At 34.2% G+C, this 72,089-nt stretch overlaps 1 protein-coding gene and 1 pseudogene across 1 annotated transcript; one reads left to right on the top strand and one right to left on the bottom strand.

Annotated features, from left to right (window-relative positions):
• Positions 1–15,920: 15,920 nt before the first annotated feature.
• LOC120196609 (protein HLB1-like) lies at positions 15,921–61,620 on the top strand. Its single transcript, XM_039198377.1, has 16 exons — positions 15,921–16,265; positions 16,807–16,929; positions 17,033–17,102; positions 17,324–17,437; positions 17,700–17,783; positions 18,125–18,175; positions 18,288–18,317; positions 18,461–18,523; positions 18,665–18,730; positions 18,899–19,024; positions 19,546–19,581; positions 42,242–42,361; positions 42,772–42,960; positions 43,960–44,072; positions 45,598–45,611; positions 61,605–61,620. Exons 1-14 carry the CDS (start codon positions 15,946–15,948, stop codon positions 44,068–44,070), a joined length of 1,503 nt encoding a protein of 500 aa, XP_039054308.1. The 5' UTR covers positions 15,921–15,945; the 3' UTR covers positions 44,071–44,072; positions 45,598–45,611; positions 61,605–61,620.
• On the bottom strand, positions 60,934–62,303 carry LOC120196610 (annotated as a pseudogene).
• Positions 62,304–72,089: the final 9,786 nt, after the last annotated feature.

The raw sequence follows: 72,089 nt of genomic DNA, 5'->3' as shown, positions 1-72,089 counted from the left end.
TTGTTCGCCGTTGACGACGGCGCGTTAGGAGGTGGAGCAGTCTAAGATTCGGCCGAGTGGGAATACGAGCTCTCCGCCGTTCAAAAATTTGAACCGATCGTTGTAAGTATCTCGAAATCGCTCAAAATAATTTTTAGAAATTTTTCCGGGAATTTTCCGACACCGTGGCACTGTTCACGCGCCGCACGCGCCGCCGCAGGGAGAGTGAGCTGCTGGAAAACCGGTTTGACCGGTCTGAACCGGTTTGACCGGTCTGAACCCGGGTTGACCCGACCCGACTGACCCGACCCGACCCGACTGTTGACCCGACCCGACCGTTGACCGTTGACCGTTGACCGTTGACTTCCTTTGACCAAAACTTAAAATGGCTTTGACTGAGCATTAAACGACCGTTAATCTTTTCCGAGTATACCTATCCTGATAGTTTTCGACGTGCCGAATCCGTTTCCGCTGTCTGTTTCATCAAATTCGAATCCGAAGGCCTCCAAATCGACGGTCAAAGTGGTTGACTTTGACTTTGACCAAGAATCTGAATTTTCGGAAAGTCATAATTTATGTTTTTCGACGTCCTGATTCCGATTCCGCAATCCGTTTGGCCAAATTCAGACTCGAAATACCCCAAATTGATAGTCAAACTCGGAAAATGCTTAGATACTTAAGAATTTTAGCTTTGAACAATTAAGTAAGATTTGGGGCTGATAAATTATTGTTATTTGAAGGTGCACGAGACTCACCGGATCGTTCGATAGCTCGACCCAGTTCTTCTAGATCAGTTAAACCACGTATACCAGTATTCACTCGTAAGACTCGTAAATTTTATGATTTTAGAGATTTATTTATGTTACCCATTAGTAATATAGTGATATTATAAATTAGGTTCGAAAACTGTAGCAGAGCGTGGTGAAACCAGCAATCAGTAGATCCACGATTTGAACTATTATCGAGGTGTGTTTCCTATTTATTATTGAACTGTTTTATTTGTTTTAATATGTGGTACATTGAATTCTTTGGTTACCGTATTGTTGATGCACCGATTTAATGTGATGATTTATGGATTATGACTGTTATCTAATATTTGTTTTGAAATGGTATAGAATTACCATGTTTATGGTTTTATGGAATTTATAACACGGTGCAATTGAATTTTTGGAATATGAATTTATAAAGTACAGCTCTGATCAAGCTGGAAAATTTTACGGACCTAATGTGACTCTTAGGTAGGCTCTGCGGCCCTGAAATCATTCTCGGGTAGGCCCTGCGGCCCTAAGATGTGTTCTTAGGTAGGCCTCACGGCCCCAAAATCTATCTTGGGTAGGCTCTCAGGCCCTAAGATGTTCCCTTAGGGTAACGTTTTTTTTAAAGAGATTTACTGCAGTATAATTTTATGAGACTTTTTGGACTATGATATGTTTAGTGTACCTATAGTAATTTTATGGTAATATTGGGACACACTGAGCCTAGCTCACTTTTCGAAAATGTTTTTCCCCTTTCAGATACTGTTGGTTAGATACCCTGGATTGAGCACTTGGAGGATCAACATATCTCTTGAAGTATATCTGATTGTAATGTTTTTACCTTGCAAGTTGACTTTATTTTGTTGACATGGACCTTTTTAAAGTATGGGATTTTAATATGATGACATTTTTACTATTACTATTCGGTTTATCGTGATTTGATTTTTAAGATATGTTTTAAATTAATTTATTACTTATTGGTATTATATTTACAAGTTAGGTTTTGATAGTATGATTTATTATAATTTCATGTCATTTATAATGTGATTTTACATTGTTTGAATAACGGTTTCGGAAAAATGTCTTAAAGAATCATAATGTGATCCACTAGACTTAGTCGAAACGCATAGGCCAGGTCTAGGGGGTTACAAAAAATAATGGAAGAAAAAAGAAAAACTAAACGAGTTTTATCTAAAAAGAAGAAAAATGTGTGGCATGTATCAAAGATTTGACGCATGTTAGCACAAGTCAAGTGGTGACAATGACACGCATGTTATAAATTTTATCTTCGAGAAAATAATTTCAGTGACCAAAAATGTCTTATAATATACGAATTCAATCAATTTTTTTTAGATTTGCCAAAATGACTAACAAATTTGCAACGCGAATTCCAATTTTGCAACCCAGTTTCCAATTTCGCAACGCGATTATGTAAATCGCATTGCGATTTTCCAAATTCGCGTTGGTATTTTTCAAATTCGCAACTGAATTTCAAATTTGCAACTGAATTTCAAATTCGCAACACAAATGTTTTGGGTATATAACAACGCAGCAGCAACAACTCATAACCTAAATCCCTAAATCGTAACTCATTCCATCTCCATCTATCACTCTCTCCGGCGACATCCGTTTCTATATCCAACGACATCCTTCCCCATCTCTATTTTTTTTACATAATTTTATTTCTATATAATTTTTCAATGATTTCTCTCCCAAATTATTAACTATCAACTTAATAAAGGTATATTTTTCTCTAAGTTAGTGATGATATCTAGTTTATAGCTCGTTTTTGTGGGTACATTATTTGAACATTGTTATGTATAAATTTGTTGTGTATGTATGTTTTGGTTTGATTATATTGTATGTATATTTTCATTCCGATGAGATGGGTTGTGTATAACAAAACAATCTATATCTTCCATGTGAGTACTTTATTCCAATCATGTGACAAGTGTGACAACTCCATCAACTCACAACTCAGCTTTGAACTCAATCAATATTGTCTTTTAGCTTGATGGTTCATAAAGCATGTTACTTGAACAGTATGAATCAATTATGCAATTTCCATGTTCAATTTAACACTGCATTTCAAATTCATTTCATATGTAATTGGAGTTTGAATTTAAATTTCAATTTGAGTTTGAATTTCAATATAAATTTCGGCTCCACTATAAATATTAGCCCAAGCCAATATGCATGTTATCATTGATTATTCCTAATTTCCATTGTTTTTTTTTCAACTTTAAACGCGAGGGATATCCCGACCATCGTATTTTTTGGTCAACTTTAAAGCGTCAGAAACGTTTCGGGCGTAGGATCTGGGTGGTATACGAGAAATGCAACAAATGGCAACTAAAAATCCCGATAATTGAGGGCTACAACTTGTAATAATAACAAAAATAATAAGTCCGAAATGCTTCTGAGTACCACCCAAATCATAAGTCCGAAATGCTTCCGATGCTCATCAAAATCCAAAGCTCATATGGTACCAAGCAAAAGGAAATCAAAATCCAAATCTCATATGGTGCCAAGCAAAAGGAAATCAAAATCTACAACTTGAGTTTGAACATTGATATGATCTATTCAGTTGTTATCATGTTGGGATTTTCTCTTGTGTTTGATTTTTTGGATAGTTGTTCTCTTGCTTCTTCAAGTGTCCTTAGCTTGTATTTATCGCTTGGAATGTGTTTGATGTTGTATATACCTTGATGTTGTATGTTGCGATGAACGCGAAAGTCAAATTCGCAACGCGAAATAAGCGTTGCGAATTTGACTTTCGCGTTGCGAATTTGTACCTTCAACAAGTCTTTTTTGCCTTCAAACATAATGTAGATTGAATTTTTTAGAAACAACAAATCGACTTTTACAAATCAATTAAACAAACAAAAAAATAATTCTTATTTACAAATCAAATTAAACAAATCAACTTTTACAAATCAATTAATCAAAAAATAAATATTATTTCCTCATCAATTAAACAAATCAACTTTCAATGTAAAATTCAATTAAACAAAGAAAAAAAAGTGTACCCCAGACTGTTGTTTATGCACAAATACATTTCACGCAGCTCACTTCAGGATTAACCTGCAGAAACCAAACATTTGCTCAAACAACACTTTATGCACATCTAAAACCAACAAACATCAAATTAGTCTAGGTACTTAACCAAATATTTTCAAACCAATTAAAGAGTATATATGTTAACAACACTTGCTCAAACTTAATTAGCAACACTATGAAGTTAGTATTTGTCTTTGTTTTTTGGTTGAAGTAATGCAATTCATTCAAGTTTCAATTTGCAGAATAAAAGAAGTTTCTGAAACTTAAATTCGCAACGCGAAAATGAAAATCGCAACGCGATTTTAGTTTCACATTGCGATTTTCGCGTTGCGAATTTGGTGTTGCGATTTAGGGTTTATTCAACAAAAAGACAACACAAAGACAAATTACTAACTTCACAGGGTTAAAGACTAAACAATTTAGCAGTATTGGCAGCAACCGAATGAATTTAGCAATCTCAGTGAAATGGTTAATCTAATAATAATACAAAAATTTCAAAATAAAAATAATTAAAAAACTAACCCTCAGTGGTTGATTTTCCATTTCTGATCGTGAATGGTTGTGAGGGTTGCTCTGAGAGATGGAGATAGATGGATTTCGTCGGAAATGGGGACGAATTTCGTCAGAGATGCGGACGGATGTCGCCGTAGAGAGTGAGAGATGGAGATGAGACTGAGTTGTGCTTTAGGTTTTTAGGTTAGAGATGATTTGCGATAATATTGTTTACATTTGTGTTGCGAAATTAATATTGTGTTTCGCGTAAAAACATTTGACTTTCGCGTTGCGAATTTGACTATCGCGTTGCGATTTTTGCGTATTTGGAAAATCGCAACGCGATTTACATATTCGCGTTGTGAAATTGGAAATTGGGTTGCGAAAATGGAAACTGGGTTGCGTAATTGGAATTCGCGTTGCGAATTTGTTGGCCATTTTAGCAAATCCAAAAAAAAGTTGGTTAAATTCGTATATTATAAGGTATTTTTTGTCACTGAGGTTATTTTCTCTTTATCTTCAATGCTTAAAAATAAATATTTAACTAATGTGAGATTTGTATATATTAATTTTTTTAAGTACTTAAATATAACATTTTAACATATACTTATTGAGTGACTGAAGATAAGACACATACATATGTGTAATCATCATCTAGTCCAACTCGTGTATGTGCTTGTCTTAACACGTATGAGTTTCTTCTTTTTAAACAAAATTCCTTTAATTTTTTAATAAAAATTCTTCTTTTTTTAATTTTCTGAATCAAAGTGAGTTTGCATGGAATTATTTTTTTTCATCCAAATTAGCTTGGATGTGGAGTTTATCAAAACTTGAATGTGAGAAGGTAAACTGATACTAAGTGGTACTATATAAACATGAAGTTTAGTGAGGTGGTTAAAAAATATGCACATAAGAATATCATAACATTAACATGGAACATACATGAACTTGTTACTAAAAGTGACAAATAGTTGTCACACGTACTTAGCTTACTTGTAAAAACTTAAAATACCAAGTAATCATAACCAAAACGTATATGAACTTTATTTGCATTATAACTTTAACTTAATTATTCATTTATTTAGCTCATTAGAGTAATTAGATATGGATTCACGAACCCCTATTCTTTACCAAATAATCAAGAATTATATTTCACCTCTTCGCCAGTGACCAATAACTTCCTTCCTCTTCCTCGTAAGGATCGTAATTCAAACCGACATGTCAATTGTACACATATTAAGCTTAACATTCAAGGAAATATTTATCTTCAAGACTTTAAATAATCACATAAGAAACTTAGTTTGGCTTACCAAGTAGTATAGGTGAGCTTATAGCTCTTTACTATATCACAACATATCTTGTTCCATACTTGCATGTCACAACTTAACTTGTTTGGTACTTATATAAGGCTTACAAGGATGATTACTTGGATTTACATGACATATAACACAATTGAATCACAACACAAGAAAACTTACCAAGTTTATGTTAGATGTTGAATTTTATTTTTTAATTCTTTAGTTGAGCTTAATTACATGTATGAACTTATGATGATGTTATCAAAAAATGTATAAAAATGTCTATAGTTCATCAAATATATAATTAGATTCACCGAATACCTTCAAAGTTATGAAATATTCTAAACTATCGTATCAACCTCGAAAGCTTGATTCTTCTCTCTAAATAGGATTTACTTCAACTGGTTTCATGGCAAACATACAATTTTAACATTGAATTCGTTAATCAAACATTGGAAACTCATAACTTCAAATTATACCAATTAATATGAAGTCTTTAGTTTTCAAATGATTAGGTTTTGATGTTCCAAAGCTCTAAAAATCTTAGAAAAATCACCATGAATTTTATTAGAGATGGACTTCAGATGGGAAGGAGGTAGTCATACAAGGAGGTCGAAAGATTCCGTTGACAAGGACAGCGCCAAAATTTAACTATGAGGGGGAAAGTTGTTTAACTTTAAAACAATAGGATCTAAAAAGTAATTAAACCATAATAATTAAGAGATTAAGAGTTTAATTTCAAAAAAAAATTAATTTAAAAGGTCTTAAAAAGTAATTAAACCAGACAAATTTAGAGTCAAGGATTAATTTCATTAATTTTAAAACTAATAGTGTCCTAAAAATAATTATACCATAAAATTATGGGAGGGGCAAGGAGTTAATTGTAATAGTTTCAAAAGTACCAATGAATTAAAAGGTAATTATACCATCAAAATTTGGGGGCATCGTCTCGCTCACCTGTAACATGGTTCCATCCCTGACCATTGATAAGAGTGATTTTTTGGGAAAACTATAAAATATGATATAAAAAGTCAGCGAGCTAGTGGAAATTTTATTTGTTAAGTGTTGATGCAATGGACTGTTATGTTTCTAGTGAACTCAAACCTTTGTTAGATGAGTTTAGGGATGTTTTTGAGGAATCTAAAAGATTGCCTCTAGTAAGAAATAGGATCATGTAATTTTCCTTAAACTAGAGACTTAACCAATGAATTTGAGTCGTTATAGATTTGTACATCATCACAAAATTAAAGTGGAGAAACAAATTGTTGACATGTTATCCTCCTTTATCATACAAGTTATTCAAAACCTTTTTATTTCTCTTTATCTGTTGATCAAGAAAAAAGATGGTACATGTTGATGGTATGTAACTAAAATCCTTGAAAACAAAGAATGCATTTCTTATACCCATAGTGGAATATTTATCGGATGAAATATACGAAATTCTTTATTTTTTTCTAAAATTAACCTAAGATTAAGGTACTAGTAGATCAGAATTAAAGAGGAATATGTCCCTAAAACTACCTTCAAAATTCATTATATACATTTTAAATTTAAAATAATACATTTTGACCTTATGAATGCCTTTGACACCTTTTAATCTTTGATGAATAATTTATTTAGTTTATTTTTAAAGAAGTTATGCATATTATTTTATGATATCTTGGTTTGTAGTTTTAACCTTGCAGTTGATGCATGACATTTTACAGTAGTATTGAAAATTCTGTGGAAGAATAAATTATTTGCAAAGAGAAACAAGTGTTTCTTTGGATATCACCAGGAAAGATATTTGAGGCATTTGATCTCACACAAAGAGATAACTATTGATCTTTCCGATATAAAGTTTATGGGGAAATAGACCTTACAAAAGAACCTGAAGGCTTTATGGGTTTATAGGGTTAACATGTTAATACAGGAAATTTATCAATAATTATGTGAGAACTAGTAAAACTTTGACTAACATGCCTAATAAAGGATAAACCCTTGAAGCAGAATTTGCTTTTGAGAAACTGAATAAAATCATGGCTCATGCCTTAAAATTGGTCTTATCAGAGTTCAATAAAGCTTTTGTTTATGTACAAAAGTTAACTATAAGAGAATTGGGATGGTACTTTTTCAAGGAGGTAGAGCCATAACATACTTGAGTAAGGCTTTGGGTCTAAAGACATGTTGATATGTTAATTTATGAAGAAGAAAAAAACTTAGTCATACTAATATCGATATTCTAATAGAAGCATTAATTAAGAGTAGATCCTTTTGTGATAAAAATAGGCCTTGAACCTATGAAAAATTTGTTAGAATAAAAGCTGACAATCATCATACAAAAAAGATGACTGATAAATTTTTGAAAATGGATTATACTATTCAATACAAGAGAGGTAAATCCAATAAAGTGTTAGATGTCTTATCCAAACAACAAGAAGACCCATGGAAGTTGTTACAATTTGGAGTAATAGTGATTACTCCAACTTGAGTCCAAGATATTGAGCAAAGTTATGAGGCAAATTCCTTAGTTAAGGATATGATGAAAACCACTATCATTAAGAAGGATCAAGGTTTTATTTACAATTTTTTAAAAGGAATTCTTTAATATAAGAATAAAGTTTACATGAGAAAAAATGGAGACCTCAAGAAAAAGTTTCTATAAATCTTACATGACTCTTATCAGAGATATCATTCAGGAATTCAAGCCACTTATTAATGGGTGTAACTGTATTTTTTTTGTCAGGGCAGAAGACAATAGTACAAACCTATGTGCATTAGTGTGAGGTTTACCAAAAAATCAAGGTGGAACATGTGCTAAAACTTGGTCTAATGCAACTCATCCTCATTCCATAATAGGTTTGAAAAGTGATCATCACGAACTTCATCAACATGTGCTAAAACTTGGTCTAATGCAACTCATCCTCATTCCATAATAGGTTTGAAAAGTGATCATCATGAACTTCATCAAATGCCTTATTCCTTTAATGAAGTTCAACTGCATATTAGCGATGATGGATAAGTTCACTAAGGATGACTATTTTTCAATCGTATCATACCCTTATACAATATTAGAAGTTGACAAATTCTACTTGGATCAAATTTACAAGTTACATGGCCAAACTAGGATTGCTATCTTTGATATAGACAAGTCCTTCACTAACCAATTGTGATAGAAAACAATGAAGCAATTGAGCACCATAACACTCTTCAACATTGCTTACCACCCTGAGATAAATGGTCAAACATAGATTTAAAACAATGTTTAGGATAATAATTGAAGAGTATGTGCTTCCTCAAGCCACACCTTTAGTTAAATTGTTACCTTATATAGGGTGGTGGTCCAATACTAATTTCCATAGGGGTTTGGGACTCACTCCTTTGAAACATTTTATAGCTACATGCCGCATATTATATCTTAGATTGGAGAAACTATAGTCAACAATTTACATGAGCTAACACACAATAGAAAACAACTAAATCAACTACTAAAGGAATAATTATAGAAAACACATAATTAAATGAAATAATTTGTAGATAAAAAAAAAACTGATAGAGTATTTCAAGTGGGAGAAGAAGTTTAGTTGAAGTTAGAACCTTATAAACATACCTTCATTGAACTTAGAAAGAATATGAAGATAATTGCTAGCTACTATGGACCTTACAAAATTCAAAAACGAATTGATAGCGTCCCTTACAAGTTAGAACTGTATTAGTACTCCAAAATTTACCTGATGTTTCAAGTTAGTCTACTTAAATAATTATTGAAAAAAAATAAGGGTTTACCTCAATTGATAAATTTAATGTCTCTGTTGAAGACCAATTGAAGGTATACCATATAATAATTTTAGAGAAACAAATCATGAAACGCTAAAATCACGCCATCACTCAAATTCTAATCTAGTGGATGAATATGAGAGTAGAGAATGCGACATGAGAGGATTACATCATGCTTGCTTAATTTCTTAATTATGTTCCTTAAAGACAACACTACTGGTAAAAAGGGTATTATCACGATGAAAGGAGAACTGAGGCTGAAAAATTAAGGAATTATGGATTGAAAGGAGATTTGGGATCGAAGCATCAAAGGGGAATGCGAAAAAAAAAATAAGGCCATTGGATCACCAAAGTTGGGAGCAAATAGGCTTGGGCGGAATGGGCCAATTATGCATAAATACTAGAAGCTCGTGAGTGAAAGGAGGGTAAAGGATCGCAAAAACATGATCTAAGGAATCTCACAAGTCTCATAGTAGTTTGGAGAAAGAATGGGTTAGAGGAATAACCAGCTCAATAACTATACTTTTATGTGCTCAACCAATAACAATTTGAATTTATTACAACTAAAAACATATTGGATAAGTCTTCTTAGATGAAAATGAGTATTACCTATAAATAAATAAAAATGTACCAAAATTATATTGAAATATATCATTGACGATCTATATCATTCTCTAAAAATCCATACTTTCTTCTCCCACTCGTATCTATATGTAAATTCTTTCCTTAAACTATTATAATTCATCCTTAAATCGTGACACTACATCCTTAACGCCTATATCTAATTCGTGTTAAAAGGGAGCGTTATTCGAATTCAAGCATATGTTTTTTATCTATAAAATAGTAAATATGATGAAATTTTTTAATTATATATATATATATATATATATATATATATATATATATGATTAGAATAATATTATTTAAATTTAAAATCCATTGAATGGTCTTCGTGTTAAAAGGGAGCGTTATTCGAATTCAAGCAACTACGTTTGCATGATGTATGTTGTCATGGACTGAGAAATATTTTGAACATATTATGTTATTACTACTCTAAACTAAGTAAAAAGTTTAAATTAAATATCATTAATTTTAATATATTTAAATTTAAATTTAAAATTTTAGATAATATATTAAATATTCAAATATATTAATATATCTGAATTCTAAATTATTAAAATTTACATATACTAAAAAAGAAATATATATTTATTTTATAATTCAGAATAAATGAAATATCTAAATTATTATCCGTAGGAGAGAGTAATGCCGAATTCTCACTGTATCGCCTAAGGAAAAACATATAATTCCAATACAGTACAGCGCCAAAACAGAAGGCATTTGTTAAAAGTCAACACCGAATGTGCAAGTGGAGATTGTTGATTTAAGCAACATGGGCAGCTGGCTGACTTAAGCAACATGGGCGGCTATTTTTGGTCCAAAATGGATGCAAGTTGTTGAAAATTAGCAAGGGTAAAATACCCAATTTAGTCACTTTAATTTTAGGGTATTTACAAGATTAGTCATTAAGTTTCAACTATAAATACCCTAGCTCATTTAGCTTCAAAATCATCCCAAAGCATTCTAGCTTTCTTCCAATACTAGAGAGATTTTAGAGAGTTTCTTGAGAGTTGTTTTCTCCTTTTTATCTAGAGAGAATTATCATTGTTTTCTCCTTGGTAGATCGAGAGAGGTTGTAATTCCTATTTTCTCATAGTGAAATTCTTTTATCGTTGCTCGTGGTTTTTACCCTAAATTTTAGGGGTTTTCCACGTAAATTTTGTCTCTTTTATCTTCATTTTTATTTTCTCAAATTATCAGTTGTGAATTTGCTCTATCCGATAGCCGTCTTCCGCAACAATTGGTATCAGAGCCAGATTTGAGTGTGCAATATCTGCTTATTGTCTTTGTGGTTGCCACCAAAAGGTGGATCCTCCAACATAAGAAAATAAGAAGGTATTACCTATTCTTTGAGGTTCTAAAGAACTATTCACGATAGTGAAATAGTGGGAGCTATCAATAATAGAAGCTATGACAACGAAATTTGATATTGAAAAATTCAATGGGAGAAATTTCTCATTGTAGAAATTGAAGATGAAGGACATCCTGAGGAAAGACGGTTGTCTAGTAACTATCAGTGAAAGGCCAGTGGATTTCACAGATGACAACAAATGGATCGAAATGGACGGGAATGCTATGGCAAACTTTCATCTAGCATTAGCAGATGAAGTATTGTCAAGCATCGAGGAGAAGAATACAGCTAAGGAGATATGAGACCATCTCACCAAATTGTACGAGGCCACATCGTTGCACAATAAAATTTTCCTTAAGAGAAAATTGTACACTCTCCGTATGCCAGAATCTACTTCAGTGACGGAGCACTTAAAAACACTGAATACTTTATTTTCTCAGCTTACATCCTTAAGTTGTAAAATAGGAGAACAAGAACGTGCTGAACTTCTACTTTAAAGTCTACCGGATTCGTATGATCAACTCATCATCATCTTGACAAACAGTAATGTCACTAGTCTAGTCTTTGATGATGTTGCAGCTGCTGTTCTACAAGAAGAAAATCGGCGCAAGAACAAGGAAGACAGACAAGTAAATCTGCAACAAGCAGAAGCATTGACAACGATGACAACTATGAGAGGGAGATCAACAGAACGTGGCCAAAGCAGCAGTCACAAACATGGTAGATCGAAGTCGAGGAGCAAGAAGAATTTAAAGTGTTACAACTGTGGAAAGAAGGGTCATTTGAAGAAGGATTGTTGGAGTCTAAATAAAAACTCCAATCCACAAGGCAATACCGCAAACACTTCAGATGATAGAGATGCTCTATGTTGTGAAGCGTCAACCATCGTGGAAGGAAGAAAACGATTTGCAGATATATGGCTCATTGATTCGGGAGCAACATATCATATGACCTCAAGAAGAGAATGGTTCAATCATTATGAACCTATCTCAGGAGGATCTGTTTATAGTTGCAATGATCATGCCTTAGAGATTGTTGGCGTGGGAACCATCAAATTGAAGATGTATGACGGAACAATTAAAGTTGTTCGAGATGTGCGGCATGTGAAAGGCCTGAAGAAAAATTTATTATCCTACGGATTGTTGGATAATAATGCAAGCAAGATTGAAACACGGAAAGGAATCATGAAAGTGTTCCGTGGAGCGCTTGTGGTACTGAAAGGCGAAAAAATAGCTGGAAACTTGTACATGCTGAAGGGAGAGACTTTGGTAGAAGCAGAAGCCTCATGTAGTTCAGATTCGACAATGCTATGGCATCAGAAACTTGGACACATGTCAGAACAAGGAATGAAAGTCCTTGTGGAGCAAAAGCTACTTCCAGGCTTAACAAAGGTATCACTTCCTTTGTGTGAGCATTGCATAACAAGTAAGCAGCACCGGTTGAAATTCAACACATCAAATTCTAGAGGCAAAAGTGTTCTAGAATTGGTTCACTCTGACGTATGGCAAGCACCAGTAACGTCCCTAGGTGGAGCAAAATACTTTGTCTCATTTATTGATGACTACTCCAGGAGATGTTGGGTTCACCCTATTAAGAAGAAGTCAGACGTGTTTTCAACTTTCAAAAACTTCAAAGCGCGGGTGAAACTTGATTCTGGAAATAAGATCAAGTGTTTCAGAACAGATAATGGAGGAGAATACACAAGCGAAGAATTTGATGACTTTTGCAGGAAAGAAGGCATCAAAAGACAGTTCACAGTGGCAAACACTCCTCAACAAAATGGAGTGGCAGAGCGGATGAACAAAACCTTGTTAGAAAGAACAAGAGCAATGTTGAGGGATGCAGGCCTAGAAAAATCATTATGGGCAGAAGCAGTCAATACCGCCTGTTATTTGGTGAATCGAGCTCCATCAACTGCAATAGAGCTGAAGACACCAATGGAGATGTGGACTGGAAAACCAACTGATTATTCAAACATCCATATATTTGGAAGTATAGTGTACGTGATCCAAAATCCAGGAAATGCAAATTCTTGGGGTATGTTGATGGAGTAAAGGAGTATCGCTTGTGGGATCCCACTGCCCGCAAAGTGATCATTAGTAGAGATGTTATCTTTGTAGAAGATAAACTAGAAAGAAAATAAGACGATGATAGCGCTGAAAAGTCAGAGACTACTCAGATATATGTGGAAAAAGAGTTTGAAGAAGGAGATTCTTCTGAAGCAGAACCAGCACATGATGAACAAGAACCAGAGAGTTCTGAAGCTCCAACAACTCGTCAATCAGATCGTGTGAGAAGACGTCCCAATTGGCACTCAGATTATGTTATAGAATGTAATATTGCATACTGCCTTTTAACAGAGGACGGTGAGCCATCAACATACCAGGAGGTAATAAACATCTCAGATGCTTCACTGTGGATGATGGCGATGCAAGAAGAAAGCGAAGCCCTTCATAAAAATAATACATGGGACCTTGTTCCACTACCACGAGGAAGGAAGCCAATTGGTAACAAATGGGTCTTCAAAATCAAGCGAAATGGTGACGATCAAGTTGAGAGGTATCGTGCAAGACTGGTGGTCAAAGGATATGCTCAAAAAGAAGGTATTGATTTCAATGAAATATTTTCTCCTGTGGTTCGACTAACAACAGTTCGAGTAGTTTTGGCAATGTGTGCTACATTGAACTTACATCTAGAGCAACTAGATGTTAAAACAGCTTTTCTTCATGGAAATCTTGAAGAAGAGATTTATATGCTCCAACCTGAAGGTTTTGAAGAAGACGAAAAGAAGAACTTGGTTTGTAGGTTGAACAAATCTCTGTACGGTCTAAAGTAGGTGCCGAGGTGTTGGTATAAGAGATTTGATTTCTTCATTATGTGCCTTGGATACAACAGACTTAATGCAGACCCTTGTGCTTATTTCAAGAGGTCTGGTGATAACGATTTTGTTATATTGCTGTTGTATGTGGATGACATGTTGGTTGCAGGACCCAACAAAGATCATATTGAAGAATTGAAGGCACAACTGGATAGGGAATTTGAAATGAAGGACTTGGGATCAGCAAACAAGATTCTAGGGATGCAAATTCACCGAGACAGAAGTAATAGGAAGATTTGGCTTTCACAAAAGAATTACTTGAAGAAAATCTTGTCACGATTTAGCATGCAAGATTGTAAGCCAATTTCTACCCCTCTTCCTATTAACTTCAAATTATCCTCCAGTGTGAGTCATAGCAGTGAAGAAGAGAGGATGAAGATGTCTCGAGTACCGTATGCATCAGCAGTGGGAAGTTTAATGTTCGCTATGATATGCACAAGACCAGACATTGCACAAGCAGTGGGAGTGGTTAGTCGATACATGGAGAATCCAGGCAAAGAGCATTGAAATACATTAAAGAGGATCCTGAGATACATCAAATGGACCTCAAATGTTGCATTATGTTACGGAGGATCAAACTTACTAATCAATGGGTATGTAGATTCTGACTATGTAGGGGATTTAGATAAAAGCAAATCTACTACAGGATATGTGTTCAAAGTTGCTGGTGGAGCTGTAAGCTGGGTTTCAAAATTGCAGTCAGTTGTGGCTACATCCACAACAGAGGCAGAATATGTAGCAGCTACACAAGCCAGTAAAGAAGCAATTTGGTTGAGGAGCTTGGGCACAATCAAGAGTATGTCTCTCTGTTTTGTGACATTCAAAGTGCCTTGCATCTAGCAAGGAATCCAGCATTTCATTCAAGGACAAAGCACATACGGGTTCAGTACCATTTCATTCGTGAAAAGGTGGAAGAAGGAACGGTAGATATGCAAAAGATCCATACCAAAGACAACATAGCAGATTTCATGACAAAGACAATCAATGTTGATAAATTTACCTGGTGTCGATCCTCCTGTGGCCTGACGGAAACATAAGCAACATGATGGTACAAGGTAGAAAGAATGGTGTGAAGATATGATTGTTCCAACCAAATCTTTAAGTGGGAGATTGTTAAAAGTTAACACCGAATGTGCAAGTGGAGATTGTTGATTTAAGCAACATGGGCAGCTGGCTGATTTAAGCAACATGGGCGGTTATTTTTGGTCCAAAATGGCTGCAAGTTGATGAAAATTAGCAAGGGTAAAATATCCAATTTAGTCACTTTAATTTTAGGGTATTTACAAGATTAGTCATTAAGTTTCAACTATAAATACCCTAACTCATTTAGCTTCAAAATCATCTCAAAACATTTTAGCTTTCTTCCAATACTAGAGAGATTTTAGAGAGTTTCTTGAGAGTTGTTTTCTCCTTTTTATCTAGAGAGAATTATCATTGTTTTCTCCTTGGTAGATCGAGAGAGGTTATAATTCCTATTTTCTCATAGTGAAATTCTTCTACCGCTGCCCGTGATTTTTACCCTAAATTTTAAGAATTTTCCACGTAAATTTTGTGTCTTCATCTTTATTTTCTCAAATTATCAATTATGAATTTACTCTATCCGACCTTTTGCAGTCTTTCGCAACATCATTCACTTTCATTTTTTACCGGACCTTTTTCATCAGTTTTTTTCCACCTCCGCTTACCCGCGCTGTACATTTTGATCTTCACTCAGGCACACACATTCTGTTGTACGGGAATACTTTGTTGAACGCAATGCCCGAAACTACGGAGGAACCCGAACTTCACAATGGACACCAAAGACAAGCCGAACCGGAATCGGAGGTGCAGCCAGGATCCGAGAACAATCCGGAGGAGGAATTGAAACAGGAAACTGTTGTTACCGATACGGATCCGGATCCGGAAGAGGACCGAAAAGAGAGCTCGATCCAATCGGATGGGACGGTCAAGCCATCAAACACTGACCAAAGTGCTCGTCCGCTGCTGCGAAAAGATGAAGGGAATCGGACTTTCACGATGAGAGAATTACTAACTGAGTTTAAAAGCGATGAAGATGATGCAGACTCTCCTTACAGGTACCCTTTTTTTTAACATTTTCTTTCTTTTAGTTCTGGGTTTTCAATTGATCAATAAACGACGCTCTTTCATTTTGTAATTGGATTTACTGAGATTTCAATGTGCATATATCTGGATCTGTGGAATCAATTCATTTCGTCAATTACATATGTGAAATTATCAAGTTTAAACTGATTTCCTATTAAACTACAAGTTCATTTCCGTTATTTGCACACTTGAGAAAGTGTTCCCCAATGGCGGTATTCCATTGTCCTGAACTCATTATCTTCAAACTTCAGATGAAATGAATTTCTTTTCCTTTACGAGTCCTTGAATTGGTTGTGTATTTTGAGTTTGGCGTTAATTAAAAGTCTAACTTGATGAAGAAATCCTTAGTACCGGGATCATGATTTTTTAGAATTATAAGTTTACATTTTCTTTTTCACGTGCCGCATTCATTTAAAGCTTATATACAATATCATCTTGTTCCTGCTTGTATTTCTGGTTCTTCTTCCGCTTGTAAAAGATATTGTCTTCATTTCTGTGAAATGCATGTTCCAGTCCAGAAAGCACACAACGACAATCCAACCAAAATATTGCTGCAATGGAGTTGGTCAATAGCGTCATAGGTAATGATGAGGAAGGCCAGTCTCGCCAGCAGGTTCTTGTATATGCTGCCAAGAGGTACTGTCATCTTATTTTCATTCACTTTTCATAGTTTACTTTTTTATTGACCATGCTATGTTCCTGTCATTTCATAGCAGTGACTTTCATTCTAATTTTGTAGGTATGCCACTGCTCTAGAGAAAAACCCAGAAGATTATGATGCTCTTTACAACTGGGCATTGGTTCTTCAGGTTTGACATATTGGTTCATTTAGATAAAATATTTAACATCATTCAGAATTATATATCATGTATTTCAATTCTTATTTGGCTAGGCCAGCCTTCACAACAGTGTAAACTGATTCTTATTTGGCTAGGACAGCCTTCACAACAGTGTCAATCATGTCGTAATGGATGTAAAATGTTGTAAATTTCTCATATACGAGTCCACACCGTGCTTGAATGCCATGCAGGAAAGTGCTGATAATGTTAGTCCAGATTCTACTTCACCTTCTAAAGATGCCTTGCTAGAGGAGGCTTGTAAAAAGTATGACGAGGCAACTCGTCTTTGCCCAACACTTCATGATGTATGTATGCTTGTCCATGTCTTTGATGATCCTGTTGCACGACTATGGATTTGTGATTTTTTAAGTTCAGTTTCAATTGCCGAAGTCATGATGGCTGCTAATGCATATGTTGTATAAGAAACTGAATGTGAAAAAGAAATGAATGTAGAGCTGTAAGTGCACATATATACACACACGCAAAAAGAGAAACAAGTCTGTATACTTTATATATTTTGTGAATTTCATTCACAGGAGACTTTGATGCAATGTCATTGCTTGACAGGCTTTCTACAACTGGGCAATAGCTATATCTGATCGAGCAAAAGTCCGTGGTCGGACCAAGGAGGCTGAAGAACTATGGGAGCAGGTTCTGATCAGAATTTTGATATTTCAGTCATTCTAGACATGTGTATGAATAACACTTGTCCTCTGTTGGGAACTCTTGGCGTCTTGTCATGGAAAACTTTTTCCTTGTATTGATAAGATGTCATTTACTGTTTCTGCTTCATGTTAACTGTGTACTTTTAGATAGTCTGTTTCAGCCATTACCATGGAGTTACTTTTGACTCTGGAACTTTGATACATTGATACTCTAGAATTAGTACAGAAACACATTGTCTTTGCCGGAGTTCTGTTTAGTGATCCTCAATAAATAAATAGCTCGACCTTGAGTTGGAAAGAGCCTAACCTTATTTTTATGGCTTGCAGGCAACAAAAAACTATGAAAAAGCTGTCCAACTCAACTGGAATAGCCCCCAGGTATATTTGAAGTTATTAATTGTTTGTCTTGTAATTTTGCTATCTAAAATGATTCCATTATTATTTTTATTCCACCTATTATTGATTATAATGATGCTTAAATCTTATTCAGGCGCTAAACAATTGGGGACTTGCTCTTCAGGTAAACTCTGCTTTATTGATGTGTGATGTTGATTATATAATCAGCTTAATTTATCTTCTTATCTTTCAAATTAATTTTGCATGTATTTGTATGGACTCCGAGAATGCTCTACTTACATTCATGTCTTATCATATATTCTTTAGGAACTCAGTGCAATTGTGCCTGCACGAGAAAAGCAAAATATTGTGAGGACTGCAATTAGTAAGGTACAAAAGTCATTTGGAGAAATCAGAGTGCTTCAATGAATATAGGAACAAGCAGCAAAGTAATTTGACATCTGATATGTCTTAAAAGAATAACTTCTAGTTGCATTTTCTATTCTCATAATATCCTTTATTTCAATGCAGTTTCGTGCTGCGATACGGTTGCAATTTGATTTCCATCGAGCAATATACAACCTTGGAACTGTTTTGGTAAGTTTGGATGTTACTAGTTCTTAAGACTGGATGCCTCGATCCTCAATCCCACCTATGATTATATATTTGTGGTATAAACGAGATTTGATAATGGCTTCATTATGTAAACATTTCATTTAAGTGAAGCACAAATCAAAACTTGAGATATCTGTATTTTAATTGCAGTATGGACTAGCTGAGGATTCCATAAAAACTGGTAGTACTAATCCAGAAGAAGTGTCACCAAATGAGCTGTATAGCCAGTCTGCTATATATATTGCAGCCGCACATGCATTGAAACCAAATTACTCGGTAAAAAAATAGTCTGTTTCCTGACTAAAGAGTTTTATTGTATATATATATATTTTCTCAGTTCTGTTTATATAGCTGGTATAAATTGGCTGATGAATTGCACCAAAACTTTGGCTTTGTGTAAGAATAAAATTTACAATAAAGCTAATGTTATACTTCATTTTCTCCATATTTTATAGAGTACCGGAATTGTGTGATTTGACTTTAAAATTCCATGATAGTTTTGTGAATATATTCCTCTTTCATATTTTAAAATGTCTAAGTTTAGAAAAGTGAGTTTTTGGGACATGAGAGTATTACCGACTAGAGAGAGTCTCACTTTCTGGTTATATAGGTGCATGAATATTGGCTGATGAGAATTTTGAAGCATAAATTTGGCTTTCTGGAAACAAAAAATTTACATGAAAGCTAACGTTATACTTCTCTTCTAAATTTTAAGATTCAGAATTGTGCAATTTTACTTTCAAATTCCCATCTTAGTTTTCTGGATATGTTCTTATTTGGCATTTTAAAATGTCCAGGTTTACAGCAGTGCATTGAAGCTTGTTCGTTCAATGGTCAGTCTTTTAACAATACTTTTTAGTTTTTCCCCCCTTCCAAGCCCAAAGTGATTGATTCTTCCGTAAGCAATGTTGAGTCGTTATCAGTGAGAATGATTTTTGCTCCCTTTTCCTAGTTAATTAGCATTTCCATGGATATTTTAATTCTTAGGAGGAATATCTGGGGGGTGAGTCATGAATTCCACATTTCTTGTTAGTGAATCAGTGCTGCTTTTAACTGTCTATTCAATTATCACTGCACTAATGCAATGGTTGGCCATCCACAGTACCCCCATCAATTCATTTCATTTTTTCACAACATAAGTGATGACACAGAACTGTGAAAACCTTTAGTTAATAAGAAGAATAAACAATACCTCCTCAACGTAGTGATCTTGTTTTCCAATCATAAGAAACATGGTTTATTTATGGTCAAATTCTATAGAAGTTCCCCATAGTATGGATTTTTATGCGAATTTAGTCTCTCTACTATAATTTGATCATTTCTTTTTTTTTGATAGGAATTGAAGGCCTCATTAAAAACCCCCTTCTTGATTGAAGGAGCTTGTAAAGAAGCTCCTCAATAAGCGAAAGAGGGAAAAGAGTGCCTTTATATTATATTAACCATAAAAAATTACATAAGATACATCCAAGGGGCTATCCCAAAATAACCAAAAACGAAATAAACTACCGACACAGCCCTGTACAACTCTAAAATGACCTCTACTCTGGCTGGCCAAACCCGGTCTAGCATCGCTACTGAAGACTTACACCCTACACGCAGCCAGGAAAACATCACAAAACAAATCCACAATATTCCTAAAGCAATCAACCAATCCCCTCCTTAGCTAACTTATCAGCTTCCATATTGCAACTCCTAGGAATCAATCTCAGAACAATATCCTTAGCCAAAATAGATGTCCCAATTTCCTCCACCATCGAACTGAAAAAAGCAGGTGCAGCAGAGATCTATTTAGAAATCCAATCCACTGTTGTTTTACAGTCACTTTCAATTATTAGTCTCCCCTTGTTAGACCAGTCCGATGAGAAGAAAAACATAATCCCTTCCTTAATAGCTTTTAGCTATGCCAAAATAGGAGTTACAGGCCCTACCGATGTTGAGAATATGGCTAATGTATTAGGGGTAGAATCTTTCAAAATACCACCTATACCTCCTTGCAACCTATCCCCTCTTACTTCCCCATCAACGTTAAGTTTGAACATATCTGGGGGCGGTGGAGTCCAACAATTAGCCTTGTCAGGGAAATGAGAATACTGAACCTTATCCGCAAGCTTCGGGTCTCCAACTAGATTGTCCGAGTTGATACGAACCAAAGAATATTTAGCTAAAAACCATTTAGCCAATCTAAATCTGGTGAAAAAGAACAGAGCAGAATTGTCGACCTTCCCATTTTCGAATACAACCAAATTCCGAACCTTCCATATTGACTAAAGAACGACCCCCGGGATGAACTTCCATAATTTGATCATTTCTTGTGTCTCTACTTTTCAAAATGTGTATTTTCTGTCCTAAAATCAACTCTTTTCCATTAGGGAAAAGTACACAAACCCCCTTGAGGTTTGATGGAAGTTATACTTTCCCCATATAGTTTAGAAAATGCCCACTTACTCTTTAAGGTTTAATGAAAAATGCACTAACCCCCTCTATTTAAATACAAAGATAATTACACCCCTATTATTGTTTATCTATATATTTTCTATTATAGTTTATCTACAAATTTACCTTTCATTTTTTCATATTTCTACTTTTAACTATAGAATAATGAAAATTTAATCATGCTGAAATTACATTAAAAACTCCGAAGTTAAACTATATTTGATTTTCAGTAAAAATAAGATTTTAAAATTATATTTAATTCAATTATATATTAACTTTGAGATGAATTCATAAATTTTTTATTTAAAATTTAAATTCCTTAATCCCTATTAAAATATCACAATTTTTTTTTTTGCAAAACTTTTTAAACTTTGTTATTTTAAATATCTTAATTAATTATTTTTTATAAAGATATATTTGAAACTACTTCGTTTCTATTCTTCATTTGAATCTAAGAAATAGTCTCAAACTAAAAAATAGTAAAAGGATTATTTTGTTCTTGATAGTTATTAATTTGATCGGTGGATAGGAACATACTTTAGACGAAATTGTGGAGAGTACTGCATAGTCATTTTTATGAATTTAAAGCTCAAATTAGTATTTTATTTATGTTATCATAAAGTCTCTTTTTATATAGTTTCCACAATTACAATTTGACAGAAATTGTTAGAGGAATAACTTTCCATCTTATTATTTTTATTAGGTTATAACAATTTTGTTTAAATACACTAGTAGTAAACTCCCCAACAAACTCTCTAGAGATAAAGATTAAAAATCTCTAAAGATTAAGATAATAATGATTCCCCTTATCGTAGGAGGCTCCTAAAAACACAAAACTTCTCAAGATAATATGCATAATTTGATACTCCTTCAAGTTGGGGAATGGATATCTTCCATCCCAGTCTTGCTAATAATATCTTGAAATACAGTGCTTGTCAGTCCCTTCGTGAGTATGTAAACTTCTCCTTGATGAAATGTCTATAAACTTTTCCTTGATGAAATGTCTATAAACTTTTCCTTGATGAAATGTCTATAAACTTCTCCTTGATGAAATGTCTATAAACTTCAATATGCTTTGTTCGATCATGTTGATCAAGGTTATAAACAATATTGATGACTGATTGATCACAATAAAGTCTCATAGGTCATTCCCTTTTTATACTTAAGTTATCTAGGATTATCTTCACCCAGAGTAACATATTCCTCAAGCCATTAATATGAACTCAGATTCTGCACTTGATTTTGCTACGACGTTCTACTTCATACTTCTCCATGATACAACATTCCCACCTAAGATAGTACATTAACCAGATGTTGATCTCCTATCAACCAAAGATCTTGCATAATCTGCATTCATATAAGTTTATAACATGATGCTTATGCTTGTTTGACGTTTAAACAAAATCTCCTTTCAAGGGTTGTGATAACTCTGTAAAAAGGTCACATTTTGGGACCTTTTCATTTAAGTTATTGAATGTTTAAGAGCTCATTTAGGACCATGTAGATGCGTTTAGAAGCATTTAGTTGCATGTGGTGGAAAACGGTTTGTCGCGGCATTTTAATTTGTCATCAGTGCTACCTTATGTGGAAAGTGTTTGTCTAATGATGTGCAGGAATTGAAAGCAAGGAGAAGAGAAAATAAAATGCTGTGACATAAGAAGATTGCTGAGCAAAATGAAATTGCCAAGTTCGACTGACATTTCGATAGCGCTTAAAGTGCGAGAAGGTATTTTTGAAGCCAACTGTCTCATACTTTTCGTGATCTCTGCCCGAGAAATCTGCCTCGAAGATCCGCCTGGAGGGGTCGGCGCTGCTACAGCCGATCCTGCTAACCACGCCGCCTGCTCTGCAGATCCTATCTGTCCTTGGGCGTCTGCAGCGGGATTATGCTGGGTACTCAGCCAGCTACCCAGGCTATATCATAGCCTGTCCTTCCCGACTCCCAAGCAACTTAACCATGATTTTGGGGTTTCTTAGAAAAGTTAATACCAAGTCCTAGGATTAGTTTTCCCCTATAAATAGAGGATAAAGCCACATTGTTGAAGACTTTGGTTTTACCCAGATTTGAGCTTAAAAAGTTAGAGAGAGAAGATCTCATCTTTCTCTGTCAATCTTACTTGCCGTGGCATTTCTCCGTGACAAGCCTGCGGAAGTGGCGTTCTAGGCATCCGAGAGGAGCTAGTTCGCTGGGGGCAGTTTGTGGTGGCCGAGGGAAGCTCCGACAGTGCGCGTTGAAGGCTTTTTCTCCTTCCCTTAGTTCTTTGCTTTCATATTTTGTTATTTGGGTTGCAAGGAACGGATAATCTTGCTTTGTGCTTGCTTATTTCGAACCCCACCATGAACTAATCCTATTTGGTGGGAGTTCATTTTGGATGTTTAAGTTTTATTTCAATGAATGGTTGATTTTTCTATGCTATAATCTGTTTTGTTTATGGAGTTTAATGCCTTAAGGTTGTAGGAGCTACGAGAGTAGTCATTCCTTAGGAGATTCTTAGGGTTCGAGAGAATACCTATGTAACATATCCTTAGTGTTCGAGAGAAACTAGGGAGGAACTACATAAACAAGGGGTTCTAGGTAGTAACTAGGCCTAATCCACCTTAGAGATAAGGCTAGGATTTCATTCGACTAAAAGGAGTTGTGCATAAACGATAGGTTAGATGTTAATGGTGCCGCAAAAAGGTATTGCCGAGACATATCCTGTTATCTGGACCAATAAGATCACTGTAGGGGTTTACGCCAATCGGTTTTGCTAGGGCATTTTAATCTGTCGAGTCCCTTACTAGAGATAGAATAGGGCACCTTAGTAGACTCTGTCGGGCAGACTAGGTATAGAAGAAAGACCATTCGGAGAAGTAGACTTAGATTTTCCTTAGTGACTCCTATCACTCACTTCCATAGTTGCTTGTCGTGTGAGAAAGCTAAAGTCCTATTAATCAAATCATATATTTACATTTTATTTTGCCTTGACATTTTTATTTGTTTGCATTAAACACAATCTATTTTACCACGACATATCCATTTGCTACCACATTACCATCGTTCCACTTCCACATCAGTCATTCCATTTTGCCCCTACATTATCATTTTTATATACCATTACTAACTTTACTTAGGTGACAAAGTAAAGTGTATTGACAAACTTATTTAATTTCCTCCAATCCCTGTGGAGACGATACTCACTTATCACTGTATTACTTGTTCGATTGTGTATACTTGCACATATATCCACACTCATTTTATAGTACCCACTAGAGTGGACAGGTTTTCTTTCAAGTATTGTAGTATCCTGTTTATTTTTATGAGGTGTGATTATTTGGGATTGTGCATAAACTGGCTGACTACACTTACTACAAATGCTATACATGGTCTTGTGTGTTCAAGATATATCAACCTTTCAACAAGTCTTTAGTAGGATCCTCTATCGACCATGGATTCTCTTCTAGAGCATCACATAGTTCATGATTGAATCTGATTGACATCTCAACTGGTTTACAACCCATATTGGTTCTTTATTTTAATAAGTCGAGTACGTGAATAACACTAAGCTTGCTAATAGATATGAAAATAAACACTAAGTACTTGCATGATTCATAACCAAGTGCTACATGCTTAAGATTCATTAGTTTCATTCACTATAGTAGAAGTCTTATGTTTTCCCTAGTCCGTAACTAAGGGCTTAGCCATGAATATATATAGGAATTCTAAGCTCAATATCATACAAGTCATCCATCATCATGCAACTACACAGTCATCACATAAACAAAATGATAGCACTCGGTGTCACTATAGTCGTTAGGTACTAATCATGAATGAGGAAACCCAATGTCACACGTCTCAATATAATTCGCTTCAATCAATACAAATGATATTCCATTCAAAAAATAGCCATCAAGTCAAGATCATGAAAGAAACCAGGTGTCACATGTCTCAATATAATTCTTGCTCACAATACATAACATTGACTCAGTGTCACTATACAGTCAAATCAAACATCATGGATATCCAACAATCTAATCAATGCAATCATGACATGCATAAGTGTCCATAGGCCACACATAACAACCATTGTCTCACAAGGCCAATCAAAGTAGCTCAACTACATATTATCATAGTTCAACACAATTAGATGAGGTCGTTTTCTCGCTCATCACAATATAATTCGTTCTCTTATGTAAAATGTTACTCAAGGGTAAAATAGTCTTTTAGCGTTCTATGACTTGTAAGGCATTAAACATTATCGCTACCCACATAGTACTCTATTCACTTAGAACATTATTTAATTCGATGTTTATTCAATAATGAATTGCTACTCGCATTCATTCTCACTTTTCTCAAAACTTACTAAAAGGCTTGGGTTGGTCTCAAACATCATCGCTTATTCGATGTTTGCATGGTACATGATTCCTCTATTACGTTGCTTGTGTGATACGTCATTCCACACATGAGAATTCGTTCCACAACGATCCATCATTCACATTCCTTTACCAATGATCACACACCTTAATGATTTGGTTTGAGGAGTGATAAACCCACTATTGACTTGATATATGTCTTACGCATCATCAATTTATCATTCTCTTTCGATATAGACATATTTAAGGGTACTTTTATAGTTTTTTACCCATCAAGAGTATTTTGGTCATTTCATAAATTAAGACCCATTTCCAAGCTTGATTTTATATTTCATAGCAATCTATAGACATTAGGGTGCAATGAGCGATGTTTCTATTCCTTAAATAATGGAGAGTATGTGTACTCAATGATGTATAGATACTCAATCAGGTAGTATAGATACTAGACCAGGAGCACAAGTATTGGGGGTATCGATACTCTCTCAATGATATCGATACCAGAAAATGCTTCAAATTGATCAATATCGATACTACTGAAGGGAGAATCAATATTCTATGAACAATACCGATACTACTAAAGGGAGTATCAATATTCTATGAACAATACCGATACTACATGAACCAATATCTATATTACCCCTATAAAACCCAACATAAGGCTCGAAAAATCACCTTAAAATCTTCCAAGGGTCTAGTTTAAGTAAAAATCTTTTTCTAAAGCTTAAGAGAGTTACATAAGGTCATCTAGAATCATAAAAACACAAGTTTAACAATCAAAACTTCATCTAGGGCATAAATCATGCAAAATACTCAACATTATTCAAAATTCAAATCCACACAAAAGCATCATATTTATGAAAGTCATAACCTCTTAAAGGATTAGAAATACACTACCTTGATGCTAGACACCCGAAATGAAGCTTATTTCTCAGTTACACTCACTTTCTCTTTTCCCTCTTGAACTTGGACACTCTTTACTCACTTTCTCTAGCCAACAAGAAAAAAGTAGTTCTTAATCACTAAAGTTTTGCAGGGAGGCTATAGGATGAATTTTAAAGCTCAAGGGAGCATGAATGAAGTTCCTAGCATTTACCTTTGAGCTATGGCACTTGGGGAGGAAGAAGGGAGAGTAAAAGGAGAAGGAAAAAGATTGAGAGATGAAAAATAAAAGCTCATTAGCTTTTTGCCCAAACCCCCACTTACGAGGTCAGCCATAATCCCACAAAATCAATCTTGTTTTTCAGTAAGAGTCTAATTACACTATAGGTCTTTCTTCTTTTACATTATATTAAAAAATCCTCCTTTTATGGTCATTCGAGCCCAATTCACATCAAATTAGCCCCACATTCAGCCCAACGACTTCATATACCAACTCCACACGATCCACGTATCTCTTGGGTCAACCCTCATATGCTGATTTGAAAAATCGGAGTGTTACATTGAATTCGTTACTTTAATGCCTAGAAAGTATTTTAATTTTTCTAGCTCTTTGATGCCAACTCCTTCAAGAAATATTACTTCAAATTATTCATCTCTTCTATATTACTCCTCCTTATGATATCATATGTATACACTAACAATGTTGTAATTTTCTCAGAATTTTAGTGTCTTATGAACAAACTCATTTTTTTATAAGAGTTGAAGACCTCGTTAAAAACCCTCTTCATGATTAATGGAGCTCGTAAAGAAGCTCCTTAATCAACGGAAGAAGGAAAAGAGTGCCTTAAAATTTCATTAATAACAAAAAAGATACATAACGATTACAACACCTTGAATGATCCCTTACAGAATAACTTGAAACCCAAAAATAACAACCCCTAACATCAACACAGAACTCAGCCTTAGCTAAGGCATCAACCTCTGAGTTAGCTGTCCTAGCAACCCATCTAATAACACCCTCAAAATCTTTAAGCCTATCAACGATGTCTTTTACAACAAAAGCATACACATTTGGACATAATTCAACATTCTTAATCCAATCCACTACCACCTTACTATCACTTTCAATTATCAATTTGAAAAAAGAAAGAAAAATAAACCCTTTTGAATATCTTTAATCTCCATCAAGGTAGGAGGACCCGACCAGAAGGCTCCTGGAAAGATCCTAAGATCGAACCAGTATCATCTCTTAAAATGCCACCTAAACCATTTCTCTTCCAATCACTGCTAGAAGCAGCATCTACATTCATTTTAATGAAGCCCTTAGGAGGAGAGACCAAGGAATCTTAGGGATAATTGTTGGAAATCCTTAAATTAAGGAGATTTTTTTATCTTAGTTCTAGGAATTTCCTTATAAATATTAGCCATAATCTAATTACTAATTTTTAGGGATAGGCTAATTATTAGAGATTATTTGCTTTTTATTATTTTTCTACTATGTTAAAAGGGTTGTACTCCTATTAGAAGAAATAAGACTTTTTCTTCTTCCTAAATCTGTTCATGGTATCCAGAGCCATAGGATTCATTCGATTTGTCTCTCATCTCTCGTCCTAAATAATTCTTTTTCCTTCTCTCATGGGTGATATTAATGAAAACCCTCTCTTAGATTGAGATCTCACAAATTACTCAAAATCACAGCCAAGGAGTCCCTCAAACTGACCTTAACTCCTCTCTTACAATCACAAATCATCGATTAGTTGGAAAAAATTTCCTGCAATCGTCATAATCTGTCCTTATGGTTCTTCATGGCCGAGGAAAAATTGGGTACATCAATGGAGACATTCCCCGACCAGCATCGACAGAATCTGGTTATACAACTTGGGAGCTTAACAACTCAATGGTCATGGCTTGGCTTATAAATTCGATGGAAGGTAATATAAGTCGAACTTACTTATTTTTCAAAACTGCCAAAAAATGTGGGATGCAATTAAGGAGAATTACTCGGATCTTGGAAATGCTTCCCAAGTATTCGAGATCAAATTAAAGTTGAAAGATATTCGGCAATGAGCACTTGAAGTCACTCAATATTACAACAACCTAAAGATCTTATGGCAGGAGTTGGACATGTATTATGAAGCTGATTGGGGCGGGGGCTCGGAACACACCAAGTTCATGGATCATATTAACAAAGAGCGTCTCTTTGAGTTCTTATCAGGACTAAATCGTGATCTTGACGAGGTCCGAGGACGAATACTAGGTAGAACCACACTACCAATCATTGGGAGACACAAGAGAACTATAACCTTTGACCACAACTGGTCATCGTTCTTCCGAGAACACTACCCTTATTTTGAAAGGCCCACAGTCTCAAAGGTACAAGGCTAGAATTGATTCCGGTTCAAATAGGCCATGGTGTAGCCATTGTAACTGGGTTGGACATACCAAGGAGAAATGTTTTAAACTCCATGGTTATCCCGGAAAAAAATTAGAAAGAAAACAAGGCATCAATGATATCTACTACTGAAGAAGATGCCCAGAATGTTCGGCTAACCAAAACTCAACTTGAGGCTCTACATAAACTCCTCGAGACACCTACAACCAGTGGGTCACTAGCTATTCAAGGTACTGCCTTAAATACTACACATGAACCCATTTGGATACTATATTCGGGTGCATCCAACTACATGACAGGTAATCCAAGTTTGTTTCAAACATATTTACCTTGTCATGATCACTCCCGGATTAGCATAGCTGATGGATCTTATTTGCTGGTGGCTGGAATTGAAACAATCAGACTTACTGAAAAAATTTCCATTGATAAAGTTTTATATGTTCCAAATCTTTCGTGTAATTTACTCTCAATTAGCAAGCTTACCAAGGATGAGAAATTACTTGCTGAATTTTCTGCTTTCCGTTGTGTGGTTCAGGAATAGGAATCGGGGAAGATGATTGACACTGTTAAAGTTGATGATAGCTTATATATTTGGAATAAAAACAGTTCACAAGAAGGGATGACCTTATCTACATCGAGAGAAGAATATATCATGCTATGACAACGTAGGCTAGGACACCCTAATTTTATGTACTTGAAGAAATTGTTTCCTCTACTATTTCTAAATAAGAAAATAAGTTCCTTGAATTGTGAAGTTTGCCAACTGTCTAAACATACTCGTGTCCCTTATCCTTTGAAACCTTATGTTCAATCTCAACCTTTCTCTTTAATCCACAATGATCTATAGGGAGCCAGTCGAATAGAAAATGTCACAGGAACTAGGTGGTTCATAATATTCATTGATGACCACACTAGAGTTTGTTGGGTCTATCTCTTTAAAGAATAAACCAAAGTCTCCAGAGTCTTCCAAAGTTTTCATTCAATGATTCGAACTCAGTTCAATTCCAAAATTCAAACCCTTAGAACTAATAATGGGAAAACAGACATCAAAGTTCTTGTCCCGACACCCCTCAACAAAACGAAGTTTTCGAGAGGAAAAACAGACACCTTGTAGTTGTGGCTCGTGCTCTTATGTTTACTATGGGTGTACCGAAGTATTTATGGGGAGAAGCTGTTCTCACTGCTTGTTATCTTATAAACCGACTCCCATCAAAGGTATTAAACTTTCAAACACCTTTACATACTCTTCAAAAAATTTTCCCTTGTTTCGTGTTCCTAATCTCCCAACCAAAACTTTTGGTTGCAAAGCATTTGTCCACAATCATCAACCTAACCGATCTAAACTTGATCCTAGAGCCCACACTTGTGTCTTTCTTGGATACTCACCTACACAAAAGGAGTACAAGTGCTATTCTCCAACCCTACACCGGATGTTTATGTCCCTTGATGTTACTTTCTTCGAAAACGAGCCATATTTTTTCAGCCTCTCATCTTCAGGGGGAGATATTTAGTAAAGATGAGACCTTGAACAACTTTCTCATTATACCTCAAGACCCTATCAGTCCTACCACCATTACAAAACTTGCTGAAAATCCTACAACCACTGCTGAAAATCCTATAACCATTGCTGAAAATCCTACAGCCTCCGTAATTCCTGATTTAGACCCTGTTTTACTCGACTCCACTATGCAGCAACAAGAAACAAGGGTGATTAACCATACTAATGAAGAAAAACAACCTTCTCCTCCTGAAAAACAGCAAGAAAAAACTCAGCAACTTCGTGTATACACTCTGAAACATCAGCTGCCAGAGATTGAAACAGCAGTGCCAATGCCATCTTCACCCGAGGACTGTCCTGAGGAAGAAGTCTCACCTCTTTCGCCTTCCATCTATCTTCCAATTACAGTAAGAAAGGGCACTAGAAGCTGCACTCAACATCCCATTTCTCGGTTTGTATCCTATGGGAACTTGTCTAAATCCTACAATGCCCTTATTTCTAATATTGACTCTGTAGAAACTCCAAAGAACATAGAAGAGGCTCTTAAGTCAACCAAATGGAAGCAACCTGTGTTGGAAGAAATAAAGGCTCTTGAAGACAATGGAACGTGGGAAATATCTAAACTACCTGCTGGGAAAAAGGTGAGTTGTAAGTGGATTTTCACTACAAAATTTAAACCAGATGGGAGCATTGATCGATACAAGGCTAGACTTGTAGCCAGGGGTTTCACTCAAACATATGAGTTGGACTACGAGGAAACATTTGCACCAGTGGCCAAACTAAATACTATTCGAGTGCTCTTCTCAATTGCTGTCAACTTAGATTGGCCTTTGATCCAATTGGATGTAAAGAATGCGTTTATCAATGGAGAATTAAACGAAGAAGTCTACATGGATTTTCCGCCCGGATTCGAAGGAAGCAAGGGTCAAGTTTGTAAGTTGAAGAAGTCTTTGTATGGACTAAATCAATCCCCTAGGGCTTGGTTTAATCGTTTTGCCAAAGCCATGACGAGTAGACATTATATTCAAGGTCAAGTTGATCACACCTTATTCTACTCGGCTAATGGGAAGTGTTGTATTCTCATTGTATACGTAGATGACATAATATTGACAGGAGATGATTCTATTGAAATTGAAAGACAAATAATTCTTAAGTATTGAGTTTAAACTTAAAGACTTGGGGAATATTCGATATTTTCTTGGAATGGAGATAGCAAGGTCAAAGGCAGGTATTTTAATATCTCAAAGAAAGTATGTTCTTGATCTACTTTTTGAAGTCGGGCTGTTGGGTTGCAAACCAACCAAGACTCCCATGGAACCCAGCCTTAAATTAGGAACTGATAAGGATGGAGAAGAGGTAGACAGGGGGAGATATCAACGGTTAGTGGGAAAACTTATTTATCTTTCTCACACTCGTCCAGACATAGTGTTTGGAGTAAGTGTTATTAGTCAATTTATGCATGCTCCTAGGGAGAAACATTTGGAAGTTACCTACAAGATATTGAGATACTTAAAAAGGACTCCTGGTAAGGGGTTGCATTTCAAGAAAAATGTAAATCGAAGTATAGAAGTCTACACTGATGCAGACTGGGCAGGTGCTGTTAATGACAGACGCTCCACAAGTGGTTACTGCAGCTATGTTTGGGTAATCTCGTGACATGGAGTAAAAAGTAGTCGGTTGTGGCACGTAGCAGTGCTGAAGCTGAGTATCGAGCTCTGTCCCAAGGTATATGTGAAGGAATGTGGCTACAACGACTAATGGGAGAACTAAAATTATCCTATACAACACCTATAATAATGAACTGTGACAACCAGACAACAGCTAGTATAATTCACAACCCAGTACACCATGACTGCATCAAGCATGAGGAAATCGATCGCCACTTTATTACAGAGAAAATTAACAAAGGGGAAGTTTGTGTTTCATATCTACCTACTCGACAACAAGTAGCAGATGTGTTAACCAAGAGTTTGAGCAGAAAAAGGTTCAAAGAAATTATGGACAAGCTAGGTTCGATTGACATCTACACTCCAGCTTGAGGGGGAGTGTTGGAAATCCTTAAATTAAGGAGATTCTCTACCTTAGTTCTAGGAATTTCTTTGTAAATATTAGCCATAATCTAATTATGAATTTTTAGGGATAAGCTAATTATTAGAGATTATTTCCTTTTTATTTATTGAAGGAAGAACATGAATCCTCTAGGGAAGGATCACCGATAAGAGAATCCTTAGGAATATAAATCTCATTATCCTTGGCTAGGAACCAAGAAGCAAGCCTAAATCTTGCTAAGAAAAATAATTCAGTCTGGTCTAACTTCCCCCCTTCGAACACAATGGCGTTCATGACTTTCCAAATGATCCAAAGAACAACCCTTGGAATAAATGACCAGATAGCATAATTGGACTTCAATTCTTCCCAGGCTAGGAGAAATCTCTTAGCACTTGCATGAAAAACAGAATTGAGCCTCCAAAACTTCATAAATATATTCCATAATGTCCACGCAATTGAGCAAGTAAAAAATAAATGTGAGGAAAACTCCTCCAACTTGAAAAGTGGGCATAAAACATCTTCAATACCCAGAACCCCTCTTTTAACCAGTTCTGACTTTACTGCCAGCTTCTGAAGAACAACTTGCCACACAAAAGACTCCACTCTTGGAGGCAGCAAACCCCTCCAAATGATGTTCTTCAAAAAATGAACCTCCTCCGAACCCGATGAACACATCTTAACACAAGAACTAACAGAATACACACCATCCCCATTACCTTTCCATATCAGACCATCATTGGATTCTTTAGATATGCAAACTCAATTAATTTGTCAATCTTGTTTGAGGAAATGGAAAACAGTCTAGGAAAAATAACCAAAAGCGGATAATCCATTGCCCAAAGATCTTGCCAAAACCGAATGATCTCTCCATTATCGACTTGAAAACTACACATGCTTTGAAACTTAGAACCAAAAGAGTCTTCTTTGAAATGGTTATTCACCACCGATTTCCAAATCCAAGAAGCTTGAGCTGGAACCTTGCTGTCAAACAATAATAAGGAAGAATCAATATTGTATTTGCTGCAATTAATCTTCCTCCAAACAGATTTTCCATCATTAGCAAACCTCCAAGACCATTTTCCTAAAAGAACTATGTTCATATTGTTTAGATTCAACACACCCAAGCCTCCCTCATTCTTTGGTTTACGCACAGTGGTCTAATTAACCCAATGTATCTTGTTTTTACCAATACCCCCTCCCCATAAGAACTTTGACATAATTGAATTAAGGATTTTATTAACCGAGGCTGGAATCTTAAACAATGAAAAATAATAAGTTAGAAGCGAGCATAGGACCGACTTAACCAATACCAATCTCCCTACTAATGAAAGAGTAGAAGCATTCCAACCAACAAGTTTCTCGTAGAAATTTTGAACCACCGGATCCCAAAGAGCTAATGAATTCCTTTTAGCAACAAGAGGAAGTCCTAGGTAATCTGATGGAGAGTACCCAACTGAACAACCAATAGTCCTTCCCCACTCCTCAACTTCCTCTTGAGTCGAATTAACTCCAAACAATCTGCTTTTCTTTAGATTCAACTGAAGTCCAGAAATAACTTCAAACACTCTAAGCACCCTCTTGACATTTAATATCTGCATCTTCGAAGCACCACAGAAAATGATGAGATCGTAAGCAAATTGCAAAAGGGATAAATTAATAGATCCCTCCTCCCTACCTATTACCAATCCAGAAAACAACCCCTCAGAAACGACCTTGATCAGTAATAAATTAAGAAGTCCCCCTACTAAATTGAACAACAATGGAGACAGAGAACAAACCTGACGGAGACCCTTTGCCATTGGAAATTCCTCAGAAAGAACCCCATTGACCAGTACTGACACGGAGGCTATTGTTACACATTTTCTTATCCAACCACTCCATCTTAATCCAAAGCCCATCTTCTCCATCACTGTAAACAGAATAGGTTAATCTATTATATCATAGGCCTTCTTGAAGTCCACCTTAAAAACACAACCCTCGAGTTCTTTTTTCCTCCAAAAGTCAATTCCCTCATTAGCAATAAGAGAGCAATCCAAGATTTGTCGACCAGGGACAAAAGAAAATTGTGTTGAACTGATGATGTCTCTGATGCAAATTCTTAGCATCCTCGAAAGGCACTTAGATTGGATCTTATATAACCTCCTACTAAGCTTATAGGTTTATAATCATCTAAACCACCAATGTTGAAACCCTTCAGAATGAGAGTAATGAAAGTGTGATTAATACTTGTTCTCATTCTTTCCCCAAATAGAAGTTGTGGAAAATTTTCAGAATGTCTTCCTTGAGGACAGGCCAGAATCTTTTGAAAAAACCCAAATTTAATCCATCTGGCCCGGGAGCTTTATTATTGTCACACGAATTTAATGTCTCCCAAATTTCTTCCTCCGAGAATTCTTTTTCTAAAAGAAAACTTTGCTCCAAGGAAATTCTAGAAAAATTCAGCCTTATATCTTCCACTTCCAAGGTAGACCGAATATTAAAGATTTTGAAAAAATGATCCCTGACAGTGGCCTTGATAACAATCGGGTCTTGGATAATCTCTCCTTTGACATTTAGAGCATTCATAAAATTCCTCTTTTTTCTAACTGAAGCTCAAGTATGGAAAAATCTTGTGTTGCGATCCCAGTCTTCTACCCATTTCGATCTGGAATTTTGGTGCCAAATTTGCTTCTCTATCTTATGCAGTCTCCATAATTCTGTTCGAAGGGTATTCAACTCTGCTGCTTTTTCACTTTCACTTACATCTTGCAACTGCTGGACATCCTCCTCTAACTTGTGAATTTTCCTTTATAATTCTGTTATCGATGCTCTTGGAAACTAATCTCTCTTCCCAGCCCAATTTTTGATGGCTAGTTTCGTTCTTTTCATGAGACTCAAAATTCTAGCTTTTTTTTCTTCTGATTTTTCTTGCAGTCTTGAATGGAAAAACTGATCAGATCCTCAAAGCCATACTCATCCATCAAATAATTAAAAATCTAAAAGGTTTTTGCCCTAATTAACTCCTCCAGACTCGAGAGTTATAGCATTATGATCAGAGACAGACCTAGGAAGTAAGGATTGAACAATATCGGGAAAAGCAGCCAGGAAGTGAGTATCAACCAAAAATCTATCCAGTCTTACAAAAGTGGGGATATCTTGATTATTGCACCATGTGAACCTTCCCCCATTCAAAGGTAGATCAATTAAACCTGTTTGTTGAATAAACTGACTGAAGATCCCCATAGAATTTCTGTTTTGAGCTCTCCCAACCTTCTCTTCTTCAGATAAGTAAACATTGAAGTCCCCTCCCACACATAAAGGAAGACTCTGTCCACTGAGGAAACTGCATAACTCTTAAAAAATACTAGCTTTCTCATCGTCCACTGAAGGACCATAAACATTAATGAAGCCACATCTAAGTTGATTAGATTGGAATTTTCCAGAAATAACAATAAATCTTCTACTAATGTACTAGTTTTCCAACTCAAACATGTTGTCATCCTAACAGCACAATAAACCTCTTGAGGAACCAACCGCTGGTGATTCTATAATACCTTGAAGATTATTCAACCCACTCCTTCTAAGAAAAGATCTTTGAATCTTCTCAGATTTGGTTTCTTGCAGCCAAAGAAATGAATGAGAGATCTTAGAAACTAATCTCTGAACAACCCTCTGTTTCTCCTTTCTTGCCAAACCCCTAACATTCCATGAAACAATGATTAACTTTGCATTCATCATTAATTAATCAATAATCTGATTACCCCCATAAAAAAACTCCTAATTGACCAAATTCAAGCCTTTCTCCAAATTGGTGATTTGTTTCCAAAAAGGATGCCTTCCCTTGCTTAAAAGAACCCCCAGTAGCTTACTAATTTCCCAAGTAGCTAAAGCTTCCTCCAAGAGATCCGAAAAAGCTGAAGAAGAAACTGTTGAAATACTAACTTGATCTAAGGCTTCCCTTAACAGTAGTATTTTGGCTCTTCTGTTAAAAAAAGTTAGATTTGAAACTAGAACTATCTCCTTCTGAAAATCATCCTTCAAACTCACTATCCAAGCTCCTATCAACTGTAAGTCTATCAAGAGTAGGTTCCACACAGCCTTGAATATTCAAATCTACTGACAAACTAACTGGTTGAACTGCTCTTAAGGCCAAGTCCTTTTCCTTCTGATTGACTAAGTCTTCCTCTCTTTCAGGAATAAAATTATGTTCATTCCCAAACCAATATTTTCTCTCCTTAAACCTTTTGTAGACCCTTTTATAGTTGCACAATCTTCACCTCTCTAACAGTTCACTCGTTGTAGTGAACGAACTTTTAGACTGATAAAACGATCTACCCCTTGAATTTTTCTCTGTAAAATCTGTATTAGTTTCTATTAACATTAATTTAGCTTCTTGATCCTCTATTCCCTATCTTCTTTATCTTAACTGCCAGACACAACCGGGTTCAGATTCTGATCCAATTTCCCAAACTTATTTATTTTAATTGCTGGCCCAGAAGGAATTATCTTTAAAACTTTTGAACCAGACTGCTCATTATCTACTGATTGGGCATGAGACCCATCAGCAGATATTTTTGAATTTCTAATGCCCAAACCGGCAAACTCCCCCACTTTGTACTCCCAAAATTCTGAAAATCTGACACCTCGCTTTCAATGTCTTTCCTTTCTTTGCTAATCTTTGGAAAATGCTGTTCCCCACCAACTCCAACAAACCCATAAGCAACACCCTGGTCAATCCACTTGTCGACCTTCTGTCGATTATTTTCTGCTGATATTACTGAACCTTCCTCACTTTCTGGCATCCCCCTGACTTCTTCCTCCCTAGTCAACATCTCTCCAAAATGTCTCCCATTGGAACCGACCATCGGCGATATGCTGGGAAAAGGAATCAAAACCTCATGCGTCGATCCAATCTTGATTCTCGCTTTGAAAGATCTTCTATATGATCCAAGAGTGATCACCTCCGGGACATCAATGGGCTGGCCACCCTAATTAAAACTCTCGCCATCGTGAGGTCTTCCGTGTTTTTAGTGGCATCATGGATGTTTACCACCGTCCCCCATCTCTCTGCTACCCGTTCCAAAAATGAATCATTCCAGCATAAAAGAAGAACCCCAATTAGCTCAACCAGGCAGAATGCCATTGGAATTCCATCTTCATTCAGTAAGGTTGTCAATCGATCAAACCAAAATTCTAATTCATCTTTCTTCTTCATCCATGCCTCTATCATCTATTCAGACGATTTAAAAGTTACTGCACATGAATTCCAAACATAACCCCATCTAGCAATCTGGACATCATAACCTTCATTAACTAAAGCCTTTTGAACTAACTCAAAAGAATGTTTAATGATCCCCGTTAATGACCTCTTAACCCAACTTGAACTCTCAGAGGGAATATGCATTTCCAAAATATTTTTCTTACCATTCCCCCTGTGAAGACCATCATATGACATCTCCCTATTTTCCGATGTACTTCTCTTCATTTTGTTCGACAGTAAAGCATCTTTATAAGTTCTATCATCCCTTAAACTCCTGCTAATATCATCTTTCACTTTTGACTTTGATGTTTCTTCTGTATTCGGTGTTGAAACCATCTTCAAAGAACTATTCTTCCCCACTGTCCTTAAACGAGCTTCCTTGTATCTAGCAACTCCAATTGTAATCCTCCTCCCATCTATCAATGAACTGTTTAATTTGTCTATTGCCCTTTTCAAACCTGCCTCATTACCAAACTGCACAAAAGCAAATATGGAGAATTTGTATTTTGGGTTTCTTGTTTCTTTGGGAATGAAAACTCTTTCTACAGGACCCTGGAATAAGAACAAATCCCTTAATGCTCATCGTGACACTCTTCTTATGATATCATATGTATACACTAACAATGTTGTAACTTTCTCAGAATTTTAGTGTCTTATGAACAAAATATGATCTCCTTGACTTCTTGTATCCTAACGAGATCATTACATTAACAAACCTCCCAAACCAAGCTTGTGGTGCTTGCTTAATCTAAGAGGAATTTCCATGTAAATTTCCTCTACAAGATCACCACGGAAGAACACATTCTAAACATTAAACTGTTTTAGATTCCACTCAAAATTTGTAGTTAATGACAAAAGAACCCTTACCATGTTCATATTTCCAAAAGGGGAAGATGTCTCAAGATAATCAATGTCATAGGTTTGAGTGTATCCTTTGGCCATCAATCTTGTCTTGTACCTTTCCACTGAGCTATCAACTTTGTATTTTGTTGTTAAAACCCTCCTACATCGAACCAATTTCTTCCCTCTTGATAATTCAACTAACTCTGATGTCTTGTTCTTCTTAAGGGCTTCCATCTCAGTGTTCATAGCATCCTCTCACCTTTTTTTTTATAATGCCCCAGTTCGAAATTTCGGTAGTTGAATTGTATGGAGATTGGTTAGGAATGTTCTATTTCTTGTTCCTTTCCTAAGTGTAATGGGTAGGTCTTCAATATTTGGTTTTTTATGTTCATTTGTTGGTTCAATTGTCTCAATACTTGGCGTCACACTGTCAATTTGTTTGGAAATGGTTTTGGGCATTTGAGTAAGCACGAATAGGAAGATTGTACTTGTACTCGTCAAGAGACTGTTATCTTCTTCCTGGAATAAACCTCTAGTTGAATATTATCTTGATTTCCCACATTTTCCATCATGTCAACTGACTTGGTTGAATTGATTGTTGGAGAAGTGGGCTCACTAAAGATTCAAGGAATAAGATTGTTTGAAGCCGAGAAATTGGGAATTTTTTTTTGTAAGAATATCAGTTAGATTTTTAAACCCAAGGACATGTGTTGGACGCCTGTTAATAAGATGGGTAGCGGTTAAGACAACTTCATCCCAATACTGTTTGGGAACATTCTTGTGAAATAATAAGGCTCTAGTGATCTCTGGGAGATGGTTATTCTTTCTCGTAGCCACTGTTTTATACATGATGAGTCATCAATAATCCTTTTTTTTTGAAAAAATGGGGAAAGAATTTGATTGAAATAGTCTTTTGTATTGTTCGTACGAAATCTTTTAATTTTGACACCTAACTGAGTATTGATCATATCTTAAAAATTAGGAAAAGCAAAGCTAATATCAGATTTTTTTTAGGAAATATACTTATATCACCTGGATAGAATTATCTATAAAAGAAACAAATCACCTAGCACCAGAAACATTAGGAATGAGAGGCAGCCCCCAAATATCACTATGAATGAGAGACAAAAAGAACAAAGGTTTTTTGTTGCTTATAGGAAAGGAAGCACATTTGGGTTTGGTCAGGTAACTATCGTTACAATGAAAGGCTTCAAAGGCAAAACCTTTAAAATAAAGTGAGAAACATCAACTTGAGTATTTCAAATGATAGATGACCTAAACGGCGATAGGCTTCAAAGGCAAAACCGAAACAATAATTTGAATATTTTAAATGACGGATGACCTAAACGACGATGTTGAAGTCAAAAAACCAAAGTAGATATGGGAATGTCACCTTCTATTCTACTGCTTATTTGTTCTAGGAAGTAGAGACCTTTCTAACTAGTACGTCCAATCACCCTCTCCGTGTCCAGTGTCTGAAAAACACAATGCGAAGGAAATAAAAAGGTTACACTACAATTTGAATATCTTAATTTGTGAATGGAATTGCCAATAATTTGAGAACATGAACATTTCTTAATATAAGGTTTTTGTTGATATAACTGTCCCCTTGGTCAGCGACGGTAGTAATGGATCCGTCAGCTACAACGATCTTTGTATGGCTACAGGTTAGACAATAAGAGATTTTTTTTTTGGAGGAACATGTCATATGATCAGTGGCTCCAAAATCAATCACCACATGAGAGGAGAATTTTTGTTTGAGACATTAATAGAAGAGGAAGAATAAATACCTGAAAATGTCAGCGAACAGTTAGTTGTTGAATTTGGCTTCTCAAAAGATCCGAAAAAGGTCTTTAGTTTCTAGATTTGCTCGATGTGTGCTTCAGGAGCAGACTTCCTTTCATTACTGGTCAACAAGGGACTAACCATAAGTGCCTGGCTTCCATCATTTTCTCTTCGATTGGGCTTTTCATTTGGTCTGCCATGAAGTTTCCAGCATCACTCCCTGGTGTAACGATCCTTCTTGCAGTATGTGCAAAGCAAACTCATGACAGGGCTGGTGATTTCAACAGGACTGTTAGGTACTGCTGACATGATCAATTGAATGAAAAAGAAATATATATAGATAAGAAAGGCAACATTGAGTGAGGGGAAAAGAGAAAAGAAAATCAGAATTTGATTAGGAAAGAGCCAAATCTGATACAATGCCAGAAATGGTGAGGAACAAATTTCCCTATTATTATTTTCAATAGGTTAGATAACATTAGTTTAACTACACTAGTAGTAGACCCCCTAACAAATTCTCTAAAGATAAAGATTAAAACTATATGAAGATAAAAGATAATAATGACTCCTCTCATCTTAAGAGACTCCTAAAAACAAAACTTCTTACAATAATTTGCATAACTCAACACAATTACTAATCTGTTGTGTATTTTGGTTTTTCTAGTCATTCACTCAATATTTTTGTTTGATTTCTCATTTGTTTAACAAAACTTATGAGAATTCACAGTTTAGGCAATCAACCCTACTCTTAAACAAACTATGACTACTCTTAAAGAAACACATAGTTTAACCTTTTACTCGATACTTGAATTAACAATTCAAGTGTCGGAGGTGCCATTAATTGAGGATACATCAAATCCATTAAAATAAAAAGACAAAAAAAGAAAGGGAAAGTGAAAAATATAATTTCATCTCGAAGTTAATATGCAAAATTGAATTAATATTAAATCTAAAATATTTAACATGTATTTACGTAATATATTGGTCATGACATTAAAAAATTATCATGGCATTAAAAAATAAAACTTAAATACATTTTAAAAAATGTTTACCATATGCTTGTATTGGAATATAATGCAATTTATAATGTAATTTAATAATAATTAAAATAAGTTTATAATTAAATAGATTTATATTCTTTTTATTTGAAAATTATTGAATAAAAATGATTAAAGATAAGAAAAATAATAAAATAATTAGTAATTGATCAAGGGTAAATTCATTGCAAATAAACCTTAGGGGTTAGTGGGTATTTTTCAAACTATAGGTAGTAAGTGTATTTTATACCAAACCTCTGGGCTAAGTGTCTTACCCTTTTCATTAATTTCGTTATCAATTTGACGGACTTTTTCAAACTTGTTCCGATATTTTTTGTACAGTTGAACGAACCTTTTGCACATCATCATATATTTTTCCAAATGTACAAAAATGTCAAGATGTATATGCCACATCATCACATGTTTAAAAAGAATAAGTGGCATCAAATTATTTGACAGAAGGAAAAAAAAAAGAAGCTGACCTTAGTACTGAAATACACTTTCTGAGTAGTAGAGGGTCTAGAAATGATCAAATTATAGTAGAGAGATTAAATCCAAAAAAGCACTTGGCACAAGGACCTTCTTTACAATTTGACCCTTATTTTTTATTTATTTTTTGTTCATTACATATTTGGGGAGGAGGTTGTGTTATGTAGAAGTTGAACCCTGGTCTTTGGTGCCAACTTGCAACAACCTTAGCACTGTGTCTTTGGCTTTGTTGGCAGAAACATAATTTTTTTAAAACGTCATAGCAAGTAATTGCATTCCTATTCTTTCACCCTCTTCTTTTCTCTGTGTCTGTGTGCCGAGAAAGATATATAGTTTTTGTCATTAGTTCATTTCATGTTTAAACTGGGCATTCATCACCTGGTAAAGAGAACTGCCAACTCGTTCCAGTGCAAATGGTTGTGGTGGTTATCTTCTGTTAATGCTCAATTGAGTTAGCTGGGCAAACGAATTCTGACTAAAGATAAATTTTTGACAGCTACCTTTACCCCATCTTAAAGAAGGGTATCTGACTGCACCACCAGCAGGAAACACAATTGCACCTCATAGTGATTGGAAGAGAACAGAGTTCTTTCTGAATCATGAAGCACTTCAACAGGTAAACGAACTGATTGGTTTTTCCATTGTCCATGCTAAACAAATCTGAAGTTTCATTTTCATGATTGCCTGACATTGGGGATTCATTTCTTCAAATAATTTTTCACATCCAGTATATGAAGTTATGTTATTTCAAGTTCCTTTCCTAGGTGGAAGGAATGAATATGAGAAAATATATAGTGCATGTTATTCCAGGATGTTATATACAGAAGGCTAAAGCAACGTAAATTGCTACACGAAGAATAAAAGTACGTGTATGTGAGAGAGAGCTAGGATAGGGTTTACTTCAAGTTTATACTGCTGATCTATGTTCCTATAAAAAAAAAATACTGCTGATCTATGTTATTCATCTTTGTATGTATTTGGCTTTAATTGCTTTCGTTGGTTCTGCTCGGTTTTGCAATTGTGTAGGTCATCAGAGTTGAGCCTAAACAAGTTTCCCGAAGCCTCTCTGGCATAGTTGTGGATATAGGAAATACCGAAAAAAAGGCTATCAGAGTTGATATTCCAGATATCATCTCTGTATCAGCCTGTGCTGATCTGACTCTACCACCAGGTGCCGGCCTCTGCGTTAATACTACATCCGGTTCGGTTTTCTTGGTAAGTATTATGTTTTACATTTTAGCTCAAAACCTCTTTTCTTATATCTTAGTGGAATGAAGGCTTTCATGGGGATATCAAACTTACAATTGTTTATGCGCATATTTGTCATTTAGGCGTTATGTAAGCAATATAATAATAAAAAGGGTAAACTATATGTTTAGTGTTCTTACTATCACTTTTGTTCCGTTTTGATGACCCAACTATTATTTTTTTAAATCATACATAACGTTACTTTTTTGTTTCATTTTTAGTCATTCGTCGTTAAAAAGCCAATACTGATGTTGACGTGGTACCATAAGATAATACCACGACATTATTGAAAAAGAATAAAAAAATTACATGTCAGCAATTTTGCTTATTTTTAACGGCGGATGATGAAAACGGAACCAAAACGTAACGTTAAATATAATGACAAAATTACTTCATAACGTTTGCACACATGGCCACTTTGCCCCCTATCCTTTTTATGGAGTATTTTAGTCTCCAACGTTTCATTTTGGAGCAAAATGTCCCTTGATTGGATGAAAATTATTAGTTGACTAACGGTTAATGTTTCATGTGGACTTGGCAAGTCCATGTGTGATGCCACATCAAAAACAATATTTTTAAAGTAAACTATAATCGTAACTAATTACATATACACTTATAAAAATATATTTTAAAACAATTTAAAAATATTTTTTGATGATGTGGCATCACACATGAACCTATCATGTAAATAGGAAGCATTAACTGTTATTCAACTAACGATTTCCATCAAATCAGGGGTATTTTTCTTCAAAATAAAACGTTGGGGCTAAAATGTTCCAAAAAAGGATAAGGCGTAAAGCGATCATTTGTGCAAACGTTGGGTGTAATGTTATTATTATGCCTTTTGAAAGAAAAATAGTTGGGTGACCAAAATGAATCAAAATAATAGTCGGATGACTAAATACTTAGTTTACCCTAATTAAAAAAAATCCAGCTTTAGTGAGTATTGTGTGCTTTTCCCTTCAGGTTGCTGAGTCGTGGGAATCACTAGACGGGTGGCTTGACGCTATCCGCCTAGTATGTACAATTTATGCACGAGGTAATACTGATGTTATAGCGGGTATCATCACCACCTAATTATGTTTTCTCCGTTGTGCTGCCGTTTTTGCCTCTGTTTTTTTTTTTTTGCTTTCACTTTCATCTCTCTTCAAATTTGGTTGGATATAATTTTATTCTTTGTATATTATCAATTCTTTTGGAACATAATAATTTTCAGTCAAATTATTCATTTGGTATGTATCACACAGATTCACTTGACTATCAAATGTTGAAGGAATTTTCTATATTTATTTAAAAAATACTCTTTAATTTTATACAAGAGCCAAAGTAATAGAGAACTTGAAAGAAACTTCAGTTGATTTAACGAGATAAAGTATTAGGCTTTTAAAGAATAATATCAGAATTTAAATTACAATATTGTGAATAGAATATATTGAATTGAAAAATTACTCGTAATAGATTTTTTTAATATCTGAATTCGAAGTTTTTTTGGGGGGATGAATTCGAAGTGGTTAACTAACGGATTAAGTATAAAATTATTATAAAAAAATCATTTGGGTTGTGCGTTAGATCAAATCATCAAATATTGGTTTTTGTCTCAAACTATACTTAATTTTCTTGTATCTTCATACTTCTTTTTTATGGTTTATTTTTTATATTTCAATTTAGCATAATTTAATCTTTTAATTATTATTAGTGTAATGCCTTAATCCGATCCATTAATGTCAAGTTTAGTAGGAGTATTATTTTTCCACATTTGCTTTAGTACTATTTAACAGTAAATTAATTTCACTTGATAATATTAAGTAATTCATATGACAAATGGGAGATATTTTATTTATTTTGAAGATTTCTTATTTTTCAATAGAAATTTTGCTCGTGTTGTAACTTCAAGTTTAAATTTGAATTATTTTCTATTCATGTTTTCAGAAAATATTTTTTGGCTCAATAATCATTAAGAGGTTAAATTAGTGTTTTTTTTATAATTTCGATTAAGTAGATGAAAAAAATAAAAAGTGAACCATTTATAGTGGTTTGACATTTCAAATGTCTACCTTCACTAGCATAGTTTTACGCCATTAAGGATATTTTTCAATTCACTAATTTGAACTGAATCTTTCATAAAAAATATTTAATCGTTACAATATATTTTTAATCTCTCTCTGATTATAAATTTAAAACTAACAAAGAATGAAAATAAATATATACAATAAACATTATACATTACGAACAACAACAAAAATGAAAGAACGGAGAATTAAATTTTTTTATCTTTAATCTTTGAATGTTCATCTCTTACTTCTTGAAGTATATTTGATGTGTATTTATATCAAAAGGTAAGTTATTGTCAGATTCCAGTTTCCTAAATAAAGAATTATGGTTGTATTAGCTAAGATTATGTAAATATGTTAGTGATTGTAATCTATAACTTTAAGAGATTACTTTAGGTCAAACATCCTATAATCAGTCCCTTTCCTAGTTTAGAGGTTCCTAACCTAAGCTTACTTTGTCTATATCAGTGTAAACTTCCTATGGTGTAATTTATCGAAAAAAGTCTGTCTTGACATGGTATTAGAGCCTTTTTAGCTCAATTATGGGATTTTTTTTCTTTTTTTTTTCTGGCAGCCTCTTATCACTCTCGATCTTTCCATAAACTTATAGAGGTCGTTCAAGAAAAACATGGGTGGATTTTTCGAAACCAACAAAGTCATAGTGAATGAAGGAAGTTTCTTAAACAAAAAAAGTGAGTTGCAGAGCATCCAAGCAGCCTACATATTAAATGGGAAGAATTACCGAAAATGGTCTCAACTCATTTGCACGTTCTTGAAATGGAAAAGAAGATTGAGTCACCTACTTGGAAATGGACCTAAAGAAAGGGATCTTAGGTTTGATGCTTGGGATGAGCAAGGCCCTATGGTGATGTCTTGGCTATGGAACTCTATGATGCCAGAAATATGTGATACATGCATGTTCCTCAACACAACCAAAGAAATATGGGAAGTTGTGAGGCAAATTTACTCAAAACTTCAAGATGCTGCCCAAATCTATGAAATCAAGACTAAGATTTCGTCCACCAACCAAGGAAACAGATCAATTTTAGAATATTCCAAACTACTGCAAGATCTATGCCAAGAAATGGATCATTACCAGTGCATTCGAATGAGATGCAGGGAAGATGCAACAATTCTTAAAAGGTTTGTTGAAAAGGATCGAATTTATGATTTTCTTGCGGAAATAAATATTAATTTTGATGCAGTAAGGGTTCAAATACTTGGAAAGGAGGGTCTACCATTGCTAAATGAGTTAATTGCAATTGTTCGTGCCGAGGAAAGAAAAAAAGGAGTTATGATCGAGAATAACCAGGAGGAAGGTTCAACCTTGGTAACAAAGGATGTAAATGAGAAGAAATTTGGTGGTTTGGAACAACTAACCAGTGAATAAAATAGGCAAACTGAATTCACAAGGTCACTCAACAAAGACACCTTATAGTGTACATATTGCAAAAAACCTTGCCACACTAAGAAGAAATGTTGGAAACTTCATGGGAAGCCACAAATAATAAATAGAAATTTTTCAGTCAAAAGTGGACAACTGAAAGGACAAGGGTAGGCATACAAAGCAAGACAACATATTGGAAAAAGTACTACTCAAGATTAACCTGTTGAGTTCAATATAGAAGAAATTGAGAAACTAAAGTGACAGTTGGGATAACTGGAAAACCCTTTTTAACATGAACTTGTAATTTAGCTCTTTCAGGTATATCCTCTTCTCAAAACTCTAAGGTCTCGGATATACCCACCAAAGACTCTTGGGTCATTGACTCAGGAGCTAAAAACCACATGACCCACTCCTCACAAAATTTCATTACATATACACCCCGTCCTACTAATAAAAAGATAAATGTAACTGATGGTTCTGTGATTACAATGGATGGTTAAGGTGATATTATTGTAAGCGAAACTATCGCCCTTAAAAATGTCCTTAATGTTCCAAAGTTATTTACCAAACTACTATCAATTCAAAAGTTTACCAAAGATTCTAATTGTAATATGGTTTTTTATCCTACTTGATGTATTTTTCAGGAACATGGTACGAGGAGGATGATTGGATATACTAAGGAAATAAATGGGTTATACTATTTTGAAAAATCCTTCACCATTATCTTTCCTCTCCAAATCTGTTAAAATAAATAAAAATCAAATTTGGCTTCATCATCTCCGCCTTGGTCATCCTTTATTTAGAGTTTTTTAAATTATGTTTCATTTATTGTTCAAATGGTTAAATGGTGAAAAATTTCATTATGATATCAGTGAGCTTGCAAAACACAATGTACCATTTTTCCAGCAAGCAATAAAAGAATAAAATAAAATCTAATGTGAGCTCTACTTTTCAAACTTTTTACAATATGATCAAAACTGAATTTGGTGCTGAAATTAAGGGGTTTCAGTCTGATAGTGCCAAAGACTATTTCAGCCAATTTCTCTCACCATAGTTCCAGAAAAAGGCATTATACATGAGTCATCTTGTGTTAGTACTCCCTCAACAAAACGATGTAACTAAAAGGAAAATGGCCACATTTTATTTTTCATAAGGGCTCTCTTGTTCCAGAAAAATGTTCCTAAACAATATTGGGGGAGGCTTTTCATCACCCATTTTATCCAGGAGGTAATGTGGCGTTTTTATTATATATAATAATATAAAGGGTTTTAGTAAAATAATAAATGTTTGAGCATATATTATATAGTGTGTATATATTATAATCATATAGTATATAGTGTGTGTATAGTATATAGTTTTCATGTTAAATGGACATATATCATATAGCACATAGTATATGGTTTAGTATATAGTATATAGTTTTCATTAAATAGTACATATATTGCATATTATATAATCCATATTAAATAGTTTGCATATTATAAATAATAGTCCATATTAGATACAAGCCCATTTTATTTTCTTTTATAAATAATAAAAATCCAAAAAAATGTCCATTTTATTAAATACATATGTCCATTAGATTGTTTTTTAAAGGCCCAAATAGTAGTCCACACATCTTTACAAATATATAAATAAATAAATAAAAAAAATAAAACCCTAGTTTGGTTCAAGCATGTCGTCAATTTTGCCTTGGTGTGGGGTGAATTTGTTTGCTTTGAATTTTAAAAGGGGACAATGCATTAATTAGGGTGCAACTTTTAAAGTGTACTTGATGATTACACCTTGTCCATCCTCGTGAAGAGAGCCAAGTGATTTTGGACCATTGATAAGCCTTTGTTCCAATGAATTAGGATTTTGACACATCTTCTATCCTTGAGAAGAAAGCACAAATCCTTTAGAGCCCTTGGATGAGAAGCTATATCCAAAGGCTCCCATTGAGCCACGTCACCCATCCAAGTGAAGAAGCATAAATGCATCTAAACCATTGGATCTAGTTTGATCCAATGGTCAAGATTGTTTCATCAAAAGAGACATTTGGAGCTTCACCGGTGCATTACCACCGGCACTGAAGCTTCATCGATGCATTGTTGGCGCGTGAGGCCGTTCGTCTTCTCGTCCACCGTCGCCACCGTTTTGGACGGAATATCATCAGGTTACCACCATTTGTTTTCATTCCAAACATGAAAAAACATCAAAGAAGAAAATATCAACAAGAAATCCGAAGCTTCTAGCAAAAAAAACTTAACCAATATTAGTTACAAACGTTTATGAGCGGGAAGAGATGAAATCTAACTAATCAAGCCACTATAAATATCAATAATCACCAATCAACGAAAAACACACATCATTATCGAAAAATCAATGCATTAACCTTAAGTTAAGAGCAAGGAGTTGGAGAAAAGAAGAGTTTTTTTCACCTTCAAAGTTGTTCACCGCCACCGTTCGTCGTTGATCTCGGGTTCAAGGTTCGACCCGAGTCATGTTAAGGTGAGTTTTTGTTTTGTGTTGCTTTCATTTTCTCCATTGGTTCTAAAAATAAAGGTGGCCAAGAGATGTGGTGGCCGGCGTTGGGCCGTGATGGCCGACGATTGGTGTTTAGGGTGGTGGTTGTTTTGGTTTAGATAGTTTAGGTTGGAAGAAAAAAAATGGTAAATCCTATTGGATTTGAGATTATATTTAGGCTTTGTTTTTGGAGATTTGGGGCAAATTTAGGAAAATGTGTTGAAGATTTTGAGTTTTTAGGTTAATTTGGTCTATAAAAATATTTTTGGGTTGAGTTTCGGTGTTTTTATGGATCAAAACAGGTTTTTGTGTAAGAACATGGGAAGAACATTAAGTAAAAAGAGGGTTTGATTCAATTTGTTCTTCATTTTAAAGAAATGAGTCTTTTGAATGGGATAAAATTTTGAGGAAATTATTTCATTAAATCACCCTACTATACATGTGTTTTGCTTCCTGTCTCTGGATTCTCCTTTGTTTTATTTTTAGTTACCAAATCATTGTAACTCATTCCTTAAATTCTGAATTGTATGCAATTTAGTCCCTGATTTCACTGTAATTACTTTCATTATTTTATTAAATGTGTTTAAATATTAATATGAGTGTTAATTTTACAATCTTTCAAGATAGGCACGTTGAAAACCTTTAGATTTTTTAATCTTTTAGATCTAGTCACTAATATTAAAATTAATTATTAGATTTCTAATTAAACCTTAGATTTTAAGTTCTTTAGCTTTAGTCAGTAATTATTAGAGCCATAGTTTAAGTTCTTTAATTAGAAATTAATTAAATTTATTAATATCCTTTTAGGATTAACTTCTTTAATAGTTCTAATTAGAAACAAATTTGTTAAATTCATAATTTGATTAAAAATATAATATTTGTTTATTTTTAGATGTTGAAAAGGGTAGTCTTAAAGTAACTAGACATTTCTTTTTCAATATTTTTAAATAAATAAATATTCTACTAGTGGTCACCAAATTAAATAGGTTCATATTAATTAAAAAAATAAGGTTAGAGGTTTGTTCCTACGTTTAAATTGCTAAGTTAAATAATAACTTGACTAACTTGTCACTCTTTATTTTTCTTTTTAGGGCTTAATAATCAATTAGTTTCCTAATTTTAAGGATGACAATATTTCATTGTTTCGATTAAAAATAAGAAATAATTGTCTTAATTCCAATTAAAGGGTTAGTTTCTTCTTTAATTGGAAATAGACAAATACTGTGCATCTCTCCTAAAATCTCTTAATTAGGTTAAAATATTTTATTTTAGGGAATAAAAGGATCACTAATCAAATAAATATATGAAGTTTTAGATTTTAATATAGGGACAAATTCGTAACTGAAGGTACCAATTTTTTGGGCGTTGCGTGGGTGCTAATCATTCCCCAAGCGTAATCGACTCCCGAACCCATAATCTATAAATCACATACCAAATTGAATCTTTTTAAAGTTTTTATTTAAAATTATTTAAAGGGTGTTTTTGGGTTTTTGACCTATCTAGTCCCAAAGGTCGATGACGACTCAAATGTTTCAAGTATTTTCTAAAAATTTAATTCCAATTTCAAAATCGCTCCATATGCGCTTTGAAAAAAGTCACCATGACAAGGTTGTCATAACTGCTACTCGTATGATAAATAGACTACCTACAAAAGTCCTTGAGTCTCAAAGCCCTATGCAAGTTCTAACCAAGTTCTTTCTTAATTTTAATACCTCAAATAACCTTACTTCTGAAATATTCGGTTGTGTTGCCTTTGTACATGTACATTCTTAAAACATGGGGAAACTTGACCCACGAGCAGTCAAATGTGTACTTCTTAGATGTTTTCCACCTAAAAGGGCTATAAATGTTACTATCGTCCCACAAAAAAAAAAACACTTTATATCTGCTGAAATTACTTTTGCAGAAGGAGAAAATTACTTTACTCGTCCTTATCTTTAGGGGGAAAATATTATTCACATAAGATAAAGACAAAGATCTCTTCCTCGATTTTCCAACACCTGCCCAACATCCCCTTACTACTCACCAGTCTGAGTCAAACCAACTTAAAACTACACAACCTGAGACGGAACCTAATACCCCTAAATCACAGTAAGGGTTTTATGAGACTACTCATCCTCTACTGGTTTATTCAAGGAAGAAGAAACCGATGCATGCTCAATCATCCTCTTCTCCTATACAACACGAGGTAATTACTGAACCTACTCCTGCTGAACCTACTCCCAATAATAACAACACCACTAAAACTACTGAAAGTTATGATAAAAGAAACTATGACTTTCCCGTTGCAATTAGGAAATGAACTATAGCCTGCATAAAACATCCCCTGCACTTATTCATGTCCTACAAAAAATTATATCATAACCATAAAACCTTTCTTACTAGCCTGAAGTCTATCTCTATTCCCAAAAACGTATGCGAGGCTTTAGATAATGATAATTGGAAAAATGCCATAAAAGCTGAAATAGAGGCTCTTGAAAAAAATAATACATGGGACTTGGTTGAATTACCAAGAGGTAAGAAACCAATGGGATGTCGATGGGTGTTCACAGTGAAGTATAAATCAGATGGTTTGTTTTAGAGGTACAAAATAAGATTAGTTGCTAAACGGTACACTCAAATGTATGAATTAGATTACTTTGAGACTTTTTCTCATGTTGCAAGGATGAATACAGTGAGAGTGTTATTGTCACTAGCAGCTACTCATGGCTGGAAATTACTACAATTTGACAAAAAATACCTTTTCACATGGTGAGCTCGAGCAGGAAGTCTACATGGATGTCCCACCAGGGTTGTAACACCCATCTCTCGTATACCTTTCCGTACACGAGATATAGATGTCATGTCACTTTTAAAACTGTTCTTTTAAAAACCCGTAAAATTTTGTTTCTTTTTATAAAACATTCCTTAAACTTAATTACATAACAAAAAGTATCATTCAAATGTTTCATCATTTTACAAAATGATAATTCAAATGTTTTTCAGAGCGTTTTTACTAAATGTATTACATGCCAACTAAATACATCAAAAAGTAGACATGTATGTCATACTGTTACTGACAAGGCGATCCTTGTTTCGATGTTCGACGATCTCCTTACTCTGCTTGTATTACGACCTACGCGTGAAATAAACACACGTTAAGTATTTACTTAGTGAGGCAAGACTAATAGTACAATGAAATCATCGTTTTAGTAATTCATATTGATCAAATACCCATTCAATATTTCCAAGTTAATATCATTTCGTTACGATGCACACGTAGTGCCTGTACATTCATTCATAAACTCATTATGAATTCTGTGGGTTACACACATAGTGCCGAAACGGTTATTCATCAACATATGATGAATTTTGTACTTTGCAAACTTAGTGCCGAAACGATTATTCATCAACATATGATGAATTCTGTGAATTGCACACTTAGTGCCGAAATGGTTATTCATCAACATATGATGAATTCCATACTTTGCACACTTAGTGCCGAAACGGTTATTCATCAACATATGATGAATTCCGTGAATTGTACACTTAGTGACAAAACGGTTATTCATCAACATATGATGAATTCCGTACTTTGCACACTTAGTGACGAAACAGTTATTCATCAACATATGATGAATTCCGTGAATTGCACACTTAATGCCGAAATGGTTATTCATCAACCTATGATGAATTTCGTACTTTGCACACTTAGTGTCTAAACGATTATTCATCAACCTATGATGAATTTCGTACTTTGCACACTTAGTGCCGAAACGGTTATTCATCAACATATGATGAATTTCGTACTTTGCACACTTAGTGCCGAAATGGTTATTCATCAGCATATGATGAATTCCGTGAATTGCACACTTAGTGCCTATTTGGAATCACCCCACACATATTAAGCATTCATGGATGTCCGATAACATGGTATCGATACTACTATACTATGGTACCGATACTCTATTACGGTATTGATACCATTTTTGCATTCTGTTATCAATGGTATCGATAGCTTCCTCATAGTATCGATACCTTCCTCACAGTATCGATACCTTCATCACAATATCGATACCCCCTTTCTGTTTTGATACTTCTTTCATTAGTATCGATACTACCCAGCTGTTCTTCCCATTTTAAGGCTATAATATCATTATTGTTCTATAAGTACCGATACTCGTGCCCAGATTTTCCAGTTTTTAACCGATTATTACCCAAATGAGATCAAATTTCGTTATTTTACACCCAACAATACCATTAAACTCTTGTTTACCTATCCATACTAACTTTCCTTTATTTAGTTTCTTAAAACATCTAAAATCTTCCAAGATCATTCAAATCTAAGAATCACACCACCTTTTCTAACATGTTCTTAATCCTATCCAATGCTTCTAATATCTCATTTACCTCTATGAGAAATCAAATTTACTAGTAAACATTAATAAACACTCATATATTAACATATCATTTTAAAACCCATTTTCTAAAATCTCCATTATTTCCTCTATCTCATAGTTTTAATCCATATAATCCTTCCTTAAGCTTCTATCATACTCAAGGCTTCAAAAACCAACCAAAAATGAAAGGTAGCATTTTGAAAACTCACATTTGAGCTATGGAGGAGAGCTATCCACGGGAAAAGAAGAAGAAAAGAGATAATTTTAGCTAACTTACCTTTTTCCCCTTTTCTCATTATTTAAATACCTTTATAACAATGGGTTTTAAATTCATTTTCCCCTTAAAGGACCAAAATGCCCTCTTAATCATCCATTACTACAATTTAGTCTAAACCATTATTCCAAATCATTCTCATCTTTTATCAATTAATCAAATAAATCCTCAAATTTTAAATCCTTTCAATAAAGTCCCTAATTCGATATTTGGGGTATTACAAGGGTTTAGTTCAAATACTGGACAGTTGATATGCAGGCTAAAGAAGGCTTTGTATAGACTGAAACAGTCCCGAGAGCCTGGTTTGGAAGGTTTACCAAGGTAATGCTCAAGTTGGGATACAAGAAGAGCCAAGGTGATCACACTCTATTTGTAAAGCACTCACATTCATGAGGAGTGAAAACCTTATTAGTCTATATAGATGACATTATAGTGGCAGGTGATGATTTGGAAGGAATGGGGAATTTAAATAAATGTTTATTAAAAGAATTTAAAGCAAAGAGCTTGGTAAATTAAAATATTTCTTCTATATTGACGTAGCACACTCTCGGGAAGGAATCTTCATATCTCAACAAAAGTACATAGTTGATTTGTTGACAGAAACATGCAAGATGGGATGCAAACCAGTTGAGACGCCAATAGAGGTCAACCACAGACTTGGAGATACATTAGAAGATGCAGTTGTTGATAAAGGTTCCTATTGGAGACTCATGGGAAAGCTTATCTAATTGTCACATACTATACCAGATATTGCATATGCAGTTGATGTGGTAAGTCAATTCATGCACAACCCCAAAGAGTTATATCTTTGGGCTGTGTACTATATCCTACGATACTTAAAAGGCATGCCAGGAAAAAGAATCTTATTTAAGAAAGGGGAGAAGCTAACTCTTAAGGCCTATATTGATGCAGATTCCACTGGATCTACAGTTGATTTTTATCAACCTTGGGCTATTGTACTTTCCTATGAGGCAATATTGTGACTTGGAGGAGTAAAAAGAGAATGATGTGGCTAGATCTAGTGCAATAGCTGAATTTAGGGCACTGACACTAGGGATTTGTCAATTATTATGGCTAAAAATTATTTTGGAAGATTTAAAAATCAAGTGAGAAGGTCCAATGAAGTTGTATTGTGATAACAAATTTGCTATCAACATTGCACACAACCCAGTGCAACATGACCATAGAAAGTAAATTGAAGTTGACACATTTCATAAAAGAGAAACTTGATAGTGACCTAATTTACACTCCTTATGTGTACACTGATGACCGACTAGAAGATGCACTTACCAAAGGATTGCTTAGAAAGTATTTTCAAAAGTTAGTAAGCAAGCTGAGAATGGATGATATCCACTTCCCAACTTGAGGGGGAGTGTAAGATTCCAATTTCCTAAATAAAGAATTATGGTTGTATTAGCTAAGATTATGTAAATATGTTAGTGATTGTAATCCGTAACTTTAAAGGATTACTTTAGGTCAAACATTCCTAGAATTAATCTCTTTCCTAGTTTAGAGTTTCCTAACTTAGGCTTACTATGTCTATATCAATGTAAAATTCCTATGGTTTAATTTATCGAAAAATATTTGTTTTGATAGTTAGTAGTTGTTTATAGCTATTTGGAGATGATTTCTAGTGACTTTTAGGCTCGTGCAGATAGTGATATGATATTTCTTTTTGAATTAATCACTTGTATCTTATCTATTAACTGACTAATCCAAATCGAATTTTACAGCGACCATATTGGGGTGATCCTCTTAATCCAGTTTGCTCAATTCACAAACGATAGGATTCAAACTCATGAATTTACTTAAGGAATCTAGTGACTCATCCCATTAGACCAATTGGTATTGATATTAGATATACCTATAGATACTACTTTAAAGTATATTAGTATTATTTGTGCATACTCAAAAGTTCATTCAAATCAAATACATACATACATACATATATACATACATACGTACATACGTACATACATACATACACATACACATATACACACACACACACACACACACACACACATATATATATATTTCAATAAAATCATCTATTTAAAAGATATGCAAATATATTGATAAATAAAAATTGTTAAAAACCGAAGTATAATTTCAAATTCAAAATTTCATACTAAGGCTAAATCAATGAAGTATATACATTTTTTTTAAAAATTTGTCTTTCATTTTTGAAAACACACAATGTAATAAAGATAATAAGTAAAAGAAAATTTCGAAAAGTTATATCAAAAGTTTATTTAAAAATGAAAGCATAATAGGAGAATAACAAATTACTCAAGGACATTGAATATGTAAAATCATTATTTAAATAAATTATAAGCAATTCAATATGAACAAAGTAAAAAAAGAAAGGATGAATTTCATCGTCAATTGTTAGAAAAATTAAGAATAAAAGTCAAGAAACCAATCGATGAAAATTGGAGTTTACTACTAGTCATGGAATGAAAACTAATTTTCATCACATATTACAGTACCTATATTTACATAAGAACATAAAATCAATAATAATGCAAATTTATTAAAACAATTTTCTTATGGCTCCCCTTATTATCCTATGAAATCATTTTGAAAATTATAATGTATAGAAAAAATTGATACCAATTGATATTTAAATTTTAGTTCAAATGATTTAGTAATTACATAAATTACTTCACTAAGTACACAATATTATAATAATCTTCCACTTTCCCTAATGGAGTAAATGAGTCATATTAGGTATCGATATGCCTGGAATATGTTTTTGAAAACTCTTAGTTAACAAAGTGTTGTTAGATGGGTCTGTTAGGTTGTCTTCAGATGCGAACTTTAGATGGTAAGTATATTTGATCGATTAGTCAAGCTATTCATCTTTGTACTCTTATATTCTTTTATTTCATGAGTTATAGACATGCTAAGAGCATTCCTCTTCTTTATCCTACCCCCCAAATACAAATAGGATTAGGATCAAATGTGGTCAGTGATATGTCACGGCCCCAAAAGTTGAGGCCCCCACACATGAATGTCATTCAAACCTTTCCAAGTACAATATTTGTGTCATAACAACATTTTCGTTTGAAGGAAAAATAAATTTTCCATTTGATTCTCGGTAGATTAACAGAGAAAGTTGCAAACGAATATTTTGACAATATTTTTAATCGTTTTCATGATGAATTGGATAAAAAGATCTCGGAGATTCCTCACAATTTCAAACTTGACAAATTAATCCTTTTTATAAAATATTTTAATGACCATATTTTAAAAAATAGCACAGAACATTCACATCTTTTGAAACGAACCTGAATCCATTTCAGAATATAGCAGTCCTTAGTTCTTTAAGATAAATATATGATGCACTACTTTCTAAACAATCATTATTCACTTGATATCAACTAATCATTCCCAATACCAACAATAAGTTGGTCTAATAGATGAGCTACTAGATCCTTTAAGTAAAGTCAGGGGTTTGAATCATGGTGTTTGTGAATGAAGTAAACTGGGTTGGGATGATCGCTCTTACCTGTGCAGTGTTTGATCCTGATTAATCTATTAATAAATTGAAAAATAGTGGTTACACAAAGAAAAAGAAAAAAACTAATCATTCCCACTAATATATATATATGTTTGGATGTGTAAAAAGATGACGCAAGTAAAAACTTCCTATAGCTAAAACATAAGGTATCTTACTCACACACTTCCTTTCTTATGCTATTTTAGGATTATCTATTTTTCGTAAAAGAAAAAATAATTTTCGGAAAATTAATTACAATAAAATAAACATACTTTTAATGTTTATTTATAAAAATTAAAACCATAAAGGTTCCTACAATGACAATAGCATATTACATCATTATAGGTAAGGTAACATGCAGGCCTAAAGAAAACAAGATCCAAAATTGAAGGATACCGTCACACCTTGAAAAAGATAACACCAGCAACCGCAATATTCAAATGGTGAGAATCAACCACTAAAAATCGAAAAAAAGTGGTTATAAACGAAAAATTTATTAAGAATACAACTCTTTAGAGTAATCTAGGTAACATTTTAAGTTGAAACAGAAAACATTACATTCTCTATAAGAATTCATATAAATTGCATAATTACTCTGGTTACAACTTAAAAGGTTAACATCAAAATGTTATTGGTTGCTACCGAAACTATTACAATTGTGCAATTTTTTAGAATAGACATGTAACATTTAAGGCTAAAAATCGTGGCAATGTAATATTCTCAGTTGTAACCAAAATTATTACTAATAATATAGTAATTTTTTAAGTTAGACAAATTACTTTTTAAATTAAAATTCGCCATAAATTAACTTTAAGTTAGATCGTAGTACGACAAAAGCTACTCGATCATACATCAGATTAATGACACAATATACAAAAAAGATCTCTAAGCAAGCATATTTAGCTGACTGGCCAAGTTGCTCATCTTCGTTTCCTCATATTTAGGGTTTAGAGTTAGGGTTTATGTCATATTTAATCGAAATAAAACATCATTTTGAAAGCCAACCCCCAAAAAAAGTTTTTGAAAAAATGAACTATTTTTATTTTATTAATTCTTGTGCATATACAAAATTTGTTATTTTTTCAATGACCACATTTAATCATCATGTTCGAATTAATATCAAGTATCGGTTCGGGTAAATCATCTTTTACAGTATTTCTACATATACTTCTAACTTGATTGTTCAAATATGTAAGAATTTTTCTATTACCTTCACGTTCAATCCAAGAAAAAACATATCCATGCTTTAAAATTGCTTTAGCCACCAACTCTCTATAGTTTTTTGGTCATCAACATCAACTTCTAGTCCTTCTCCCTTTGTTCTCAAACTATTATATTGTTTACAGTTTTTCAATATGCTTTTGCATATTGGAGGTTTCATAATGTGAGTAATAAATAAAAGAAGCAGTTTTGCAATGCTTGTAAAGTGCCTTCTTTTTTCCATCGTTAGTCTCGGTGGAATTGATAATGAGAAATATTTCTAAGCCTGACTCCGTCTCTTAAGAAAGATTTTGATTCTACTACAACATTATTGGTATCACTTGAAACCTCACATACATTAACATTTGATCCCATGACTGCAAAAACAAAGAAAAATATTATTAGTATTAAGCTAAACCTCATATGCACGTCAAAGACACATAATGAATCACACAAATACATTAATAAACACGTCATAAATACACGCGTAATTTTATTAATAACATAGAACAAAAAAAAAATCTGAATAGAAATTTTTTAGATAAATAATTTACTACGATATAGACATATACCTAGAGTGCGTAATAAGTCTTTTTTTTAAATAATAATATTTTTTCGGCTGAGAAATAAGAAAGTCAAATTAAGCATGAACGAGATGCAATAAGGTAAAAGATAATCGATGTTACCAGTTTAATTACTAAATTTCTTGCACTTAAAAAATTGTAATAATAATTATAGTAGAAAATGACATTAATTTTTACATTAATAATAACGATCATAGTAAAATTAATAATATTAACAATAGATTTTAGTAATGAATTAATAGTGGTAATTGTAAATAATAATGGAAAAATAACTAATTAAAGAAATTAAATTAAAGTGAAGCTTAAAAAAGTGAAATGTGATGTATTTGGAGGTTACCGGTCACGACAACAAGCAATATTCGGGTAAGGTGATTGAACAACAAGGCATGAGGAGTTGAGCACTGGGTGAAGAGCCATTTACGTGTGAGAGCTGAAGCAGAAAGGGAGACGGTTGCGTATGATAGTTGGAGCTGACGCGCAGTAGCTAGGCGACGATTGAAACTAAGAGAGCTGAGCGACGACAGAAGAAATTCTTGAATTTTGAATTTCGTGAGTTAAAGAAGATCAACATCATACTTATATATAAAATATTTATAAATATATAAAAGAATTCCTATGTAAATAAAATTATACTTTAACTTAAATAATGAAAGTTATTTTTGAATAATAAATTAATTTAAATAAAATTAAAAATGTAATAAAAATATTATATTTATAATGAAAATAATAGAAAGTTTACTTATATTACATAATAAAAGGAATAAAATAAAAGTAAGATTGAAAAGAATAACAACTAACAAATAAAGTTTACTTATGTTACTTATAATAAAAATAATAGAAAACAACTAAAACAAAGGAAATAATATTAGATTTATAATAAAAATAATAGAAAGTTTACTCATGTTACAATTATAACGTAACAAATAAAGACATCAAGTTATATATTATTTTTTAAAATTTAATAAAAATATTAAATTTATAATTGAAAATAAAAGTTATTTCTTTATTAAATAATTGTCATTATAAATTTTTCATACAAGATCAATGTAACATTTTGGTAACAAGCTCTAACATGCATTATAGGATCGTATTTGTGTCAAATTATCAATTTATCATCTCTAAATGATGGTTTAATTTAAAATATTGAATGATTGAGAATCAGAATTAAGTGTAAATGATAAGATTAACAATCAAGAAGACATGTTTTTTCTTATAAGAATATATTAATAATTCTAGATATATTTGATTATACTCATAACCAATTTAACCTGAATTAACTTGATCAAAGTTTGACCAAACCAAAAATCACCCAATCTGATATTGACCTAGCCCGAAATCTAACTGATTCGGTATTAATCCGATCAAAAATCAACTGATCCGATATTGATCCGAACCGAAAAACAACCGACCCGAAAATTGACCCGACCCAATACTCGAACCGATCCGATTTACCATACACCCAAACTAAATCCGAATCAGACCAAACGACCCAAATAAAATTAAACCGAATATAATCTATGCCTAAAATGACCCGAGCCAAACCCGATCCAAATAACCCATTTGCCACCTCTATTCATAACCTTTCTGACTTTAATTTAAACATAAAAAACCTTAACACATTTAATTATCTTGTGACAATATATATATATATATATATAATCATGTTATACAATGTAAAACTCTTTTAGTTTTACATAAGTTTAGGACCGTTGGATGAGTGAAAAATAAATGGATGAGATTAACAATAGTAAATGAGAAGATATTCATTGAGGAAAAAAAACAAGGAGTCAATCTTAGTTATTTATCTTAAACCTGCGTAAAACTAAAAAGTTTTATCTTGTGTAAGTGGATCTTAACCCTATATTAAAAAATTTATAAATGAACATTTTTATCAAACAATTTGATAAGAACCCTCAACCTATCATACTCAGATTAAAGGTAAATGTCAAATAGATACTAACTACAAGCTAGCTAGTAGTCAAATGACAGCAAAATTTGGATAAAATTAGAACCTAACTAATACAAGAAAATTCAAATTATAATTTCATGAAATGAAAATGAGCTTCAAGCAGGCACCCAAGCTGTGGCAAATACAACATTATGTCCTTTCCAAGTAAGTAAAAGATCGTCTTCGTCTTTCTTCAATCCCCATCCGGCTGCATGTTCATCGAGCATCGTTTTCACTTCCGAGATAGTGTCTTCGCCGAAGTTAACCCGACGAAAACCGGCATTTTGAATCCGCTGCACCCACCGGTTCTTCGGTTCAAGCCTCTCGACCCTTTGCAGACCTTCATGAGCTATCACATTCTCTATCTTCCAACAAATCCCGGCCTCGTACCACTGCCTTTGCTTGCTCCCTTGTGAAAGAAAAGTGTCCACCGTATCGTAGGGTATCCATAGATAATTGAAAGCAGACCTTAATCTACACACCAAATTATTTGATGTCAAATCCGCATCCTCATCTACTAGTACAACAATTGTGGGGTCTAACACTCGAAGCGCCTTGAGGAACATGGTTCGAAGAGATTGAGTGGGCGATGATTCAAATGAATAAGGGTTTGAATTTACATTAGAAAGAGGAGACAGAGTTTCTTCTGGTATATAGTGAAGCATCATGTGACAGTTTATAACTAGAGCCTCACCACTTTCTGCATATACTAAATGTTGAACCCGAAGGTGCTCGATCAAAGAAGAGAATCCATCGGCGTAACTCGACGGAACCGCTCGGAATTCCAGCACGACATTGCGGGACCTAGCGAAGTTAACCAATTTGGATCCTAACTCTTGGTAAGAAAGGTCTATCATTGGTGGGAAATCTTCAGTGGCACCACCGGCAACTGTGAGTTTTACTAATGGGGGTCCTTCGAGCCTATTGGCTATGGCATCGATTAATGTAGGGATTTGCATGCAATGTGTCAAGCTTAAGTCAACTATGTGAATGACTGAGTACCCTTCAACAGCTTCTAGTATCGCTGCATTCGCTGCTGTGAAACCGAACCGATGCCAAGGGGTTAAGTCCACGAAGCTAGCCAGCTCAATGACGGAGAAAGTGTGGATGTCTATAGAGAGGTTGCAATGAGCGTTCGCCATTGCTGCAAGCATTTTGCAAGTGCCACTCTTGGCTGTTCGGACGATAAGTGCTCGAAGGAAAGCACATGTTAAGCGCTGGTTGGAATCACCATCCGGTGGTGCAATGTTGTTGAGAACCCAAAGAATTTGCTGCGCTAGAGTAGCATCGTTGCTTTCTATAGCGTTGGCGCAGTGCACTAAAAGCTGTTCCATGCAATTGGCATCACCAAAGCTGCCCAAACCCTTTGAGGTAGGGAATCCAGGCCATGGACGAGCCCGATGAAGTTGGTTTTTGTTCATTGTGGGGACTGAAACGAAGTGATTTGGTGCAAGGGTGGGATTTCAGTGAATTGCATCTTGGAGAGAATGAGAGATAAGAGAGAAAACAAAATTAAAGAGTAGAGAAAAACAAGAATCAGAAATAGCAGAAAGACAGAAAAAGACCAGACTAACCGTGGGTATCTTGTCATTGGGAAACGATCCACACGGTAATGGGTGGGGAACCACCAATTTATAGAACAGTTTGGGAGAATTCTGCAAATGTATCAGGCAAAATTGACCGTTCAGCTTTTGTGAGAATCTTATTTTCATCTAACAAAGGAAAACCAAAAGGGACTGCTCAACGAGGAGTAAACAGTTCCCATCCCTAAAAGAAAACAACTTGGTTCAAGTCAAATTCGGTAAAACATACCATCTTTTCCACAAATACCAGTCTTTTCAGTTGCTAAAGATAGGGGCTGCAATAAACCAGATTCAAAACAGCCCTTTTCATGGCTACAAAAAGGCTCTAATCCCCCTATTCTGAATACTCTTTTGTTCCCCCTTCACTAATATAACCAAAGAGAGAAGAAGAGAGAGAGTGTGAAATTATAAAGGGAAGCAGCAACTTCAGTTGGAATTTGGTGGTATGTGAGGGTAGCCGGCCATGGGAGTTGGGATTTTGTCATCTAATGAAGTGTGGGTAAGGCATTTAAGCTTTGGCTCACTCACTCATGCCCCATATAACATTAACTTTATCATATCATGAAGAAATAATTTTTATGCAGGTCTTCATGTATGTGTGTATATTACTATGATTAGTGATTGATGGATTCAACTGATCTTTTTAATATCTTTAAATGTGTGAGAGAATGGCAGTAAGGGTTCCTCAGAAGACTCATGGCAGCCAATCTTTGGATTTTATGACGAGACAAATTCAATTAATGAATGATCACTATCTAACCCAAATGACCCCCCCTCTCTCTCTCCCCAATATTTTTAAAAAATTATATATTTAATATTATATTTTTATTCTAATTATTTATCGTTAAATTTGATCATTAATTTAATAAAAATGGCGATATGGCATAACTTTTAATTCTCAAAACTTAAGTATTTTATAAAATTAGTCATCATTCAAAAATAATTTAATAAATTTCTAATATTTAAAAATCTTATTAATTTGATTATCATTTTAATTTAAAAAATCCAATAATAAATTTATACTAATTTATTAGTGCTTTTTGAGAATGCGTGCCTATTTTTAAAATTATCGAAGTTCATAGATTTATCGAAGTTCAAAGATGATTTTTCCAAAGAAACTATCTCAAGGTAGATAAAACTTTGTTTCAAGAGAAATAACTCAAAGATAAGTGTTTCAATAGAAACGACTCAAAGATAAGTGTTTCAAGAGAAACATGCTCAAAGATTTTCTTCAAATGAAAATGTCTCAAGAGACAAAATTTTGTTTCCAAAGAAACATACTCAAAGATGGGTTATGTCTCAAGTGAGACGAAATTTGTTTCAAAGGAAACAATCTCAAAGGTTGGTTTTTCATTAGAAACTGTCTCAAGAGAGACAAAATTTATTTTTAGAGAAATAGACTCAAAGATTACATGCTTTATTTCCAGTGTAACAACTTCAGAATTTGTGTTTTTAAGGGGAAATTGTCTCAAGTGAGAGGAATTGATTTTAAAAATCTCAAGTGAGATTAACTTTGTTGCAAGTGAGATTAACTTTGTTTCAAGTAAAACAACATTGAAATTTGTATTCTGAGGGAAAAATGTCTCAAGGGAGACGAAATTTGTTTTGAGAAAAATTGTCTATAGGGAGACGACACTTTGTTTTTTCAAGAAGATAATCTCAAAAGCTCATAATCTGTATCGGTTCCTGTACGTTGAGGAAATGTCTTCAGAAGGTCTGATTGTTGACTTCAGGAAGTCAAATATGTGGATTTCATTGTTTTTCAGGTTGAAGACATCTGGTCATTTCTAAACTTTTATTTTCTGAAAGATCGAAATGATGCATTTTTTTACTAACTCTCTGGGATGTTATGATGGATGCCAAGATGAAATTTATTTGATGTTTTATTGAATTTTTCCTCAAGAGAGGATAAAATGTCTTTAATTCACATGATGATGAATGCAAAGATGCAACTTTCATGTGTTATGTATGTATGTGTTGATGTATGTATGTTGATCTGTGAGGGGAACGGTTGTGTGAGCAATCTTCATTTCCACCAGGGTGTACTCTTGCAAACCTTGACCTAAGACAATTTGTTTTCCTTGCCCCATCAAATTTCCCCCCAAAAATTTGTCTTCTCTTGCCTCAGCTTTGATCTTAAGCTTCGGAGAGATATTCGTTGAATTCCAAGATATGCCTCTAGAGAGATTATCCATTTTGAAGATGTTTTTCTTCTTTTGAAAACAACTTGACGAAGAAAGAATATGTGAATTTTCATTTTCAAATGAACTAAAATAATGCCCCTTCTTCGGCCTCACAATTGGAGCAAATCACAAAAATATGAATTCATTGAATATAAAAAATCAATTGCTCTTTTAATCTTTGATAGCTGCAAATCCTTGACAAATATCAAGATCGAAAGGTTTGTTTAGATGTTAACTACCTAAACTCTAAGGTTTGTTACATTGATTCGGTCATCGTGAAGATCATGGCATGCACCTCTTTTTTGGTTTGGCATTTTGATCGGAGGTGGACAAAATGTCGTAACTAGCATAGTCAATTACTAGACTCTTTAGACATTTTTGTTTCAGTTCTCTGAAATCTTCCATTTATTCAAGCTTCGTAGACTCCTCTAGCAAAGACACTGCATAAATATTAATATAAAAATGATATTTCTGAGTTCTCGTGTGAATTTGATTATAACAAGTGTTCCTCAACTCCCTTATTCCATTCTGAAACTCCTTATTTAGAAAATTTGATTTAACCTATCATTTTTTGGCTAGCTGAATTCAACTTTATTGTACATATATATTTTATAATTGCCTTTGTTCGCTAGCTGAAGTATTCATGTCGTCACAAAGTCTTTGACTTGACAATCACAGTAGAGCAAACACCGAATTGCCAAATACCCGATCAATGTCATGGTTTGAATGTAATCTATTCATAAAGCCAGGGCTTTCGAGTTTACTTTATAACCAATTACTTTAGTGGAATAACTTAGATTTTATTGTATACATATATATATATTCTGGCTATACGGATTCCATTTCTTAAGTTCGCTAAGGAGAATCTGTTATAGTCCTAGTGTTTGTTGAAGGTCAGAAAATCTCATCGTTAGAGTTCAATTTCCAAGCAACTGACCTAAACTAGATTCATCTACTTGACCATTCCATCTAAGAAGAATATGATCATCATTAAATGCCATTAACAGAAGTAGAAACTAATCAACTTTTCTATTTCACGTTCTAGTTGCCCCATTTTGTTCGCTTCTAACACATACCTGAATGCCAAAATGATTGACTGTACATACGAGGAGAGAGCTATCTTGGTTCCTTCAAGGGAAAGGTATGCACTTTGATGTTTTTATAGATTAGGATCAAGGGGTCCTTGTTTTTCAAGGTTCAATCTTGTCATTTGTCATAGATTTACAACTTCAATTATTAAAAAGCTTTTAATTCAAATGATATTAAAAGAATTTCAAGATTGAAATTTGCTCATTGTTCATTTCCTAAGAAGGAAACATTTTATTTAAAATGTTCAAAAATCAAGTGATTTACAAACATTTAAAAATAGATAGAAAAACAAATTCAAACAAGATGACATGCATGAGAATGTAACAAAATTCCAGATGGATGCCCCAGCCGACTCCTGATCAGAATGCCTATTACACATTGAATGTCAATACCCCTGAATCGATCATATTTTGGACCTTGTGCTTCAATGCCCCACAGTTCTCAGTGGTGTGCCCTGAGCTCTTAATGTGATAGCTGCATATGGCGTTAATATCATGGTCTTCAGGATATGGGGGTTCTCTTGGTTTGGATTGAACTAGAGTCACAAGATTCTTCTCAACTAGCGTTGGGAGCAATTCCTCATATGTCATTGGGATTGGATTGATGCGAGTCTTTTCGCGGAAGACATTACGAGGCCTATTCCCCAGACTAGCTAGATAAGATCTCACGATGTTAATCTCAACTCTTTGCTCAATGTCAATACTGCTAGTGCCTCATATTTGGCCATTATTGATCATTTCTCCACACATGACGATGTCGGAGAAACTCTTGGTGGAAGTTCCTCTCATGTAGTCGATATATGGAGAATTCAATGTGTTGATGAATATAGTGATGAACTCTCTTTCAGTTATTGGTGGATGCACTTGAGATGAGACATTCCTCCATCGTTGAGCATATTTTAGAAAGCTCTCACCACTCTTCATCTCCATATTCTACAGCAATGTTCGAATCCGGGGCCATATCAATCATGTGTTTGTATTGACCCAAAAAGGAACTAGCCAAATCCTTTCAGGAGCGGATTTGAGTACGACTTAGTTGATTATACCACCTTGAAGTGGGTCCAGTCAGACTGTCTTGGAAGTAGTGGATCAACATCTGATTATTATTGGTGTATCCAGTCATCATTCGAAAAAATATCGTGAGATGGGCATTAGGACAACTGGTTCCACTGTACTTTTTGAACTCGGGCATCTTGAATTTGGGTGGAAGCACTAAGTCAGGAACTAGGACTAGTTCTCTTGCATCCATCTCATTGTGAGAGCTCTGTCCTCTCATTCCCTGGAATGTCTCTCTGAACTATAATTTCAAATTCTCCGAGATCTCATTCTTGGCTCTTTTCATCGTATCAGGAGCATATGTTATGATCAACATAATTTCCTAGAGGGTTTACACACAATGGCTTGAGTTTGAGTGGCTTGGAAGTATGTCGGCCGAAAGGGGTCTATGTGGATTAGCATGTGCCACCACACATTTAGAGGCTTCTTGGATCGAGGAAATCTTCTCTTTTCCTCTTTCTTGGTTGAGCCCAGTCACTTTGGCTACAATTTGATTAACCAAGTCATTTTGGTTTTGCAAGATACGTTCCACGGTGGCTTTTTGTTCATACTCCATTTTAACCTCCCACTTAGCTTGCATCTTTTGCAAACTCTCTTCCAGTTTTTTCTTCAGTTTCTCAAATTTTGCTTCCATTTTCAATAATGTGATTGCAATTGCACAATTAGAACCACTTCCTCATAGTCCCCCACAAGGTACAATTAATGCATGTAAAATGCTTATATGAATGCTATGTAAAATGCAATGATGCAAATGTAGATGCAAAAATATTGATCCCAACAATGAATATCATAGAATAATTTTGTAACCTAACTTAGATGTTGAATCTGAAGTGGATCACTGCTTTGTCTCAGATCTTCGTCCTTGAAATGATGCCCCTTAAGTGTTTTGTAACCTAACTCAGTTGGTGCCCCTGTGGTGTTGAAGTTAGTGCGTCACTCTTTGGTGGTTATCATTGAAACAATCGTAGATAAAAATCTACCACTGGATTACTCCTTGGATCGATGGATCATATTTCCAGTCTCGAATATTGAAGGCTCTTCGAGAAAGTTTCATTCTTGGACTCTCTGAACTTCTTTTAGCCCTCAGTGTATGTTTGTGTATGCGACTACTTGATTAAAAACTTTTACCTCTTCTTGTAAAAATTTTCTCTCGAATATACCCTTGCGGATCAACACTCTTGCAATAAGTTATGACAATGCAAATGCAATGAAAAAAGGATAAAAAATGACACAAACAAAAGAAAAGAAATAAGTTAGAGAACACAAACAAAACAAAACAAATTAATTAATACAAGTGAGACAATCAATACAGATAAAAATGTTATTCAAAGATGAATATAACACCTACCCCATCATGATATCTACCCGAACATGCTTTAATTAAATTACATTCCTACTTGGACATGCTATCTACCCAAAATAATTTTTCAAGAAATTGATCATAACCACATGGTATCTAGTTCACATGCTTTCATTCAACGGAATTTAAAGTAAAAGGAAAGATTTAGAAACACTCATCCTTTGTGTACACTTATTTTGGGTACCTACTGACAGACAGAGGTTCGATCTGACTATACCTAGTGTGACCGTTTTACGGTTCACTATATGCATGGTTTCGGCTCTAACAGGAAAAGGGTACTCGAATTTTCCTTGATGTCGATGCCCCCTTGGGCTGCCAAAACCTCGATCCTCACCCATTATAGGTTTCAAAAGGAACAAATTCAATTCGAGGAGATTCACTACCTTATACCCATACGAGGAATAAATCTCTACGAAGGTATAAGATATGTATCCCAAGGGCTATTTGCTAAAACTCATACGAAGAATAAATTCTTACGAGAGGAAAGCATTCACCTGACTAATTTGGATTAAAGCTCGTGTCTAGAGCTTATGTTATACAAATGCACGTGAGGTGTGAGAGGAGGAACATACAAACCTTTGACTCTAAAATGGGAAAGAAAAAAAACTCGACAAAAACTTGGACAGAGATGAAAACAAAAATTAAAAATTTTAGTATGACAATTAAAAATGAAGCAATTAAAACTCCAATAAACGGATCATAAGTTAACTAAAGAGTTGAACTCATAATTTCCACCAAACGATAATGTGTAAGTGACTTAAAACCTGACTCTCTAAAAACAAGTCTCCAGCAGAGTCGCCAAGTTGTCATAACCATTTTTTTGAAAAAAATAATTAAATATTATTTTAAAAAACATTTATGATTTTAATTTTGAAAAAATTGGCGATTTTGGATTAATTTGAATTAAATTGGATAGGTTGCCATCGACCTTTGGGTTAGGTAGGTCGAATACCTGAAAACCTCTTTTAAACAATTCTAAGAAAAATCATTTTTAAGACAAAAAGTTGATCTGCATTTACAAAGATTCGATTAAAACGAGTTCGGGAGTTGGTTACGCGTGGGGAAAGATTAACACCCCCACAATGCCCAAAATCGGTACTGTGTAGCTTACATATTGTCGTAAATGGCGGAAATCATGAATTGAATAAAAATTAAATTATGATCCATTTATTGAAATTTAATTAATTTGCTTCGAATTGATTATTTAAAGAAAATCCTTTAACTCGATAAGAAATCTTGAAATTTGCTATCCTCCATCAGGAAAGCTATTTCAACTATTTCTCATACATAAAGAATATTCCTACTCGGTTATAAAAAATTGCGAATCGAATATAAATTGACAATCAACATTTGCGTGAAATAAAATAAATTGTTATTTAGATAGACATTCATTGCGTTACTCGATTTAAAATACGAAATGAATTGATTAACAAAATAAAGTTAATTGATTTCAAGTTAACCTTTTGTTAAAATGCCGTATCGGATCGCATCACTTCGACCAAGTGAAGCTTTCCACTCTCATTCTACAAATCGGTGTTCTTGAAACACATTAGAGTAAATTCATCAATAAATAGAAAAATACAAATGGAAATAAATGCTGCTGGAAATATATGAAATAAAATAGTTACATTCAATGGAGCTAAACATATTTATTAAATACAATACGAATAACTACGTAATAAATAAAATAAATATTCAATAAAAGGACTAAAATACACATTAGCAAACATAACACCTTAAAATATAAACAATACAAATAAGCTCAATCAATGATTTAAAAGACCAAAATAAAAATAACAGAAACTTAAAGGACTAAAATAGAAAAAACAAAAACTTAAAGGACTAAAATAGCAAAAATAGAAACTTAAAGGACTAAATCATAAATATACATAAATCATAACCAAAAACGAAAATATTAAACAGTACATGTACTATAAATGAAAATATCACATAAATCATATTTAGGACTAAAATAAAATAACCAGAAACATAAAGGACCAAACAATAATTAAACCAAATACCAAGTAGTGACTAAAATAAAATATTTACAAATGACATGGCCAAATTTCAATATCAACAAAAAATACACAGCACACTAACTTAGTGACTAAAATGAAATAATAACAAATGTTATGACCAAAGTCCAAGTATTAAAAAAATACATAATATATAGTTACATGACTAAAATAAAAATATTAAAACATCAGTTCTCGAAGTAAAAGGAAACAAAACTTCATTCAATGGCTAAAATGAAACATTACAAATGATATAGGGACCCAAAGTGGGATTGACCCACGCACAAAATACATAATGGTCCCCCTCGAAACTACGTCTTTTCGTGGGGATACTTAAGCCTAAGCGTATGGCTTTCTTGCTCTCATTTCCCATTTTCTTCTTTTTTAGAGAGAGAGAGAGAGAGAGAGAGAGAGTGAGTTCTCTTGACTCTCTCATCGGTGGGGGAGGAGCCGCCGTTCACCAGTGCCGACCCACGTCGGTTTACGGCGGCTGGAGGGAGTAAAAGACACCCCGAATATCCCTCATTGCCTTCAACCCATATTCAAACCCATTTTAACTTAAAACCCATCCATTAGCTCTAGATCTAACGATTACCTTCCGAAAAACAAAATCGATTCGACGACCTTATGGCTTTCGAGGCTCTTCCAACCAAGGCGAGACACTATTCTTTTCTCTTTGCTTCTTTTTTCCTTGTGATTTTTCTTTCTTTTTGTTTCGATTTTTTTTATGTTCCCCCCGAATCTCCTCTCGTTCCCCTCTTCTCTATTTTATGTTGATGCGTGACTGATGGCTTTGCTGCCCGAGAACATAAGGTCGACAGAGGCTAAATGTATCTTATGATATCATTTAGATTTTTTTCATTCTATATTGGGTTGTTCTGACTTTGGATGAGATTTTTCTCTTTTTGATGCATTTTCGATCATTGTAGGTGATAACATTGGCGTCAGAGGCTGTCGGCGATGGGAGGCTCGGCTTGAGCGGTGGCTGAAGCATGGCGGTGCAGTGCATGTGTAGCTTGGTGGTTGGAAAGGTTCTTACGGCGTGACTAAATGTTGATATTTTAGGGTTTTAAACCCTAAAATGATCTAAACTATTGGATGGGTCCAGATCCAAGGGCTGTGAGACTGAGGCGGCTGTTGTTAAGGAAAAACCCTAGTCGGGTTGTCCAGTGGGCCGATTCGGGTCGGGTCTGGGTCGGATCCTAGTCCAAAACCGAGTCTTGTAATGCTTTGGGGCTGCTGGGTTGTTGGGCTTGAGCTGTAATTGGGCTTCATTTGATTGTATTGGGTTTAATGAGGGACTGCACAAAAATATGTAAAATGTAATTTAATAATAATAATAATAATAATAATAATATAATATAAATATAATATAATATAATATAATATAATATAATATATATATATATATAATATAATATAATATAATATATATAATATAATATAATATAATATAATATAATATAATATAATATAATATAATATAATATAATATAATATAATATAATATAATATAATATAATATAATATATATAATAATATAATAATAATAATAATAATAATAATAATAATAATAATAATAATAATAAGATAATTTTTTTGTAGATCAGGACAAAAACGAGTATCTACCGTAAGGTGATTACAATTTAATATATGTTCTAAGTACTCTCAATCATTTGATAAGAATGTTCAATCCATCCATGAAGTCGTTGGTACTCAAACCCGCGACCACTAAAAACAACAATTCCTTTAATAATTGCGGTAAGTTGTTCATGCAATGAAATTATTAAATTTAAATATGACGTATTTATTAAATTATGACCAATTTGATCGAATATATAAATTTTAAGGACTACAACTATTTTTATATTGTACCACATCATTATTTCCGTCTAGCCAAATATCAAACCTTACGTAAGGTGACCAAAACAAAAATGAAACGTAATGTTACGTATAATTTTAAAAAAATAATTGAATG

Source organism: Hibiscus syriacus, unplaced genomic scaffold (assembly GCF_006381635.1).
Source record: "Hibiscus syriacus cultivar Baekdansim isolate YM2019G1 unplaced genomic scaffold, ASM638163v2 tig00117034_pilon, whole genome shotgun sequence".
Lineage (NCBI taxonomy): Eukaryota > Viridiplantae > Streptophyta > Magnoliopsida > Malvales > Malvaceae > Hibiscus > Hibiscus syriacus.
This window is presented reverse-complemented; position numbering and strand designations above follow the sequence as displayed.

Excerpts from the sequence above, each read along its gene's own strand:
- LOC120196609 (XM_039198377.1), top strand. The coding sequence starts at position 15,946 with ATGCCCGAAACTACGGAGGAACCCGAACTTCACAATGGACACCAAAGA. Across the intron at positions 18,524-18,664 it reads TGAGGACTGCAATTAGTAAG|TTTCGTGCTGCGATACGGTT; the intron begins GTACAAAAGTCA and ends ATTTCAATGCAG. Across the intron at positions 42,961-43,959 it reads CATCCGGTTCGGTTTTCTTG|GTTGCTGAGTCGTGGGAATC; the intron begins GTAAGTATTATG and ends TTTTCCCTTCAG.